Source organism: Sminthopsis crassicaudata, chromosome 2, assembly GCF_048593235.1.
Source record: "Sminthopsis crassicaudata isolate SCR6 chromosome 2, ASM4859323v1, whole genome shotgun sequence".
Classification (NCBI taxonomy): Eukaryota; Metazoa; Chordata; class Mammalia; order Dasyuromorphia; family Dasyuridae; genus Sminthopsis; species Sminthopsis crassicaudata.
This window is the reverse complement of record NC_133618.1, coordinates 402,856,474-402,928,562: the sequence shown is the minus strand read 5'-3', so window position 1 is coordinate 402,928,562 and position 72,089 is coordinate 402,856,474. Positions and strand designations below refer to the sequence as shown.

Below are 72,089 nucleotides of genomic sequence, written 5' to 3'. Positions count from 1 at the left end.
TAATCATGGTTTGTGATTGTATCAAATGTTCTTTCAGTATTTTTAAATGGCTCAATAAATAGATTTTAAACCAATGCTTCTCTGTTTAAGTCATTTCTTAATTATTTCTTTGATAATTGTTTTTATTTTAGGAGGAATGGCAGAATAACATGGAAGTTTAGTTTGTTGAATACTAAAAGGCAGATGCTGTTATATCATCAACTGTTGCTTCAGGTTCAGAGTCAGAATAAAATGAAAGCCTTGTGGATTATCTACTAACAAAATAAAGTTCCTTAGCCATCTTAGTCATCACATGGAAAAGATACTCAGCAAGAATGCAACAATGGTAAAGTTAGGTGAAGCTAATTTGTCTATTCATAGTGCTAGTCAAGCCTGTGGGAGAGCAATCGTTGCTACCTCAAAGATTGGTTTTTATACTTAGACTACCAGGAAGAGAAAGCTAATATTCTGAGCCTTTGACCTCTGAACCAGTTAATTTTTGAGGTGTGTGTATGTGTGTGTGTGTGTGTGTGTGTGTGTGTGTGTGTGTGTGTGTGTGTGTTTAACTAGCTTTGCCTACAGGGCAAATATTGATCATATCACAATGTTTCCAGGAATTGAAGAACCAGGATAAAAAGGAATCATCTATCCATACTTAAACAGTCTTCCTTCTATAATAAGTTATAAGTGATAATTTAGCCCTCTTTTGAAATTCCTCCAGTGATGAGGATCTCCCTTGTTACTAAGGCAGACTATTCAATTGTGGATCAATTCCTATTAGGATATATATGTACACACACACACACACACACACACACACACACACACATCAATTAAAGGAAAGAAGATGGGAGGGAGAAGAAAAAGAAATGTTTGCTAATTGAAAAAATTAATTTAAATAATAAAACCAATAAAGAGCATAGTACCTAGGAGATGGGAGATCCATAATCTAATTTTGATCAGTCCCCTAACTTGCTATTGGACCTTGGTCCCAAATTCCATCTCCATTTGAGTCAAATCTCAGTCAAAAATCAGTCTTGGTTACTTGGTCACTTTTTTTCATTGCTCCTAGTTTTGCCATTTGTGCTCAAAAAAGATAGATCCAATCCCTCTTTCACTTAACAGACTAAGAAATCTGAAAAAAAGGTTTTTGGCAGTTGGGTGATAACAGTGAATAGAGCATTGGACCTAAATTCAAGAAGATCTGGCTATGTGACCATAAGTAAGTCACTTAACTCTATTTACCTCAGTTTCCTCATTTGTAAAAATGAGTTGGAGAAGGAAATGATAAAACTACTCTAGTATCTCTGCTAAGAAAACTCCAAATGTGGTCCCAAAAAGTCAGAAATGACTGAAATGACTGAAAGAATAACTACAATAACAATTTAGTCCCATTTAAGTCTTTTCTTCTCAAGAGTAAATATCTCCAGTTGTATGACATGATTTCAAATCTCCTGATCACCAATATTGTATCCCCTGGGCACCTTAATATCAATACCTTTGAAAAATGTAGCATTCAATAATATTACATTCTACACATTATGATGATCTAAACACCATAATCCAAGTATTATCAGGACAAAATATAGTAGGATAATAATTTCCCTTTCTCTGGACTCAGAACTTTTATTGGTGAAGGCTAAGAGAGTGTTAGGGTTTTTTGACCACTATATCACACTGTTAAAGACTATTAAATGTGTAGCCTATTCCAATTATCAGGTATTTTTCACATAGAATTACTATCACAAAATAGCTCTAATAAAAACTCCAATAGAGGAATATTCTACCAGAGAGAGAAGTCACTTGCACATAATAAACAACCACATTCATAGTTGAATCTGGTTAGTTCTTTTTCTTTCAGTTTCTCAAAGGATTCTGCTCTTAGAAATAAAAGACCAACATATAATAATGACTACTAATATTTAAAAATAGTTCTTTATGGCTACAAATCCCTCTGGGTCAGTTATCTTATTTGATCCTTACAATGACCCTATGAGGTAGCTGAGATGGGGATTATTTTGATTTCCCTTTTACCCATGGGGAAACTGACCTGCAAAGCTCCAATAACTTCCTCAAGATCACAGGATTAGTAAATAGGTAGAACCAGACTTGATTATTGCTCTTATGATTGTAAAATCATTGGCTCTTTCTAATCTATCATAGTGGCTTGAGATGACAGCAATCTAGCAAGTTGTTGACAAATATCAAAGTTGGTTGTTTTAAAAGGGTTGGTTATTTTTAAAAACCACTGATAACACTGAAGGGTATATAATTGGAGGCAATGAAAAAGGCAAATCAAATTCATGGTCCACAAATATACAATTTGCCCACAAGGCATCATATATTGGTGGGGCTCCAAGTTTACCCATGAAAATTTACCTGTAAAACGAAGGGTTTGAACTAGATCATCTCAAAAGTCTCCTCCAGTTCTAAAATCCTATGATCAAATCAATATATAATGCTACAGGGATCCTTATGGATAGTTTCCATGCCTATTTCTATTTGAGTTTTGACACCATTGACATAGAGGATAGATTAGAGGTTAGGGAATGGACACTGTGATGCCAATTTGGAAGTTTTGTAATAAGTCTACTCGAGAAATTACCAAGACCTTAACAGTGATAGTGACTAAGTAAACGGAGACAAGGAAAAAAGATGCACTAAATGAGCTGCAGGCAATAATGAGGGATCAAAAATGACTCCAGATTATAATCTGAGTGACTGGGAAGAGAAATAGGAATTTGGAGAGGAGGTAGGTTTGAGAGAAAGATATGAATTCTGTTTTAGACATGTTGAATTTGAGATGCTTATGGGACATTAGTGTGTGTGTGTTAAGATAAGAGAGAGGTTATAGGGAAAGAAAAGAGGGCTTAGGAGAAAGCCTTGGGAGGCTCCCAAAGTTAGGAGAAGTTGGATGATTATCCAGCAAAAGAGACAGAATGAGAGGTCAGCTATATAGGAAAGAACAGTGTTATAAAAATCCGGAGTGGAAAGAGTATCCAGGAAGTAGTAGAGAGATAGATCAACAATTTCATATGATTCAGAGAAGTCAAGAAGAAGAAGGAAAGACCACTGAATTTAGTAACTAAAAGATAATTGGCAGATCTCCACTATTGTGTCAAGAACTCAATATATGACAAAAACTATTGGGAAAACTGGAAAATAGTCTCACTGAAAGTAGTTTGACTAGGAAGTAGAAATTGGGCATAGTCCAGCATCTCCCACTGTATCCAAGATAAACTGAAAAGGGCACATGATTTAGATATAAAAGGTGACATCATAAGCAAATTAGAGAAACATTGAAGAAATTGCCTATCATCAGATCTATAGATGGGGGAAGAGTTCATGAGTAAGTAAGAGACAAAGTAGTATATAGAAGATTAAAATGATAATTTTGATTTGTTGTTTAGTTGCATCCCACTCTGTGATCTCATTTTGGGATTTTCTTGGCAAAGATATTAGAGCAGTTTGTCATTTTCCTTCTTCAGCTCATCTAACAGATGAGGCAAACAGAGTTATGTGACTGCCTGAGATCTCAAGCTAAATATCTGAGGTCAGACTTGAATTCATGAAAATCTTCCTGCTTCTAAGCCCACTACCCTATCCACTGTGCCAGGTAACTGTCCTTAATATGTGAAATTAAAAAGTATTTTGTACAAAAAATTAAATGCAGCCAAAATGAGAAGAGAATAGATTGAGGCTTGATAGGAGAAAAAAAAATCAGTCTTTTTTTTTTTTTTTTTTTTTTTCTTTAACTCAAGTCAGTATAGTGAGTCATATAGAGAAGTTTCCAAATACTGGGGATAAGATCTAGTGAGGAAATATTTTAAGGAGTGGAGTAGGTTGAGAAGAGAAAAGAGTAATAATTGTAGGATTGCTATAAAAAAGGTATTTTAAAAATAAAATTTTATTGATATTTTTTGTTTTTTACATTTTCACTTTTTCAATTCCTTTTCCTTCTCCTTTAAGAGAGCCATTCCATATAACAAATTATATTTTTAAAGACAAAAGGAAAGAGGAAAAAATCGGCATAACTGATGAGTACATTGAAAAAAATCTGACAATCTGTTCAATGTATAACACCTGTGAATAGCCCATCTCTTCAAAGATGTGTGATGGGAATATTCTTGCATATATCTTCTAAGTAATGAACTTGTAAAATCCTATGAAATTATATAACTTTGAATATCATTTAGCTTTTTGTTTATTAGTTTTTAAAAACTGTGTTATTTCTCCAAATGTCTGAGTTAGAAAGGGTAGGTAGCATTCCTTTAATGTAAATCCTTCATTTTTATAGAAGAATCCCAGGGAGGGGGAAAGTTTCCAAACCTCATGACTTCTTTCTTCTCTTATCCTCTGTTCTGTTTTGAACATGAAGCATTATTCAGATTCCTGAAGGGACAGTACTGACATTAAGGTATATAAATATATATATATATATATATATAAAATGCTCTAAGATTCACAAAGCACTTATATTTAAAACCACCCTGTGTGGCCAGCATGGCAAGTTTTCCTCCCATTATACAGATGAGGAAACTGAGTCTCAGAGAAGTTAAGCCACTTGCTTATAGTCACAAGATAAAATATCAGAGCTGGGATTCAAACCCAGGCCTCTAATTCCCAAGTGCTTTTTTATATCTGTTTTTTCATGTTAGTAAAATACCAATTTGAAAAGGGGAATGAACTAGGAAGAAAAAATTGGCTCTGATGAAATTATTGACTGATGTACATAAGCACAGGCTAATTAACGTGTGTGGAACAGACTACATACAGCCTCAGTGAACATATTCCAAGCAAAATTGGGCAAGCTATTAAAGGAAAGGCATTCATTCTAAGGTACAACTGTTAGACAGATGGGTGATTAGGGGAAGCTTTTCTAAATGTTACTGTGTGTCACAGGATATGGAGAAATGTAAAGATAAAACATGAATTCTAAATTCAAGGAGAATAGAAAATGGTCAATACAATTTAACGAAGAAGGAAAAAATGAGATTCTGAAAGTTACTTCTTGTGCTTCTGTAGGACCTGCAAGTGTATTAGCTACAAAAAAATCTCAAAACAACATGGATGAAAGTACTCTCAAAGGGAGTTAGCCCACTGTAGTGAATAGGACATTGGTCCTGGTATCAAAAGACAATGGTTTTTTCTTCTTAGCTCAGCCAGTGATTTTCTGTCTTAATTTTTCACAAATCAGTTTCTCTCTGGGTCTTTATCTCATCTGTGAAATGAAAGGGATGGATTAGGTCATCTTCAAGGTCCAATTTAGCCATAAGATTTCTTGATTCTGGGTCACCTCATTCAACCTCCATACAAAAGTATAAAGGAGGAGATTGTGGCCCAAGGAGGGGAAGTAAAACATCCAACTGGAACACTTGGGATTAGAATTCTTGATCTTGTGTTTGGAAGAGAGGTTAAAATAATTCTACAGAATTGGAAAAGTAGAATCAATGGGAGGAAGTTATACATAGGCAGATGTCAAGTAAGTGACCCATAAGAGCTCCCTAACAACTAAAGATGTCAGAGAATGGAATGGGATTCCTTGGAAAATGGAGTGTTTTCTATTATTTCAAGTATTTAAGCTTAGATTAAAGAACCATTTGTGGAGTTACTGCCAATCGTCCTAGTCCATGTCTTGCCACAGGATTCTGAATGATTCTGGAAGAGAGAGTGAGGCTGATGATTTTGCAAAGCTCTGCCTTACTCAAATCCAGCTCACTTTTGCAAGTCAAGACATTGTCTTCCTCATGTTATTTGTCCTTTTTGAGAATGAAGGATGAATAATAACAAGATGACCATTTATTAAGAATATTATAGGAAGGATTGACTTAAAAAGAAAACTTATAAAATATCTACTCTGTGCAAAGCACTGGGAATACTCTTGTAGTATTTCAAACCATATTGCCTGGACATTGTTGTGTGGATAGAGCATTAAAAGTCTGGAGATCCTGATTCTAGTCTTAAGCCTACCATTAGTTCATTAGCTTGACTTTAGACAAATAATTAAAACTCCAGTCAATAAAACCTTTTACCACTGCCAGTTTTTCCTTGCCAAATTGGACTAGTTGACATTTTCTGCTTCAGAATTTCCTCTTTGCTCATGTTTTCCCCATCCATGGAATACTCTCTATTTGTTGGAATGCTCTCCATTCTTGAAAATCTAGATCAAATACTATTCCTCCAAGAAGCCGCCATGGTGATTCCAGAGCAGAGTGATCTATTCCCATTGGAACCTTAGGTAACATTTGGTACCTGTCTCACTTTTGAGTAATTTTTAAGTTCTAAAAGTATTCATATCATCTAATCTTTGCATTTCCTCCATCATAGATCAGCTATTTTGTGCATTAGGTATTTAATAAATTTTGAATTGAAATGTAAAGTTAAGCTAGATGACATCATGATGTAAGGCTATCAGAAGATGCAGGTTAAAAATCTAAGTCATATCATTTCAACTTTTTAGATCTCAGTTACCTCATCTATATAATGAGAAAGTTGGACCAGAAGACTTCTAAGGATCTTTTTAGCTCTAGATCTATGAGCTTATATTCTTAAATTCAGCATTGCTGGGTAATAAAATTTATTTCCATTATCCTCTGAAATCTTTTTTTGATGATGTCTCATAATTATCTCTTTTACATGCTTCTCTTTTTTTTCATTTTGTGTGCTCCTATATTGTGACAGTTTGAAAAACGAGATCTTTGGTCTTAGAGCTGACCATGTTGTTCCATGGTATGGGGGCAAGAAGATATTCCTCTCATTGCCCATGAAGCACATACCTTATCTAGATTTAATGATGAATTCAAATAGGATTTCAAAATGGCAATGAAATATAATTAGCAACCATGCCAACACTTGTTTGCTCTAACACATTCCATGATTACTGAATAAAAATAGCAATGATCCTGGAGTTGAGTTGTATTTTTTTATTATTATTATTATAGCTTTTTATTGGCAGAACATATGCATGGTTAATTTTTCAACATTGACCCTTATGAACACTTCTATTCTAACTTTTCCCTTCCTTCCCTCCATCCCCTCCCCAGATGACAGGCAGTCTCATAGATGTTAAACATGTTAAAGTATATGTTAAATACAATATATGTGTATATATTTATACAGTTCTCTTGTTGCACAAGAAAAATCAGATTTAAAAAGGTAAAAATAACCTGGGAAGAAAACCAAAAACACAAGCAGTCCACACTCGTTTCCCAGTGTTTTTTCACTGGTGTAGCTGGTTCTGTTCATCAGTGATCAATTGGAATGGAATTGGATCCTCTCATTGCCAAAGATAGCCACTTCTATCAGAATTGATCCTCATATAATATTGTTGTTGAAGTGTATAATCTCCTGGTTCTTCTCATTTCACTTAGCATCAATTCATGTAAGTCTCTAGGAGTTGTATTCTTGCCCTTACCCTAGCCATAACTTTAGAACATAGCTTCTCCATTCAAGTAACCCCTTAAATCCTTCCTTTCTAAAATGAGGATGATAATTTTACTAAGTACCTTAGTTTCTTTTTTAAAGTGAAAATTAGAATACTCATAAAGCACTTTAGAAATAATAGCTATTATTGAAATATTATTTCAATCATCAATATTTATATGAAATATCACAGAAAGATTACATATATACTGGAAGGTATCCAATATATAATCATTCATTATTGAGTGCCCTGTCATGAGAATTATTCAAATGGAAGATAGACTGATTTTTTAGGGAAGTTGTAGAGAGAATTCATGCTTCAGGTACAAGTATACCTAGGTAACCTCTATTTTTCAGTGTAAAGAATGAATGATGTTAAATGAATAGTGGACTACATAAAATCTGGAGAGGCTTGGATTCAAATCCTATCACTGATATTAACTGTGGATCATCAGCAGGCCTCAGTATTCATCTTCTAAATGGCATTATGCCTCTTTATCAAGAGTTTGCTAGTAAATATTTAAGAACTAGTTCTCCAAAAACACGCAATATACTTTTGAGATAAATCTGCATTTTAACATTTTTTTCCCACCACTTTCTTAAATTTAGAAAGTCAACAAAACAATAAATCTAGCCATGATTTGCTGATATTTAAGATGTAAATGCTCACAATGAGAATTTGATACAGTTGATGCTCATAAGATAGATGTCTCCAGCACACCCTTGCCTGTGGGGACTCAAGTGACATAATGGACATTAATTGCTTTATTGTTTAGTAGTGTTCAACTCTTCATGATCCCATGGGATTTTCTTGGCAAAAATATTGCAGTGATTTGTCACTTCCTTCTCCAGTAGGTTTGAGACAAATAGAGGTAAAGTGATTTGTCCAGATCAAATAGTAAATATCTGAGGTTAGATTTGAACTGAGGTCTTCCTGACTCCAAGCCCTGTACTCTATCCACTGAATTATCTGGCTGCTTCTGCATAAAGTGCTTTATCAATTTTAAATCTTTATATAAATGTCAGCTATTATTCTCTTCCCTAAACCAATTTTGTCAGCATCGTAGTGTAGTGGATGTCCTTGGATTTACATAGGGGTAAAGCAATGGATCTGGCTGGAATAGCACAAAGAATCCAATTTATGACTTTTCAAAGTGGGAATAAATAGTAATAATAAATAATAGGAATCTAAAATAAGCCACTTTGGAATACATTTGACTGGTCATCAGCAATGTATAATTTAGGCATAAATTGCCTAACTCGAACAGCTTGTTTCACAGGAAGCCTCTCTCTTGAAGAAAGTATCTTTTCTTTGTATGTCAGTACATTCATTTGGAAAATGAAGGAACTGTAGAATCAAATTTCTAAGGTCTTTTATATGTTCTAAGGTCCCATCTGGTTCTGACATTCTATGTTCTCCCTCACGCCCAGACAATTGGGGTTAAGTGACTTATCTAGGGTCATATACTAGTACATCTCAAGTATTTGGAGCCAAGAACATAGATCCTCCTGACTCCAGAGATGGTGCTTTAACCACTGGGTTACCTCATTCTATGTTTTAAGGTCACTTAGAACCCTCACATTCTATTGTTCTAAAGTTCCTTGCTTCTGGAGGTATAAAAATTCTCCAACAGCACTTTGGCTAGGGACCAATTATTCCTTAGAGGGATTTTAATAAAAAAAAAAAAATCTGATTCACCAGTATCTAGGACACTTTAATCCTGCTATTTGTTGATACAAAGTCAAAATGAAGACAAAACAAAGGGTTGCCAACTGTTAAGATGACTAACCCATGTGTAACAGTTGGATCCTCTAAGCAGATGGATAGACATATGTATATTTACATATATATTTCTAATCAATTGAGTCCCAGTGAAAACATTAAAACTTAAGAGGCTGATGGGAATCTGTCACATTATGGAGGTTTAGCACGATCTTTTTTCAGCTTTACACTTCTATATTTTGATCCAAGGGGATCTGTGACATCAATATGGATTCTATCAATACAAATCACAAGTCATCCATACTCTCTTGTCCTATGTGGCTTTACAGATCCTGTAAATCCTTCATAGAGGGTTCACCCAAAATAGTGGGGGCCTTTGGATTTCCTTACACTGTGTTATTGATGAGGCAATGGATGAGTTATCCATTAATTATTTTTTGCTTTTTTTTTTTTTTTACAAGATTGATCTACCTTTTTTTTTTGTTCACATTTCATTGATAATGTCTTGTAGACTGGATTTCCTACCCTGTTCTTTGTTGGCAGTGTACTTCAGCCTACTTATCCTCAACAAATGTCTCACAACACACTTGAGAGTATCACTGCAAGAATACCACCAAAAAAGATGGGCCTCGACATTAGAGGAATGACTGGACAAATTGTAGAATATGAAAGTAAAAGATCATTATTGTAACACAAGGAATGATAAATATATTAGAGAAACATGGATAGTTTTGTATGAGAAGAAAAGCAAAGTGAGCTGGAGAAACAATACATACAATGACTAAATACTATAATAATTCAGGCCACTTTGGTTGCTCAATGACTAGCACTTCTAGCCTGCCATAAATAACACGAGTTCAAATGTGGTCTCAGATACATTTTTTTTTTTTTTTTGGCTGAGGCAATTGCTGCTCCTTGTCTATATGTTTCTGAAGGCTAGTCATGTGTCCAGCCCCTCTCAAGATACATTCTAGCTGTGTGACTTGATCAAGTCACTTAATTTGCTTATCTCAATTTCCTCAATTGTAAAATGGGGATAAAAATAGTATCTGACTTCCATGGTCATGAAGATCAAAATGAGATATTACTAAAGTGCCTAGGCAAATAGTAAGACATATTTTGGCAAGGAGAGCAAATGTTTACTAAGGCAATTTCTAGACTCTGAGGGAATTGAAGGAATTAGGACAGGTGGTTAATTGTGGGAAATGAATGAACAACACTGACTCCATCTTGTGATTCAATTCTGGATCTAGTATGACCTGTGAGGAAAAAATAATCAATTGTGGGAATTGGGAGAAAACTTTATTGCACTGATTGAATATAGCCCTCCATGGCTGGAAAGCTGGACCATCTCTACTTGTTGCTCACAGACCCATAATTAAGGACTTAGTTTTTATTGATCAGACTTGGCCAGATCCAAAGATTGATGCAATTTCCTCACAATTATACATCTCAAGCAATGTATAAATCTTATCTGAAAACTGACCCCTTACTGGTTAATCAATTATTGTTTTCCTGTTCTCACTGGGAGGGGTGAGATACCTCTTTTTCTGATTTCAAGATATTGTATCTACTTTCTCTCCCCTTTTCAACTTGGAAATCCCTAATCTTTTCTTCAATTAGAAATCAGATTGCCTAATATTGTATTGTTTCCCTTTAATTAATTGGTTTTGTTTTTCATGTATAAAAATCTATTTCCCCTTGTGTTTGGGGTCCAATGCCAAAGCTGAGAAAGTCTACTGGTCCTGATTTGTTGGGCAATTCCATGCATTGCTTAGTAAGTCTGCATGCTAGCAAACTCAAACTTTTGTTTCCTCAGTCATTTCATCTTCACCTTCCATAGTTCTTTTGGTGTCCTCATTATAGTGATTTCAATTGGTTAAACTTCTTTAGGAAAGGACAGTCTACACCAATGTTCTTGAATCACTCTCCATTTTTCTGTTAATGGTACATTTAATTAGGTTGGTTGGAGTTCTTTTGTTTGGCAACTTTATTCATCTTATTGCTTTTGATCTTTATTCTGAAAAGTCAGTGCTCTGACAACCATGTCACAATCCAGTTTGATCTCACCCACTCACTGTGCCCTTCATTTTAAATAGACCTCTACTTCTAGGGGCCCTTTCAGTTTCTGACATTCATGAAGGCCTGGTTCCTTTCTGGCCATTCTTTTTAGTACTGATTGCATTTTTATTCATTCATCTTTCTCCCTTCCCCAACCATCCTCCATCCTGGAGGTGAGTCTTGTTCCCCCCTTACCATTTCCAAATCCTTCATATGCTACAATCTCTTTTGAAGTTTATATTAGTCAGATATATCACCCAATACAGATCCTGGTAGCAGTTATTAGCACCCAGATCATTCTGCTTCCTTTTGCAAAGAATTCAGTGTCTCTTTACCCCAACTTCTCCCCATACTAGGAGATTTTGAGATACATGTTGATATTCTCTCAAACACAAACATCCTAGCCTTCTAGTTCCTTAATTTCTTCAGATTCCATGACCTTTTTAAAAAATTCTATTTAGTTATACCCTTAATCTTCCCACATCCTATCATCCAAAAATGTTCTACTTCCATGATCAAGAATTCCGAAATTTCCCACTCTTATTTTCTTTTTATTCTTACTATGACCTCTAGGCTCACCATCCCTCAGTATACTCTTAGACCATCTCTGCTCTGGCTTCATTTTGTGACCTTTCTAATGTTGACTCTATAATTCATCAGTTCAAATTTAGTCTTTTCTCTATTCTTGCTGTCCTTGTCACCCCTCCCCCACCACCTTGCCACTATCACCAGAAGCAGATTCAAATGTAATTGGGAAATTATTTGACAAAATAAATGAAAAAACTAGGTCAACATGCAGCCTATAGGGATCCTTTTAGGTATAGTTTATTGACCTCATTTATATTTGTCTGACACCACTGGTCTACAAGACTTTGGCCACTCCTGAGCCCTATTTTCTACATTTTTTTTTTTTTTTTAAATCATAAAAGCAAAGAGATACACTAGGTCTGGAGTCAGGAGGACCTGAGTTCAAATCTAGTACTCAGACATGTACTAGCTATGTGATCCCTGGCAAGTTACTTAATCTGTTTGCTTCAGGTTCCTCATCTATAAAATGGGCATAATAGCAGCACCTATCTAAGCTATGGCAAATGAGAGATTTATAAAGTACTTAGTGCTATATATGACACATAGTAAGTACTATACAAATTCTTCTTTCCTAGACTGAATTCTGTATTCATATAAACAAACATTAAAGTACAGGGTGTTATTGGCCTTCTTATCCTATGCAAAGGATGGTGATATTTAAGCTATAATTATTTTACAATAAGGTTGGGACTGCCAAGAAAAACGTGTTAAAAATTAGATTTGGAATCAAGTAAACTTGGGGTCAAATCTGATACTTAAAAGATATTTGTTAGATCAAAACTTTTTTAGTTTTTTACCCTCATTTGGAAAATGGGAATAATGTCTTTAATTACAATTTAAATACCAGACATACACTGATTAGATAATCTCTAATGCCTCTTCCATCTTTAAATCTATGAAGATAAGAGTTTCATGCTTTTGAAATAATCAATCATGTAAGTTACCACATTATATGACTTAGCATTTCACAAAATGACATTTCTCATTTCTTTGGGCTACATAATAAATCATCTTTGCTAATTCCATTGCTTCTCCCAGGATAATTTATGGGCCATAATTCCAAAACTCGAGTTTTTTCATCATCTGATTTTATGGCAAAAACATGCATATTGATAAGATTGAATCCTCATGAAGATGTTCACTTGGAACAAAGAGCTTCCATTCAGAATCTCAGTAGTTAAGTTGTTTGTAAATGGTCTAATAATATAAGGCATTTTTTTTTAAAGCATTATCTGCCACCTTTTCTGCCACAATCATTTCAAAAGCAAACTGAATTGTTGATATCAAAGGACATTTTTGGGCTCTCACAGCTAAAGAATTAGTTACCTAATGGCCAGAGCATTGGTATCAAGTCTCCTGATTTTCAGAAAACAATCACAGCCTATTTCTAGGACCAAGTATAAAGCTTTCACAGCATAGTAGAATATGCTAGAGTTTGAACTTGATTGGTATAGTCTGAGAATTCAAGTCCACCTTCATATAACAATCAAGTAATAAGACTGTGTACTTCATTTAAAATTTTAAAAAATTCTGTAAATATCTAATACAAATAGTCTGCACTCATATTTTATGGTCCTAATATCTTTATGTCATTTGTGAAAGGCAGGTTAATTATTTCTACTTTATAGGTTAGTGGTTTCCAAAGTTGGGGCTACCATTTCCTCAAAGAGTAACCAACTGGAGGGCAGGAAGATATGAGCCCCTTACCTCAAACAGAAGACAGACAACCTCAGGCCTTATTACAACAACTATTATCACACCCCATCACTATCATGGTAGTACTTCCCATACTCTCCAAATCATTCCTTTCCACCCCCCAACAATTTCTCTTCCAGTGACTATAGACAAGTTAGTTCCAAATCTCTTTTTTTAGTGTCATTCCAGGAAGGGATCTGAACACCCGTAGCAGCTGTGCAAGTTACATCAGGAAAATGTCCTCTCTCATCCTGTATCACACTCTTTACCTTCTTTACCTTGTGGCTCAGAAAGCTTCTTTCTTCTGGGTGGCTTCTAAACCTCAGGAAAGTAGTAGGCAAGAATGCTCAGAACCACACAAGTAGATATGGGTGAATTGTAAGGTGCATAGATCAGCTTCTTTTTTCCTTCAAACCAACCCTTCTTTTGAACTTATTTATTCTGATAGCTCCATTATCCTTTTCAGTATCCAAGGTTCCCAATCTTAGTTGTATGGTCCTCAAAGTTATCAAGGATCTTATAATAGCCACATTGATAGTCTTTCCTCAATCTTCATTCTTAACCTCTCTGTAGTGTTTGATACTATCGATCATTTTCTCCTCTCCTCCATATGTTTACTTTCTGGGTTGTTGAAAATGATGTTACCTATAAAATTTCTTTTATACAAACTTAAAAATTTTGGGAAACAAAATTTTCTAACTTGATTTTTTTCCAAAGAGTTTCAGTGGATTCTGAACTCTATTTCTTAAAAATATCAGAATACTAATATCATCTTATTAATTTGCAAAAACTGACATCAGGGAAGGTGGAAACTTACTATCCAAATTTGAACAAAAACCTTTCTGTAATTGGTAGAGGGAACTGAAAAATGCCTAATACGACTTAGTAAATAGAATCAATAATGCACCTTTCTTCTACTTGGATCTACATATCTTTGTCAAGTATCTTTTTCTAGCTATGCCAATCAGTTACAAAATAAAATTCAACTCAGAACTAAATCTCTGAATTGCTAAAGAAGATTTTCCAGAAATAATGCACCATATTAAATTGCTTTGCTCATTAATGTCATTTTTAGAAGCAAGTTTGTGTCATTAAATATTTCTTCTATCCTTAATGTTAATTTTTGGTTATATTTTGTAATACATATTTTCTTTTTTTTTTTTTTCCTGAGGCTGGGGTTAAGTGACTTGCCCAGGGTCACACAGCTAGGAAGTGTTAAGTGTCTGAGACCACATTTGAACTCGGGTCCTCCTGAATTCAAGGCTGGTGCTCTATCCACTGTGCCACCTAGCTGCCCCCTATAATACATATTTTCAATACAAGCATATAGAAATTATAAATAAGCAAATATACATTGGAGATTCAAGCTCATTTTTTTTTAATTGATGGAATACATGATCAAAAAAGTTCAGAGATTACTGTTTTAAGCTGAAGCCTGAGGAAGTAAGATGATTCACTCAATGATACACAATGGAGATTTGTTAGGATTCTTCAAGCATTTGAGCCAGGTCTTCTGAACTCCGATGCCAGCTCATTGTCCATTCTGCTACACTGTCTCTGAATGTGATCTTCAACTTCATTAATTTAAGTATAGGTGCTCAGATTGAAGCAGTATTGTTGTACTCAAATGTCATCTGATCAGTGCAAGAGCACTGATTGGAATGGTGTACAGACTTGAAACTAGTCTTTCAACTATTTATGAAAGTAACTGGAGATTAGACTTTAAAATGTTAATATAGTGATGCAGCATTCCCTTGGCAGCTTGCCCCTTACAGGCACTCTCACAAGTGGATTGAGTCCCCCAAGTGTATGTGCTACCTTGGATTCTTGGGGGCAAGTCCCAGCAGTATAGAAGTTTATCTGTGCTATCTTTCTCCAACTCTTAAGGCACAGTTTTTCAGGTTTTGCCCTCATATTCTTAAGATCCTTTGGAAAAATTCACTCATACTCATGAGCATTCACTACTGAGTTTTTCTTTAACAATCAGCCAGAAAATTACAATATTATTATATAATGATGATGATGAGAGTGCTTTAAAGTTTGAATAGGCTTTTACAAATATCTCATTTTATCTTAAAAGGAAGTAACTGTGGGATTTTGGACTGGTGATATGAGAAATCAGACACACATAAAGTGAGATAGTGACAAAGAGATGGAGAGACACACAGACACAGAGACAAAGAGTAAGACAGTGACAAAGAGATGTAGAGATACACAGAGAAAGCATTTAAATAACTACTATGTGCTTGGCACTGTACTAAACATTTCATAAACATCTCATTTGATCTCACAATAATCTTGTGAGGTAACATGCTGTTATTACTCCTCCACTATTTCACAGGTAAGGGAAAATGAGACAATCAGAAGTTGTGACTTGCCCATGATCACAGTTTGTATTTGAATTCAGATTTTCCTGATTTCAAGCCCTGAACTCTATTTCCTGTGCCCTTGCTGCCCCAAGTATCTCCAATATTGGCACCTGTAAAAAAATGACTTTTATTACTTCAATGTAAGTAGGTATATACTTCCCCATGTGCTGTCATCAGTTTTCAGTGTTCAAACATGAGGTCTGGCGATCACCTTCAATGCCGTTGAACTTGAAAGTATTATGAAAATGCTCCTAATTTCTTCCATTCATTCCCTGAAAGGCTGAAATATTTCCAAATTCCCATTTTAAGAGGAAATGGAATGATTTTACTGATGGTACTTTTGAGCTAGAAGGAGTAGAAAGGTCAGCTGAAACAAATCCTTTATTTTACAGATTAGTAAACTAAGGTTCATCTGGGTTGTGACTTGCCAAAGTTCATTCAGGAGGCAAACAGCTGAGGTAGGATGTGAATCTGGGTCTTGTAAAAATCCTGGTACAATACTCTTTTCTTTAGATTGCATTGTCTCCATTAATTATGAATAAAAGAATATAAGAGAACTAGATAGATTTGGAGTCAGAAATTGACTCTGCTCTGCTACTTCCTTGCTATATGACTGCTACAAAGCCTTTTAGTTTCATGGTTTGCTTGTCTTTACAAAAAGATACTTACTTTAACTATTTTAGAGCAAAGTTTCAAGGCAAAGTGCCATATAAACCTTTAAGAATCAATGTTTTGGACACAAAATAGGAATGTTTTTCTTGACTATGCACATTTGTTACAACGGGTTTTCCTCCAACTCAATGGATGAGAGGGAAGTGGGAAATACATATTAAAAAAATTAAAAAGATCTATATATTAATGTGAGTTGTTACTTTAACAGTAGTCTGTTAGGAAGTGGCAGGAACATTTAGTGAACAATAACATAAAATTATACACACAGAGCCACTAGGATTACTAAGAAGTGGAAAGCTGTTGTCTGAACTTGCTTCTATTCCTCATTCCTTGCTTTACTTACTTCCAGCTCCTTGTTTCTAACTCTAATGGAGAAATGGCCAAAGAATTTTCTAATGGTTTGAGAACTGCTTAAGGGCACTGCTAGGGAGTAAATCATATAACTGGTATATATGTCAGATATTGGACTTGAATACAGGTCTTACTAACTCCAGGATCATCTATCCACAATAACATGCTATTTCTCCTAACAATAATAGAAATTAAAATTAGAAGAACTTTAAAGTATTAACTGGCAATCAAATTGGCAAAAACAAGCACGATGCTGCCAGGGTCCTAGGGAGAAAAGGATTATGTTGCCCTGTCAGTGGGACTGTAGAAATATTCAAGCTTTTTGGAAAGTAGTTATGAAACTGAACAAATTGTCTGACTCAGAAATCTCACTGGGGCTACATGTATTTCTAAAGATATTAAAATATAAAAAGTGCTTATCTGCAAAAAATATGCCCAGTTGGATAATTTATAATAGTAAAAAAACCCAGAAATATGTCCAAAGCCTAGAGAATGGTTTGCTGAATTGTGATACATCAAAGTAATTAAATACTTTCCTGCCATAAAAATTATTATGAATAATTTTTAAAAATACAGAAAGATGATGTGAAATGATGAAAAACAGCAACATATGAACAATGATATATGTTAAAGGTAATTATACACAAAAAGCCCAAATAACAGAACAAGTACATTGATTGGAGGTTAGAAGGGTATACAGAAGAAATAAATTGAAAAATAGTTTGGAACTCATTTATTTGGGGCTCAGCTTCATATTCTGTTTATTTGTATGTATTGAGGCTTATTACTTAGTAATAACCAATTAATTATAAGTAATTCTTTAAGCAGGTAAGAAACAAATGAGCAAGGGGTTTAAGACTAAGACACTAAAACATGACAAAATTTTGTAAAAGCAACATTTTTGTTGTAACAATACAACAAAAAGCCCAATGTCACAAATTGGGGAGTAAAAAAAACTAAACTAGTATTTTCTTGAAAGATAATGATATATTTTCTGATTTTAATAATAAGAGAAAATGCTTAATTTTTTAATAAAATTTATTTTGTATGCTTGCCATTGATAGAGAACATTTTGGTTGTTCATAAATCACAATACAATTTAAAAATTACAAATGCCCATGATGAAACTATTTTAGAAATATTATATAATAGCATTTTATATTATTTAAAAAATCAAGTCAGGCTAAAAAGATAAATACACCACAGTGATTGTCCAAAAACTGTAGCTCTAGTTCAGAAAGTTAAGAATTTTACAAAAAGTTAAAACCCGACAATATATGAATAATAAATACGAATAATAATAATAAACATGGTTTCTTCTTCCTGAAAACATGTGCTCAACAATAAGTTAATTTGCATAACATTTGCCAGATCAAATACTTGATATCAGTAACGTGATGATTGAACCTCAATATAATACTGGAAAATTCCAAAATAAAACTTATTTATCTGCCTGAGATGCAACGTAGCTGGCAATGATTTGAATTTGAGCTGGAGATATGAATCCAAGTTCCTCATAATTTTGTGCAATGTATATTCATGGAATCAATTAATAAAGCTAGAGAAGGGAGGATTAAAAGGAGAAGGATGTCTGAAATAACTCTGCTGAAATACTTACAGTAACTTACTGTGTAACTCTAGGCTGTTCATAATTATGCAGCCCCAATTTCTTCAAAATGATGTTACTCTTATATACTTTCAAAATATTCTCATATTTCTTGGCTATACATCATGTTGTACGTTTTAATGTGAAACTATACAGAAACAAAATACACCAAATTGGGGTATCATTTTGTTGGACATTAATCATTACAGACCTTATATGACCACTCTTAAAACACTTCAATTTTTACTGTCAAAATATTCCAATATAAAGCTATTTTCTGTAACATGGCAGCTGTGTTCCAGAAACTGATATATTTTCTGATCAAGTTGCACCTTCTTAGGTTAAAATCAGCATTTAGAATATAAAATTGTATGTATGAAGGTACCTAAACAAAAAGCATTTAAAAAAAAATCTTCCAACTTTAGGCTAATAGTGGCAAAACAGAAGTGTTCAGAAACTTATGTTCAAAAGCAAAACCCTTTGCTCTCTGGCAAAATCTATGGGAAAAATATCAATTAAGGTCTATCAATTAAGAATACCCAACCTTTCACTAAATTTTCATTGGCTCAGAAATGGATGCATCATTTCTTTGGCTCTGATCAACCAAGACTAAGGGAATGATGCACTTTATCAGGTTATTCATTGTATTTTCCATCTTCTTTTCTCTGAAATCAGTAATTAAATTCTAATCCAATCTTCTCTAAAAGTTCCCCTTAGGAGCCATTATTTCCAAGTATGTTTCAGTAACTGGAAGCCAAATGAGAGAAATGTGAGGTACTAAGTGATGTTTTAGTTGCCAAGTTCTTAAAATTATGCAGCATTATACTTTCAGGAATTGAAAGAAATTAATCTGTAGCATGTTTGTGAGACATAATAACACCACATCTCAAACAAGAATTGCAATCTGAATGGTTCATATATATAGCTGAACCACAAATTCCACATAATAAAATTCATGCTTTAGAAACTTCCAAGACCAATTGGTATTTTATTTTTATACAGTAATACAACTGGCTTCTACTAAAATCTTAATACTATGACTTCACCTTGTCATGGAGGTGAGCCTTGATCTTTTTAAAACCATGCCTGGTAGCCCCATTGCAGATTCTACTCAGCTGAAAGGGACCAATGACAGATTATGTATCTATCATTCAGTAAGCCCAGGAAATTTAGGAAGGGCTTATCATCAAAAGACTGGCTTTCTTTGGCCATAGAAACTATGAGTTGATAGAAGATATATATACATCAATGAAATAAACCGACTTCAAAATATCAAAGTAAACATAACACAGACTTTATTATCTTTTTTTGTCAAAGATTTATGACTCCTTAGAAAACTTCTTGAATTTCTTCTAATTGTTACTTACACAGCCTTGCCTCCAAATTCAAATAGGAGCAAGGTTGTGGTGGGTAGGAGAGTAAGGGGATCAGATATGGAAAGACAATCTTCGTTGCCATATATTTAAATGACTAAGCATAGATACTCTATGGTCCATATTCTGGAATGGGATTTCTACCACATAATCTTTTTCCAAAGCTCAGAGTATCTGAAAAAAAAAGGCAAGTCTGAAACCATTAATTAAAAATCTTTATATCTTATGATTTACATCAGAGAAAAGCAGTTGGATATTGTATATATTAAAATAAAACATCAAAGAAAGTATTAGATGAAATTACCTTTGTTAATGAACCATTTAATAAATTACTACTACCTTCAATGCACTAAATGATAACCTGGTGACCTAAAAGACAAAATATACCTTTCAAATGGGAACAATTTTTTTCACAGATTAAAATTATTATCCCATTTTATTTGTAAATTTTATCTTGTATATTAAGAAATATACAAAAATGGTTCTTCATATAGGACAGGCAATTTCACTATTCATGTGATGAAACATCTGGGAAGCCTTCTCCCTGCTTAAATCTTATTTCTTTATGTGGCAGTAGGGCAGATACTAAAACAAAAGAACAAAGGCAAAACCTATTTCCTTCACTAAACTGATGGTGAAAGAGTTAGGGAAGAATGTTTTATTGGGACATGTTAAAGATTTTGCTGGTTTTAAGATGATAGCTAAACGAATTTTAGAACTTGAAAGTGGACTGGAGACTATTTAGTTTGATCCCCTTATTTTACTGAGGCCCAGAGAGGTAATGTAATTGTTCATTATTATAGAACTAATCAATTGAAGGGCAAGGACTGTAACTTTAGTCTTCTCACTCCTAGTCTCTTTTTCACTATGCCACACTGGGTTGTAAGATCTTTTCCAGCTCTAAAATTCTAGGAGCCTAGGTCTGAAAGAAATTTGGGGATGAGAAATACCAAAGAAGAAAAAAAATTTGCATTTCCCCCCCATTAAATTTGGCAATTTTCATTCTGCAAAAAATCCCAGTAATTTCTGTCTGCCACTGCTGACAGAAACATGTGTTCTTTTAGATACCTTTCCCTAAGTCCTGTGAAAGATCAAAGGTTAACTTTCAGATGCCCCATCTTTGCAGTTAGGGTTGAGTTCAGGAGATCCTACCTCTTCAGATGGATTAGAATGACAGCTGTTATGAGAATCTGTTCCTATGCTTTGAGTTTCTGACTGAAGATGAACAGAAACCTGAACTGCTATCTCCTGGCCCTGCTCATTCAGGGAACCATCCTCTGAATCTCCTTCCGGTGAATTACTACGCCCAATATCTGAAGTGATGACATAGATACCATCTTGGGCGCTGAGTGCTGGTCGGTCTTTGATTCTTTCTCCCATGTCATCAGGATCATCCACTCGCACGGCCTCAAACATTTCCTCAACAAATGCCCTACAGTTAAGAATGAGAGGTGGGAGAGGAACACTTCTTGCCAGTTCCTCAATATAGCGGGCAAACTCCATGGTCTTAAACTGTGTAACTTTGGCCAGTTCTAGGGTCTTGGCTGAAGTAATGATGGGGATGCGTTTAGCAATTTCAAAGGCCTTCTGAAGCTTTTCTGCACCTTCTGTCCTAAAAAATTCATTAATGGCTTTCTCAGTCTTTCGAAGGTGGCTACTCATCATGCACAGACGTGTAATATTCAGGATAAGAGTTATTGTGAAGGCAATCAGGCAAACAATCATGTAGTAGATGCTCATGTCTCCCGAAGTAAAGATAACTCTTAGGGTGACAGAGTAAGAGGCATGGACTGGAGAGGCGACTAGACAAGTATAAAGCCCACGATCAGCAAAGGTTACACTGGTGATATTCAGGTAGTTTTTGAAGATCAACCATTTTCCACCTAGTAACCCAAGAGGAAATTTTTTTTAAAATGACATTATGAAATATAATTAAACAAGCAATTTTAAAAAGCATAATCTCAATGAAAAAGTTCATGAAAATATTCTACCCCCCAAAAGTGCTGTATGTTATATAAACCATGGATCTATGAATTAAAAAATCTGGCTTGTTATTTAAAAGAAGCCTGGCAGAAGACAAATGAAAATTTGACCCCAAACAAACAATGAGATTCCATTAGGCTAGTAATTTTTGTAGCTACTAGATACTTCACTGATCAACCATGAGAATAATTTATTATTTTCATATTCTTTTGAAACTTAGAAAATTGTTATTGTCTATCAAGGAAAATGATTTGTCTTGAAAAATCAGAGACTAAGCTCTTTTTTGGGCTACTATCACTGTTATGACTCAGTTTTCAATAGACTGACATAGTAAAGACTACAGGCGATTTTCTTAAGAGAAAACTTTTGATAATGAAATTGATTTTTTTCACGTCTCTTTAATAGTATTGTATTTTTCCAGTTACATGTAAAGTTGGCTTTTAATATTCCCTTTTATAAGATTTTTAGTTTCATTTTTTTTCCTCTCCCACTATCCTTCCCTCTTCTCCCCAAGACAATAAGCAATATGATACAGGTTATACGTACAGTCATATTAAACATATTTCCACAGTCATTATGCTGTGAAAAAAGAATCAGAAGAAAAAGGTAAAACCACAAGAAAGAAAAAACAAATCAAAAAAAGATAAAAATAATATGCTTTGATCTTCATTCAGACACAATAATTCTTTCTCTGGATGTGTCTTTTCACTGCACTGCTGAAGAAAGCTAACTCTAAGTCTATCAGAGTTGATCATTGCACAATATTGCAATTACTGTGTACAATATTCTCCTGGTTCTGCTCACTTCACTTGGTATCAGATCATGTAAGTCTTTCTAGGCTTTGAAATGAATTTTTTAAAAAGTAGGTTATAATATTTTAAAAATATAAATTATATAATTTAAACAAGATTTTAGAGATAATTTTAGAAGTTATCTATTCCATCTATACAATCCTAAGCAAGAGCTTTTCCAGGGCAAGTAATATCTATCATCAGCAATATCTATCATCCTCTCGAAGTCTTTTCAGGCCAAATATCTTTAATACATTCAATTGACCTTCCTCTGGTTTTTAAATTTTTAATTTAAATTTCCTCAACAGTATAGTTGCCTTCTCTGGACATGTGTTTGCCAATGTCACCAGGAATTAAAACACAAACCAAGTGCCTCTTCAGAAGACACTAAGAATAAGCAGCTTTATAGGTAGGAAAAAAGTTCTGTTTTAATTCTATATAATACTTTAACTAAAGATCTAATAAATACAGAAAGACATATGATTTATACATACAGAAATCCATGCCTTCACATACAGCAAAAAAACTGAAGATAATTACAAGAGAAAACATGGAAGTGGGGTGGGAAGGTGGTGGAAAAGGACAAGATCAATTTGTAGGAATTTATAAGAGGCTACTTATTTATTCTGTGAGTCTGGGAAAGGGAGAGAGATTGGAATGACAAATTAAAAGCAACAGGTAGAAATTCAAGAAAGGTAGATTTCAGATTGATGTATTAGCAATTCCTAACAATCAGACCTATCTGATAATACACCAAGTGGCCCTGGGAGAAAATGGCTTCTCCACCCCTAGGAGGGTAATAACAAAGTATGAAGATTGTGCTACACATTTTCCAAAGTGCATAATAATTTTGATTGACTTTCATAGTTCTCACCTGACTTCTTAATCTCTAGAAAGCACAGACTGTTTTAGATACAAATAAAAGGCAAGAGTGTGAAAAACTGTTGGAATTACCTTTAGTTTTGTCACAATTTAGCCTGTTTATTTTAAAAATCTTTCTCCATTTCCTTAAGAAATAAACACATCAAAGAGCATGAAGTTATAAATATGATCATCATTCCTTTAAAATTCTACTTTTACCTTCTGAACGTTGAGCCTTGTACGAAGTACTGTATGAATATATGAACTCCATGATATGAATCCATGTTATTAATAATAATAGTCTATTTATCAACTGTTTAATAATTCTAAATTCTGTCCTTTACTTTCTGATATCAAAAGATTTATGATCCTCGCACTAGACTGATATTCTATCTAAGCTAGTCTCATTGAAATTCATAAACTTGAACTAACACAATTTTATAGCACAGTCAATAAATGTATCCTGAGCAATGCCAATGGTTTTCAAACATAGGAAAGGTAGGAGCATGAAATCTGAACTTCACTTAGGAGTCCTAGTACTTTGGAATTATAAGGAATCTCAGAGAATATCTTAGTTCATTTTAGAGATGAGGATACAGGTCTTTTTTTAGAAAAGATAAGTTACTTGCTGAAGATCACATACGAACAAACAAAAGACTCCTATTCCTAACTAAGTACTTTTTCCACTTGGCAGGTCTACTCCAAAACTGCAATTATATGAACAAACTTCTCTAACTTTGTGGAATAAGTTATTCAGAAAAAATTCTGTTTTTTGTAGTGTCATAATAATATTAATGGTAGACAGCAGGCTAATGAAGCTTTGCAGGATCTGATTTGATTATCTGCCTACACGGAGGGTTTTTGTTTGTTTGTTTGTCTTAGTATTTTTGCTGAGGCAATTGGGATTAAGTGACTTGCCCAAGCTTACACAGATAGGAAGTGTTAAGTGGCTGAGACCAGATTTGAACTCAGGTCCTCCTGACTTCACTGTACCACTTAGCTGCCCCTATATTGAATTTTTTTTTCTTTTTCTTTTTTTTTTTGCATCAAGTTCTACAGAAAATTTCACTTCAAATTTTCGATTCTGTTGCACACAGTGCTTTCAAATTCCTGTCATTGTGACATATGTAGTATTTTTATTTCCCATGATAGCTTGGGAGGGGCTTAAAAATGTGCTGTGGTTGTATTTGTGAAAGGGAGAGGGGAGTAAAGTAGTAGGCATGTAAAAAGGATATCTGATTAGGTTAATGAAGGAGGAAATAAGAGAAAACACAATGAAATGAAGACAAAGAAAAAAGAGAAAGAAGGAATGAGGTGACAGCTGCCTTCTCTTGACACAGACTTAAAGACCTATAAAGTCTTACTCAAGAACAACTTGTGAGACAAAGAAAACCTGGACATTCTGCTAATGTTGCACAAGTGTTTAAAGCCTTCAAGGATACCCAGACAGAGTTGTTCTGAAGACAATCCTTGCTCACACATGAAAAATTCTGGCTGGGAGCTGACCCTCTCTTTAAATATGGAAATGGAAGAAAAAGGAGACAGAAGTTCTTTTAATAGTAAAATCTAAGCTCTGAAGAAAATATTTCTTAAAAGGTTCCTTTCCTCTTCAGAGGTTGGTTTAGTTGTCATATGTAATAGTCCATAGTAGCTATCAAAAATAAACACAATATTTTAGGGAGATTTGAGACAACTGATTATTTACTCTGAAGCTAATATTTTGAAGTTGTTTATAGGATCACAGACTCTAGAAAGAACATCAGGTTCAATTCTCCATCAATGCATAAATGAGGGAACTGAAGTCCTGAGCAGAGAAGAGATTTGCCCAAGGTCACATACGTTAACTTATACATTTCAAAGCCAAGATTCTAATCTAATCAAATCCAATGTTCTGCTATATTATACTAGCTTTGCATTTAAATTTAATTGTTAGTAAAACCCTATTCTTCATTTCCTAGAAACAATATATTTTTAATTTTAATTTTATTTTCATTTCCAAATTCTCATTCCTTCAAACCCTCCCTCACTCAATGAAATGTATATATTATACATACTAAGTTATGCAAAATATCTTAGCATTTACCATCTTCTAAAAACAAAAAAGAGAAAAATAAAGGAAACAAATATGGTTCAATCAGTACTCCTAGATTACTAGTTCTGTATCTGGAAGGAGATAGCATTTTTCATCATAGATTTGTTTGGAGTGGATCATTGTATTGATTATGGAGTTGCTAAGTCAATCATAGTTGATCATCATACAATGTTGCTGTCACTGTATACAATGTTCTACTGGTTGTGCTCACTTCACTTTGAATCAGTTAATACAAGTTTTCCTAGGTTTTTCTGAAATTATTCCCATCATCATTTCTTATAGCACAATAGTATTATTCCATTACATTCATAAATTGTTCAGTCATTCCCTAAAATGCTTTGATAAGCATCCCCCCAGTTTCTAATTCTTCTAATAATTATAACTTATAATTCTAATCTAATCTTACATAATTCTAACTTATAATTATGTAATTATATAATTTTAAAATGATTATATACTATAAAATTATAATTTATAAATCTTCTAATTCTTAATTTTCCCATAAATATTTGTGAACAAATGGAATGTTTTCCTTTTTTCTTATCAACCCAAGAGTGGCATTGCTGATGAAAAGGATTATGACAGTTTTATAGTCCTTTGGCCACAGTTTCAAATTATTCTCCAGAATAGCTGGACTAGTTCACAAGCTCCACCAACAGTGATTTAGAGTCCCTATTTTCTTATGTTCCCTCTAACAGTTGTCATTTTTCTATTCTATCATCTCAGCCAGTCTAACATGTGACACGGTACCCTCAAGCTTGTTTTAACTTTCATTTCTTTATTAGTTGATAGCATTTTTATATAACTATTGATAGCTTTGATTTCTTCCTCTGAAAACTGCTGTTTATATCCTTTGAATACTTATTGGGGAAAGTATCTCATTTTTATAAATTTAGATCAGTTCTCTAAACATTTGAGAAATGAGAGTTTTATCAGAGACACTTGATATAAAAATCTCTTTCTCGTTTCCTACTTTACTTCCAATTTGGTCTGTGCAAAAACTTTATATTTAATCAAAATCATTCATTTTAGCTCCTGTGAACATTTCTCTTTTATCTGGTCATAACTTCTTCCTTTATCCCTTAATTTGCTTATATTATTATGTATAAATCTATGCCCATTTTGAGCTTATCCTGAAATGTTGGTCTTTGACTAATGTCTATCAAAACTCTTTCTAGTTTATTTAAATAGCAGTTTTTGTTAGTGAGAGTTATTGCCCCTCAAAGCTGGGATCTTTGGGTTTATCAATCACTAGATAACTGTGTTCATTTGCTTTTGTATACTATGTATCTAATCTATTTCCCTGAACAACTATCTATTTCTTATAACAGTTTGATATCTGATAGTTAGATCACTTTAACTTATTTTTCACTGATCCTCTTGATATTCTTGTCCTTTTGTTAGTCCTGAATTTGAATTTTATTTTTTCTAGCTCTATAAAAGTAATTCTTTGGTAGTTCTTTGGAATAACAAGGAATAAGTAAATTGATTTAGGTAGCACTGTCATTTCTATTATATTGGTTCGGTCTCTTCAGGAACAATTCAAATTTAGATCTTTTGTTTTCTTGTGTGTCTGTGTATACAGACACACACACACATACACACACAGATAGATGAATTATCTTAAAACTCTTAAGGAAAGCCAGTTAAATAATCTCCATAGGCAGCCCATTTCAATGTTATTTAAATACTTTTCTTTTAATTATACAACATAATTTTTATTCCCTAGCTTTTTCTTCATTTTAAATTATAATAATGGCTTTCTTTTAGACAAATGTATTTTATATGAGGTACATTTGTGGAATTTAAAGAGGAAACGAAAACTGTATTCAATTATATGTTTCAGCAGCTTATTGTACAGCTCCTGAAAATCATGGAAAATCATATAGGAGTATACCTTCCAGTACCATGTCCATAATTATTTTACCTAAGAGGTACCTCTGTCTCCCATGCTAGTCTACAGTGAACCACTATAAACTTGAGTACATGTGCTTCTTTCCCCAGAATATTCTTGGGGTTACTTACACTCAAGCTGCCAATTCTATGAACAGGACAAAATAATTTTTACTATTATTTCTGCTACCCAATCTGTAATTTACTAAAAGACTTTGCCCAGAAGGAAGCATGTCTAGCAATAAAAAGTCTTCCATAAAGATTATTATTGGACTTACATACTCTTGCTAGGATGAAGAGAATGTATACCTTGTATCCCTGTTCTTCATATTTCTGCTTTTCAAGGTTTCATAACTGTTTCAATTATTTTAAGTTTTACCTATACCTTCTCCATATACTATTTCAAAATAGGAACCTGAAGGTGAATAATAAAACAGATTATAAAGTCTAGCCTACTTACCTCCTCCTTCTGGATCAAGCAACAGCCCTTTGGAGTTATACCAAAGAATGTCTTCATAATGGCTGGTGGTGAGAAGACATTCAATCAAAACACTGGTTCCCTCTTTGGCTATGATGAAATCACCACTTGTGTGGGAATTAGATGAGATTTCAAAGGTTGGGTGGTGAAAGGAGACATTGTAAGTAGTATGATTTGTTTCTACTGCTTTCGTTCCATTGAATTCTACATCATCCAGGAAAAGTGCAGTAGGGATAATGGCATTCACCAGCAAAATGAACAAACAATAGTATGGCTTCATGAGAAATTAGAAAGAACTTTTGCTTTTCATTGAATTTGGAGCCTTAATCAAAAAGTTGAGTAAGAAGTTTGAGCATATGTATTGTCATCAGAGGACTGTCATCTATTCCTTGACATGACCAATTTCCTGGAGAAAGATGTAACCCAAATCCCAAGTTTGAAATCTTCAAGTTTAATAGAGATGACCACGAATTAACCTAGAAGAAAAACAATCAAATTTTAGAAGACTCAGATGTATCAATTATTTAACAAATAGTAAATACCTACAATAATAAACAGTGACAAATATAGAGATAAGCCACCAACTTTCAAGAGATGATTGTATAGGGGTGATATGTACCCAGATAAATAAAAAGAAAAGAAAAGAAAAGAAAAGAAAATATGCCAAGGGTGTGAGAATATAAAATACTGTGAGATCATGTGAGAGGTTATTTGTGGCTGGAAAAGGGAAAGCTTACAGAAGAAATGTATTTGAAATGGATATTAAATATAGTTATGAAGTCATGAGATGGACATTGGGTAGAAGAGAAGAGAGGGGAATATGAGGGCATTGTGTAGGGATAGGGAAGAGCAAAAGCAATGGTATAGTGGAACAGGAAATATGTTATATAAAAGGAAGTAATTTGAGGTAAAGGTGAATATGTAGGCTAGAGTCATATTGTAGAGTTATATTATAGATCTCTGAATACAAAGATCAAGAGTCTTGACTTTATATTCAGTAGGTACCAAGGAATCAATGAAGGCATAATGACATGACAATTATGAAAGTTTTAGAAGTATTAATAAATATGGAATACAGGTAACACATTTGGTAGTATAAGATGATGCAAAGAAGGAAGAAAAATGTCACTATAGAAAGACAGCATGGGATAGCATGGATCACTGCCAGCAGAAAAGTTGGATTATAAATCTGGTTTTGCTACTACCTGTGTGACAGTATATAAGTTCTCTCTGGGCCTCAATTTTTTGATCTGCAAAATGAAAGGGTTTAATACATGTTTTTTAAAGTCCTTTTCTGATCTAAAATTGTTTCTAAAATTCATAGTGCTGACTGCCTGCTTTGTGACTTTTGGTCAGTTTCATCAAATGAGTTAATTTAAATCTCTAAGGTCCCTTTCTAATAAAAATAAAATTTCTAGTAAAAAAAAAGATAATTCTATTTCACTATGACAAAAGCCAAATGGCAGATAAAATATTTAGCATAACAATATTTTATTTGAATCTATACTTTTGCCATTGTATTAATACAATACAAAGTAAACAGAACTATTTTTCATAACAATAGCAATAAGCAGCAATTAATCATTTAAATATATGCATATATATTAAGGATAAATAGTGCAGTAGTTCAGATTCCCTCCTTTGACTTAGGAAGAAAATTACATACAAAACATATGCAAATAGTCATTATTTTCTGAAATCATATTTTTTTTTCACAAAAATATTAGGAGCATAGACAATATTTTTAGTTTCCCCTATAATCGGGAGTGAATATATTTAAAACATTTTCAACAGAGAAATATCAAATTCTAAGCTCAAATTTACAATCATATTTTCCTATCTCAGTAAAACCTCTTCTTTCCTTTTAAGTGTCGTCCTCCCCAGCTTCCTTGCCCTTTGGGGACTGGGAACTGGGTAGGAAGCTTGAGCTAAAAATATGAAAAAGAGAAAAGCAGAACTGCCTTAGGAAGGAAAATGCCAGTCATCTCCAGATAACCATAACCTGGAATTCAGATGGGAAAAAAAAGTGCTTTAGGGTACATTTATATTATTATATTAAGTGGCATTTTCAAGAGTTTTGACTGTAATGAGATGGTAAATGGTGAAGCAATATAATACTATGGAAGATGCTAAAGTTAAAGAACGAGAAGCTTCCAATCCTGGCTCTTTCACTTACTTCTTGTATGTCATTTCACTTCTTTTAGCCTCAGTATGGGGGGAGGCCAAATGTTTTCCAAAATCTCTCTTGCAAATATTCTATATATGTAAATAACTGATTGCATACATACAGTGCTTCCACTTTTTATCCACTTAAAGAGGTCTCATTTGGTTGTCCTAATTCAATAATGCCATTTGCTAATTAAAATGCAGAATAGGAATGATCTGTTCCCAACTCACCCTCTTAATCCCACTGACTAGATATATTTCTCCACTTTTCTTTGATTGCAGTTCAAAGCTCTCACTTGCACATTTCTATATATTTCCTCTTCTATTTCTATTTCTTTTATAATTTCCTGTTTCTATATGTGAATGTCTTTTTTCTTTCTACTGGACTTTTAAGCTCCAAGGTAGCAGGAGTGATAGTGGAGTGTTACAGCATGTTTTATGAGTCTTTGTACTTTGTGTGTTTATTGTATATGGTAGGTATTTAATATAACCATGGAGCATTAGAACAGGAAAAGACTTCAGATATAATGTGTTTGTATTTCCTTCTATATCTTGCAGTTAATTTAGATAAATTCCTTTCTCTTTTCCTAATAGAAGTCTATTTTAGACCAGTTGTAAAATTTTAAAACAGCATACTTAATGAGCCTAAGAAATTAGTTTATCAATAAGCATTTCTTATATGCTTAATACAACTAAACACTGAGAATATAATGAAAGATAAAAACAGTCTCTGCCCTCAAGAAGCTTGAATTCTTTAAAAAAAAAATTTTTTTTTTATAATTTTTATTTACCAGATATATGCATGGGCAATTTTACAGCATTGACAATTGCCAAACCTTTTTTTTTTTTTTTCTAATTTAAGAAGCTTGAATTCTAATGAGGTAGACAATATAAGATACCATAAAATAATGTATACCTTAATAAGTGGAAGGCAAGAGGGAAGGTTGTAGTGGGCTTACTGCACAAAATGGAAGCTGAGCTGAACTTGAGGGATTAGAAAAGTGAGAACATTTCAAAGGAAAAGTCAGGAAAAAGGCATGGAATCTTTGGAATGTCCCTATGAGGACCAGCAATGAGGTCATTGTTCCTCACTTGTAGAATATATTGATGAGAATAAAAAAAAAACATAAGAGGCTTTAAATAAAATAAAAATGTATGAAGCTTTAAAAGACAAGAGAATTTTATAATTGATCCTGGAGTTAACAGAAAGCCACCAGAATTTATTGAGTAAGAGTAGAGAAGCAGAGTGGAAGATGGTTTGGAAGGGAGAAAAAAATGAAACATTAGCATTGCAATAATTCATGAGTGAGGTATTGAGGGGCTGTACCAAAATGATGGCTAAGTGGAAAAGGGGATGTATAGCAGAGTTATTGTGAAGGCAGAAACAATATATAGCAACAGAATAGATATTAGGGTCAAAATGAGGAGTTAAGGATGATGCTGGGGTTGTGATCCTAAGTGACTAAAAGAATGTGGGTGTGCTCTCAATATCTACTGTTTAGAACTGAAAAACCAATTTTCTCACATAAATTGTTATAAATGCTGGTTAATTTCAAGAAAGTATATTTAACCTAATAAATATCAGAAATAGCCTATATCTGTAATGAAAAATTATTTTGAGTTCTCAATCAACATGAATCATAAAATTTGAGAATTAGAAGGAACCTGAAGGGCTATCTAATTGTTAAACATTATCCTTTGCAAATTACTACTGGTATATAAAAAGATTCTTATTTCCTAAAATCTATAAAGTTAAAATAAAATTCTTCTCATTATCTTGGGTCCTTCCCCTCTACCTCTGCTCCCTTGGTCCCTGAGAAGATCAGTTTGAAACTTTAGAGTAAAGAACAATCCAATACAAAAAAAATTTTTTTAATCCATCTGTAGTATAGTTTGGATCAAAAATCACCAAACTAGTTTTTAATAAGTACTTAACAAATGCCAAGCTTAACCTCATATCTGATTCATAAGCCCCCCTCTATTATATTCCTAACAATTTTTTATCCTTCTCCTTCTTGCATATTTTTAGAGACAGGGACCCCATTTTCTAAATTGGCAGACAACTTATAGTGTTGGAAATTTATTAAGAGTTGCAAATTTTTCCTAAAATTTGAAAATCTGCCTCCTTGTAACATCTACTCAATGATTTTAATTCTCTTTTCAAGAGTTCCACAAAATGAATTTATTCTGTGACTTAAAAACTTTTGAAAAACAATTTCTAAGTTGAAGACTTTACAGATACTACATACATTTATAAAAATGTTTAAGGCATAGTTTTATTTATGAAAACTGGTTTCAAAAAGAAAGTCAAAACATATTTAAGTTTGTAAAAAGTTAAAAGTAACTAAGCTAAACTTGTCTGATATGCCAAGTTACTCTGAAAATATTTTATCTTGCCTATGTTAATAGAAGTAAAATAAGTATTCCATTGATTAACAATTCATTTTTTTCTTTCAGTCATGATGGAATTAAATATATTTACTAAATATAATCAAATATAATGAAACATTTTAACCCTGGAGAACAATTTTGATTAATAATTGATTGAAAAGATGAAAGAAATCTAAAGATATCATTCTGCACAGATTCTTATTCCTTTTTTTTTTTTTTTGCCAACTTAAAAAAAATTTCCTTTCTCGAAAATGAAAAATAATTTAGTACTATGACTAATTTCTGTTCTAGTGGCTTAGTAAACACAACTGGTTAGGAAAACTGATGTTTGCAGACATGATTCCAGAAAAATTTACAATTGCCAAGTAGATATTTTTTCAAGATTCTAAATACTTAAGAATATATTAATTACAGGTTTTCATTTCATTCTAAGCTCTCATATACTGGGTGCAAACATGTCCATGTCTCTCAAAAAAACAACACTTTATCCATCCATCCCTGCTAACTATCACCTCACATTTCTCCTGCTTTTGTGGCTAACCTCCTTGAGAAGGCTGTGGACAGGGGGCAGCTAAGCTAGGTGGGCGCAGTGGATAGAGCATCATCCTTGAATTCAGGAGGACCTGAGTTCAAATGTGGCTTCCAACACACTTCCTAAGCTGTGTGACCCTGGGCAAGTCACTCCAGCTGGGGGGGGGGGGGGCGGGGAAGAGAAGCCTGTGGACAATAAGAGGTGACTCCATCTCCTTTCCTCTCACTTCAAATCCCTAATCTGCTTTTGATTTCATTATTCAACTGAAACAATTCCAAAGATAACAATCTCCTGTCAAATCTAATTTCTTAATAATCTTCCTTCTTGGCTTTTCTGTGACAGCCTTTCAATACTATTGGTCACCTTTTCCTTTATATTCTCTTCTCTCTCGGTTTCTGTGATACTACATTATATTTTCCTGTCTGATCATTGCTTAATCATCTTTCCTGGTTATACCAGATAACACAAAACCCGGAGGATTCTTGGGATCTTTTCTATTTTTCCTCTATACCATCTCTCACTTCATGATCTCACCAGCTCCCATAGATTCAATTGTCATCTTTATATTGATGACTCTGAAATCTACTTATCCAACCCTAACCTCTTTCCTAATCATCTCTAACCTAACCTAAAAGCTAGCATTTTCAACTTGCTTACTGAACAGCTCAAGCTGAAGTCTAGACATCTTAAACTTAACATATTTAAAACTGAACTTAACTTTCCTTAAAATCTCTCCCTCATTTTTCTATTACTGTTTGAAAGTCCTGCCATTCTCCCAATCGATGAGGCTTTCAACTTAGATGTTATTCTCAATTCCTTATTCTTTCATATCTCCACTCCACCCCCCCCCCAAATCTGCCTCACCCTTTATCCAATGTTAGTGTCTTGTCAATTTTATTTTTTTAACATCTCTCCTATAGGCTCCCCTTTTCCCTTTCACATTGTGTCTATCGTGATGCAGGACCTTAGGTCTGGACTACGGTTACCAGCCTACTGGTTGATCTGCCTGCCTCAAATCTCTGCCCACTCCAATTCATCCTCCACTTAGCTGTCAAACTGATTTTACTCAAGTACAGATCTGATTCACATTACATTCCATTCACTCTCTTCTACTCAAACTCCAGAGGCTTATTACCTCTAGATCAAATATAAATCTTCCCCTTTTTTGGGCATTTAAAGCTCTTCATAATCTGCCTCCTCCAGTTCTCCAGTTTTCTTATACTTTATGCCCCTCCCCCACTTTTAACAATCCAGTGACACTGGTTTCCTTCTATTGGACACACTCCATCCCACAGTTCTGGGCATTTTCACAGGCTGGTCCTCGTGTTTAGATTGCTTTCCCTTCTCATCTCTACATCCTGGCTTCAGGTGTCTGTTGAAATTTCAAGTTCTATAGGAAGGTTTTTTCCCCCCATCTTTCTTCTAGTGACTTTTTTCTGTTGATTTCTAATTTATTCAGTTTATATTTTGTCCATTTGTTTACCTATTGCCTCCCCTATTAGACTGTGAACTCCTTGAGAGCAGGGACTGTCTTTTTATCTTCCTTTATATCCTCAGTGGCTTGGTATGGTATCTTACTCTTAGATTTTTAATAAATGCTTACTGACTGACTAGCTCAGTCAAGTTTGTACAAGAGAACTGTTATGCTATAGGTGATACAACAGACAGTGTGGGCCCCAGGAGTCAGGAGGTGCTGAGCTCAAATCCAAACTCAGAGACACTTGTTTTGAAAACTTGGGCAAATCACTTAACCCTATTTGCCTGTTTCCTCATCCACAAAATGAGATGAAAAAAATTTGGCAAACTACTCCAATATCTTTGCCAAGAAAACCCCAAATGGGGTTACAGAGAAACGACTTAATTGGCCACCAAAAATGCTTCCCCAAAATACCCAATTTCACCCTCATAATTTACACTTTGGAGGCTTTCAGATGCTGCTTTGAAAAAAGCATACATAGAAATCTGGATTTTAAATCAGAAGAACGTGGTTTAATTCTTCCCTTCTCCCTCTGCACTTGTTTTAAAAAAGTGACCTTGGACAAGGTTCTCACCTTTCTGAAGCACTGCTTCCTTAAGGAAACTAATAATTCATATTCTATCCTAGTTGGGTAAATATTTCACTTTCCTGAATCCGTTTTACCATTTAAAAAATTAGCATCTGATAGCTTACCTATTCCACTGAATGGTCCTGGCGATCAGTAAGTTGTAATGCCTTATGATAGCTCCTTCATATTTTCAAAATATGATCCTTTTAACATTTATGATGGTAATTAGCTTAAAATGACCACTTTTGAGGTTTTTCTAGACAAGTTGTCCAAATTCTGATCTGATCAAGTCTGAGGTGAGAAAGTTGCCATTCCAAAATGTCCTCATCTTACACTGGGAAAAAGATCACTACTATGTGGGTGACTTTTGACTAATTTTCAAAATATTGTTTGTAAAATAACACAGGACGATGTTGGAAATGGAAAACTAGATCTGGATTTTACTTCCAACTCTCACTAACATCCATCATCATCATTCTGGTTGTTGATTTCATTTAGAAAAAATTAAAGAACTGTACTAGATACAGATAAAGATTGGGTTCTATGAATGTTTTAAAAATGTTTAAAACTGCATTTCAATATAACTTATTTTACAATTATTCGTATTGTGTATGCATTAAAAAAAAAAAAAACATATCAAAACAAACAAAACAACCTATACATTCTGAATAGGGGTTCATATACCAGAATATAAAAGCATCCATGTCTGGCCCTGGATCTCTAAGGTCACTTCCATTTTTACAAAGAAATCATTCTATCATTAAGATAGTTTGGAGGTAACTTAAGATACATTCTTGAAATAATACAGCAAACATTTATGTGCACAGTACGAGGTCCTGAGAAGATACATCTTCATTCCATTGATACAATCTTTCTAAAGTGAAATCCCTTCCCACACAGGTTACATTTTAGCTCTACATAAATACCCAGGTACTTGACGAACTGTGGGGGGGAGCGCCCACGAGGAAGGGGGTTCAAGAATGGCTTTCCATAAGAGGGGACACTCGAAACCGGGTCTTGAAACAAAAGCTTCCAAGAAAGGCCAGGGAGAAATGAGATGTGTCATTTAGGCATGAGGGGGCAGCCTGCGAAGAGAGGCAGGAGTTGAAAGATGAGCTCCTTGAGATGAATTAAACGAATCCGTGAATGAATAAATGCCACCCACATCTTGCCCAGATTGTGCTCTTTAAGGAAAAACAAACACAACTTCCCACCCCCACATTTTTGGACTAGGCTTGGGGAGACTGCCTCATCATTCCAGCAACCTTTACAAGAGATCACCGATCTCTGGGGCAGTTATGTTCTTCCCAAACTTGTCTCCAAAAAAGTGTTTAATCAGAAGAGGGCAGAAAGGAGAATGAAGACGTGGGGAAGTCAAGAAAAATAGTACAGCTCCAACCATAACGACTCCCTCCCACCCTCTCCGCCCCCCGCAAAGTGAGCAGGGAATTGGGGCAGATAAAGAGAACCGGGCAGGTAGAGGGGACTCTGAGGGCGAAGGAGTGGTTCTGCCTCAGCCTCTATTCTCCCACATCTCAGCTCGCGAGCTCCCGCGGCCGTTATCTCACCGGCTTTAACTGACCTCCCCTCCCCCACGCCCGGCTCCCAGCCTCTCAACAGAAACACAGACCTGTCCCGGGACAGGCGACAAACGTTCCTTCCGGCAGCCGACTCGGCAGCTGTGCCCTCGGAAGCACTTTTTTTAGAAGAAAAGCGGGGTTGACGGAAGTCGAGGTGGAAGCGGAGGCATTCCCTCCCCTCTGACTCTCTTTGGTGACAATCCACTTCCGGGGCGTCGGGGATTGCTTTGGTCGGCCGCAGCGGCTCTCTATGGTGCGGAGTACCCGGGGGAGGGGGATTGGGGTGGCAAAACTGGGATTGAGGATAGTAAAAGAGGGAAGGGGCACGGTATGTGGGAGGCAGTAGATGGTGGACAGGAGACCCTCCCCGTAGGGGTCTGGATGGGATGGAAGAGAGGCTTGAAGCATCTTGGCTTCTGGAGGCCGGCTGGGCACGTCAAGGCGACGTAAGTGCGTGTGGGGGCGGGGCAAGCAGCTTCGCGTGTATTTGTGACGCTCATCTGCCTGAGTATGCAGCCAAAAAGCAATGGCAGTATTCCTAGATCGAGAGAATTTCCTTGCTGTCACTTTCCTTATTTTCCTCCTCCCTTCTGTCGCCTTTCGTAGAGAGCATCTTTTTCAACCTCTACATTTTATAAATGAGGAGTCCCTAGTGTCCGGGGGAACACAGCGAGCTAGTGGTTCTAGAGACTAGAACCCAGGACTTTTTCTATAGCTGTAAGATCCCTGGCGTTCTAATCCTGATTGCAGACTATTAGCACTTTAGCTGCGTGGTGTAGCAAGCCATCTGCTTCTCCACAGTCGGTTTCTGTGTCTTAAAGACTTAGATGATCCACAAGGGCCCTGCCAACTCTTACAGTGTTAAATCTATGATGCTCTGAGTTCAAATACTTATTTTAAGTATCTGGAGAGTTACAGTGAAGAGACATTACCTTTGTTTTGCAAAGGCCTCAAGAGGCCTGTGGAAAGTAGAAGTCACAGGAAGACAACTTGGGTTACCATAAGGAAAAGTTGTACAATTAGAATTGTTCAGTAATGGGAAGAGCCTATCACTTTGTGAGTTTTTCATCATTTGACACCTTTAGTGATGAGAAACTTACTCTTTCTTGAATAGTTTTAACTATTGAATCAGATAAAACTGGGTTAAATGCCATTTAAATCTATAAGATGAGTTATAGATCCATTATAGATCTCTAGGTATCATCATGCTTATTGATTATTAGAGCTGATTAGAATCTTAGCGATATTAACTCTTTCATTTTAAAAAAGACGAAGTTGAGACTCAATAAAACAAGATACTGATAAATCAAATAATGTAGTAGGCAGAGTGGAGACAAAAGATTGCAGCTCTTTTGAAGCCTAGTTAATTGCTTTTGCCTTCACACCAGACTGCCTTTGTTTGAGGTGGGCTTCCAACTGGAAGAGCCTGAATCTGTAATTCACAAACTTATGTTTGTTTATAGAATTTAATATTGTGCCTTTAATCATTCCCCTGGTGTAGAAATGTCAGTTTCTTGTAAGTAAGCAGTGCTTTTATAGATTATGCCTATGTTGATTTCCTGTCCCCAAATTTTGGAGGTAGTAATAAGATGTACATGTAGGTTGGGAAGGGAGGTTTTATAGATTACACAACAGATCAAACTTTAAAACTTGCCTGAAGCAAGAGCTGACTTGATCCCAAAATTGCTAGATTAAAACTTCAGTCACCTTATTTTTCTCAACTGAAAATGTAAATAATGATTCAGAACCATAGTTGTTTTCTTTTCCCCCCAGAGGTTTGAACTGCTATTCCCTCTTTAATAATGGAGAAAAAGGAAGTAACTAAAATATACGTATATCTGTAAGTGGTAATGACTTGTAAAAAAAGGTTTTTTTATAGTGTTAACCCAGAAAACGTTATAATATTCAATTAAAAATCTTGATTTTTGTTCTTGGGATATCCTTTTTATTAGGAGATAATCTAATCATGTCTGAAAATGATGGTGTCAATAATATGGCAACAGTAGAAGAAATTTCCAGTTTTGAAAACGGAAATAGTGAGCCAAACAAGCAAGCTCAATCTGCTGACCCTAGTGCCACACAAGAATCTGAATCAGAGTCTGTTGCCCCTACTCGTAAAAGACCTGAAACAAAACCACCCAGTGAGCCTGTGACTTCAGGTCTCCCTGATGAAGGACTGAAGTCTGTGGAAAAGGTAGGGTATCAATTATAATTTGAAGTTAAAAATCTCTGAAGAAAAGTATATAAAAACATATCTTAGTATCATAAAAAGTATAAGCACTGTTTAATATCTTGCAACACCTAAGAAATCTTGCATAATGTACAAAAATTAAATAGTTAATATTATTATTTCTTAAAGGAATTTGGAATGTGGACTACCACATTCCTCTTATATACTCATTTATTAAGGGCAGTATGATGTACGGTATTTAAAAACACATTACTTAGAATCACAAGATCTGGCTTTTAGTATTAGCTTCTTATAAGCTATGTGAACTTGGGCAGATCACCATACATTTCTAAATTTTACTTATCTTTTAAGGTGATAAAAATAATGTAAATTACATTACTGTCTCAAATTACTTAATGTTTTCCTCATTTTTTTTCATTTGTAAAATGGGGATAATAATAGCTCCTACCTCCCAGAATTGTTGTGAGGATCAAATGAGAAATAATTGTATAAAATGCTTAGGATAATGTTCTCCCCCCACATTTTATTATATACATATTAACTGTTTAAATTATTAAACTATAAAACATATTAACTTCTTTCACTAGTTGTTAAGTTGATTAAAAGAAGATAATAAAGTACTTTAGATATGTAAAGTAACATTTAGGTGTTGTTTTAATCATAATTATACTTGCTGTAATATTAAGAGGCTCTTGATATCTGTATACTCTGAAAGATAAAGCAATAGAAAATAATACATTCATATTCACATTTGGTTTTTTTTTTTCTTTTCTGTTGGTTTAAAAAAAAAGGATCCCGTTTCTAAAGAAGTACCCCAAACAGGATGGGGATATTGGGGAAATTGGGGCAAATCATTGCTTTCTTCCGCTTCAGCTACTGTAGCCACTGTAGGTAAGATCTGAAGTCATTTTATTAATTGTTGCTTGTGTTTTATGAAAGTGTTCTTATCATTTCTGTGTCTCTACCTTTGTAGAAAAAAAATTTCATTATATGAAAAAAATAGAGAATATTAGGAAATGATTGTGATATTAAAAAAAAGATTTCAATGAAACATTTATTTAAAAGAAAATATAGACAAATTGGATAGTTGAATAGTTAAGTTGGCGAAATGTTCCATAGAATCCATATTGTAACAATAGAGATTATTGAATTTTTCTGGTAACTTGAGATCTAGGAATTTCTAGCATCCCCAAATCACTTTTTCCTATTAAAATAAAAAATGGAAAGGATTCTAAAAAGATGGTTGAATAAGTCAGAAAATTTCAAACTTTCTGGATTTTCCCATAAAGAAGACAAAATAGCACTTCAGGACGATTGTAGAACAGTAAAAATAAATGATTTGGTCATTCTGGGACAACCAGAGAAGATCCAAAGAAACATACTAAGACTGAAATTTTGTCAGTGTGAAGGGTGAACACCTCTAGACTAGCTCTGTTGAAACAGCAAGCTTTAAACCCTTAGGCTAGCTGGATTGGGAGGTACCTGGGCTCCAGCCAGAGGAATTCTCATCTTCTGGACAGTGTGAGGGGTCAGGAAAGGAAGACTGAAAGAACTTCTATGCATAAGGATGACAGGCCCAACTGTGCTATCAAGATAAGACCCTGAAAGAGGAGACCCAGCACACGCCCAGTGAGTGCAGAAGCAGTGGGCTGGGGACCCTGCTGGCTGTATGCACTTACAAGTGAGTGGAATTCTTATTTTCAGTTCCTGGCTAGAGAGGAGAACTGAAGGAAGACCTGAAGCCAGATACACCATTTCCCATATCTCGGGACTGGAAGTGATTATAATAACAAGCTGCTATTTAAAAAAAAAAAAAAAAAAAAAAAAAGTGAGTAGGCAAAGGAGAAACCAACCATAGAAAATTACTATGTGAATAGAGAAGACTGGGATTTATTCAAAGGAGGATATTGAAGCAAAAAAAGCCTCTCCTATCTCAAAGAGTAATGCCAAATAAAGAATTCATAGAAAAACTCAAAAAAGATATTTAAAATCAAATGAGAGAGACTGAGGAAAAATTAAAAAAAAAGTCTAAGAAAAACAAGATTATGAAAAGAAAGTCAATCAACTGAAAAGAGATCCAGAATATTAAATAAAAGAAAACAACTCCTTGGAAATTAGAATTGTGCAAGGGGAAGCCAGCAGTTATGAGAGACCAAGAAATAATAAAATCTGAAGAATGAAAAAAATAGAAGAGAATGTGAAATATCTCATAAAAAACAACTTCTGAAGCAGATCAAGAAGAGAATTGGACTATTTGAAATCTGTGATCAAGAAAAGAATGTTGATACATATACCAAAAAATAAAGAAAAATAGTTTTGACATGTTAGAACAATAGGATCGAGAAAATCCATCAACCACCACCTGAAAGAAATCGTATAAGAAAAATTTATAGGAATATCATAGCCAAATTCTGAAATTCCTAGGTCAAGGAGAAAATATTATGAGTAATAAAAAAAAATTAATATTGTACCACAATTGGAATCACACAAGACTTAGCAGCAACTACCTTAAAGAACTGCAAGTCTTGGAACACTATATATTGAAAAGCTGGAGTAGTGGCTAAAAATATCAAGTATGATGTGATTTTAAAAAGCAAAACCATATAGGAAAAGGTAAAAAGAATATCTTACACAAATGAGGTATGAGAGGAAGAACTGACACAGAGGAATCACATGGAGGAGAAGTGTGTGTGTGTGTGTGTGTATCCAGATAGGTATAAAAATCTTTCTAAAGAAATAAAGGGGGTAAGGGTACAGGGAGGAGGGAGAGGATAAGGGAGGGCTTTTTAGAGGGCACCCTACTCATTATATCTGGCTTAAAGAGAGAGCAAACATATATTTTGAAGGAAAGAAAAGTCTTATTAAGTTATGAAGAAATATGAGGAAGAAGGAATAGGCTAAGGAAGAGATAAGAGAAGGGTATATAGGTTAACGAGAATGGGATATAGAGAAAACAGCATATGTTTAGATGGCTATAAAAATCTTCTAAATTCAAATAAAAACAAGAGTACAGGGGGAAAGGATAGGGAAAGAGAATAAGGGAGGGTTCTTTGGAGGATGAGTAGGTTAAGTAATAAGAGGGCAAGTTAGCCCATAGAAGTAAAGCAGAAGAGTCACGAAGGATAAGAAATAAAGAGGTATACTCAAACATAAAGATTAGGAGAGGAATTTATTATGTAAAAAGAGTAGGGGTAGTAATCATGATCTCACACAAATTTTAAACAAAATAGATTTAATCAAAAGAGAAAAATAAGAAACTAAAGCATACGTCAGTCATATTAATATTGTTTTAGACTAAAGTAACTAGACAATGTAAGATTGGAATATTGCTGTAGTATAGGAAATGGTGAGTTGGTGGAGTTATAAAAATATGGAAAGAGACTTTTTAAGGAAGATGTTATCTACCTTCAATCAGAGATCAAATATAATATGGCCTTACATAGATGTGTATGAATATATATATGTATATATATCTATATAGATATTATATCGTTATATGTATGTATGGGTATGTGTTTGTGTTTGTATATATATATCTTTCTATAAATACACATATTTACATATTCATGCTTAATTGTAGTCTTTTGATGGGAAGAAAAGGAAAAGAAGAAAATAGTAAAAAGTGCACATCAGGGAAGACAAGAACACCTACAAGGAAGCAAATAAAAGATGCATATCTCTGAATACATAGTTATATATATACTTTCTTAAAATGGAAATTTATTGCTTGATATTTTGAATCTTATGTTTTGTTACACACATAGCAATGTTTTTTTTTCCTGTTTTGAATTTGTTTTTAAAAAAAGATGAATTGTTTTTATTTTCAAAATACATGCATAAATAGTTTTCAATAATCACTCCTGAAAAACTTTGTGTTCCAAATTTTTTTCTCTTTCATTTCCCCTACCTCCTCCCCAGATGGTAAGTAATCTAATATATGTTAAACATAAGCAGTTCTTCTATACTTACTGATGAATTCAGTTTAACAAGAGGTAAGCCAGAGAACCTGGAATAGCATATTCTCAATATATCCTACTTATTGTGTTGTTTTTTAAAATCTGGATTATTCATTTAGAATTTGGGTTTGTTTTATTATATAGTTTTGGTGACTGATTACATATGTTGTATATAATAAAAGTATCATTTTCCTTCGTTAGGACAAGGCATTTCAAATGTCATCGAGAAAGCAGAGACTTCCCTTGGCATCCCTAGCCCCACTGAAATTTCATCTGAAACTCAGAATATAGGTCAGTACACTGACATCTTAGAAATTACATTTTTTTCTATTGAAGTAGAATGCTTGAAGTAATCATTCATTCATTTAACAAATAACTAATTACAGAAAATGACACACTACCATGGCAGTAGATTACATTTTTATTGTGTTAAATTTTGGCATGTTCAGAGGATAATGTAATTGGTTCCCAATAAAGATTTTGTTTTGTTTTGGTTTTTTGTTTTGAAGATATTTTAAATTATATTTACATCATTTAGTATAACTATGTTAAATTGCAATATCTCCAGAAAAGGGGACCAACGTGGTGAAATAAATGGAAGCTATATCACATGACATATAGTTGAAGGAGCTAGGGTTATTTAGTCTAGATAAATATGGTTGATAAATTTGGATATTTTATGTCACATGGAAGAAGGATTATATTTATTCTGTATTCCCCCAGAGGGCAGTGTAATTGATGGTTGAAAGCTATGGAGATGGAGATTTCAGTTGCGTTGAAGTAAAATTACTAATTATTAGAACTGCCCAAAAGCATAATTGCCCAGGTAGTATGTAGAGTATTAGCTCTGGAGTCAGTAATATATAGGTTTAATCTTGCCTCAGTTTCCTTAGCTTAGAAATAATAATAGCATTTGTATCCCAGAGTTGATTGTGAGGATCAAATGATATAATACAGAATGTCCCAAAGCTTAGTTTTATTAATAAGCTTAGCTTAAAACTGCACTGACCCTTTCAAACTATTTTTAAAATTTTTTTAAAAATTTCTTTTTTTTCTTCTTTGTGAGGCAGTTGGGATTAAGTGACTTGCCCAGGGTCACACAAGTAGGAAGTGGATTTGATTCTGGATTTGAACTCAGATCCTCTTGACTCCAAGGCTACTGTACTATCTAGCTGCTTCAGGTTTTTAAAAGCTATTAAATCTTAAAACTTCACAAAGACTTTTGGGACACCATAAATTTAAAGTGTTATATAAATTAGTTACTTGCCAGGTAATAAATTCCATTTCATTAGAGGCATTCTAATAGAAATTGGATGATGACTTCTTGGGCATGTTAAGGAAGAAATTCATTTTTCATGAAAATTTATTATCTTTGAACTATACACCTTTTTGAAGTTACTTTTAATTATAAAATTCGGCCTCAGTCACTGTAGTTAAACGGACTTTTTAGGGGGCAGTATTTCAAGCTTAAAACATGTTTCAAAAGAGGACATACTATTTTCTCCCAAAATCCAACCTTTTGAACTTCCCTAGTACTGTCAAGGGTACCATCACTCTCTTATTCACTTATATTTTTAATCTCTGTCTCGGTCACAATGCATAGCCAGTTGCCAAATCTTGTAATTTCTTCCCTTATGACATTTCTTTTGCATATTTCTTTTCACTCACAGCCACCACCTTCGTTCAAGTTATTTTCATCTCTTGCCTGGTTTATTGCAATAGCTTTGTAATTTAATTTGTCTCATCTTTCTCTCTACTCCAAACCATATTTATATAGCGAAGTATTTTTCATAAAGAAGGTCTAACCATCTCACCTCCCCTACTTAGAATATTCCACTTACTTCCTATTACTTCAAAGATCAAGTATAAATTTTTCTTTTTGTCATTTAAAGCCCTTCAACACAGCCTCTTTCTATCTTTTAAGTATTTCTTACACATTATCCATCTCATCATATTTTTAGTCCAGCCATAATTAGCCTATCTGTTCCTTCTGATGCTCCATTTCACCCTCCCTGGGTATTTTCATTAGTTCTCTTCTGTGCCTGAAATGCTCTCTCTTCTCACTTCTGCCTTTTTATATCTCCAGCTTCATTTAAGACTCACCGCAAGTGGCATCTTTGGCAGAAGGCTTTTCTTCATTCCTCCACTTTGTGTGCTTTCTCCAAAGTTATCTTCCATATACTTTATGTATTTATTTTACATCTCTGATTTATGTATATGTTGTTTTTCCCCTTTGAATTTGAGGTCAGGAATTTTTTATCTTTTTTTTTTTTTTGGTATCCCCAGCACTTTACATAATTTCTGACAAAAAAAGGTAAACATTTAATAAATTTGCTTATTGATTGCTCTTATGAAGCTGATTGTCTAATAAAAAATATTGGACTTGAAATTGGAAGACCCGAGTTTAAATTGACAAAATTTCATTAAATACCCACTATGTTCTAGGATCAAATCTTTGTTCTGCTACATGCTTGTTTTGTGATCTTGGGCAAATCAATATTATTTTTTGAACTTCACTTTTTTAATCTACAAAGTGAGATGGATTAAATTAAATGACTTCTAAGAGATATTTTAAGGTATGGGGTCTATTGATATTTATGCAGTTTCCTTTTCAACTTTTTCTCTTTCTGTAAAATATAGGAGATACAAATGTCAAAGCAGAGGATGGAAATACTTCACCAATGGGTGCAGCACTTGGTGTATTCTCAACTATTTCTACAGCAGTTCAGAGTACAGTGAGTATGAAAGTGTACACACTTCTTTCATCCCTCACACAAGATGTAATTTTCAGTAGAGGAAAAAGGGATGGAATTGTTTAGGAGATTTAAGTTTTATCCCAGAAACTAATATTTACCAGCTTAATCATTTTGAGCTCACTGTGTTTATTTGTGTAAACTGGGATAGTAATGATTGTGCTATCTACTATATAGTTATTATAAGGAAAATACTTTGTAAAGTATTAAAGTATTAAAAATATCAATTATTTGATATAAAAATATCGGTGATTTTGAAAACACTAGTATTTTCAAACTTTTTGTTCTACCTTTTACTCTAAAGACTATGGTGAATTATACTATTTATATTTATGACCTTCCATACTTTAGATTATCTGTCATAATAATTTAGAGTTAAAAACATCTCTAAGAAAAAATGGTGATAGATCTATTTGTGGCCAGGAATAGTGTGAAAGCAAAAAACAAAATTTTCATAATTGGAGTTTTAAAATTTTTAAGTAGACTAGACTTTCCTTCTTTAAAATATTATTCACATGTAACAAGGTATAAAACTTCATATCCATATATCCATCAATTCTGTTTTGAGGAGCACACTCTAAGAATAGTTTAAAAAAAGAAAAAAAGAAATTTATGTAAATATTAATAACAATTCCATTTATAATGGTGAAAACTGTAAATAACTCATATGTTTGACAGTAATAATTATAGTTCTTTAAAAACTTTTTAATCCTTTACACATTTTTATGGTCCTTTTCATAATAATCTTTTATAGCCCTCACAAAAGCACTATATAGTAAGTAGATAAAGTATTATCTTCTTTTTACAGATAGGGAAATAGAATCTAGAAAGATTACTTGTTCATACAACCCTATGTAAATGACAGCCCTCTTGAACTTAGGCCTTCTGACAAGTGTGGGACTTTTTCTTATTATGTTATATATAATATATTAACACAAACTCACTTTTAAAAATAAGACAATAGTACTATAATATATGTATTTATATATACTATGCACACACACATAAATGTGTGTGTGTGTGTGTGTGTGTGTGTGTGTGTGTGTGTGTGGTCTATATCAACATATAGGAGCATTCTTTTAAATAGAATAGGTCTTTGTGGTGCCAAAGAACTGGAAACTGAGGGGATGCCCATCAATAGGGGAATGGTTAAACAAATGGTATATGATGTGATGATGGAATATTATTATCCTGTAAGAAATGATGAACTGGTTGATTTTAGAAAAACAGAGTCATGTATGAAATAACGAAAAATTATGTGAACAGTAGTAAGGGAATGTTATATATGGTAACAGTAATATTGTATGAAGAATAATTGTGGATCAACATTATTTTGAATGTACTAAATACTCAGATCAACTATAAAGGACTTGTAAAGAAAGATATTATCCATTTCTAGAGAAAGAATGATAAATAGAATTATATATAGTATCATTTTACATATTTTTTAAAATCCATGTCAGATGTTTTCTTTAGTGTACATTGGGAAAAGAGGGAAACAATTCAGATCTTAAAATGTAACCAAAAATATAAAGAAAGAAATTGTTTACTTTTAACATATTGCTGTCATGGTATAAATTGTTTCTGTTCATTTAAATCAGCATGACCTTTTATAAATCTTTCCACATTTCTCTGACACCTTCCCTTTCATCATTTTTACAATGCAATAATATTCCATCATATTTATAGTTAATTCATTTCCTAATTAATAACCTCCCTATCCCCATCTCAGATTCCCATTATCTGGATTTACCCTCTTTCTTCCATCTTTCCCCTTTCCTCCTTTTTCTTCTATTTCCAAGTTAAATGAAATATTTCTATATCAAATTCTGTGTGTATATGTGGGTTATATCTTCTTTTAACCAGTTCCAGATGAGAATGGGGTTGAAGTTTTAATTGTTCCTACATCCCTCCTCTGTATACTTGTGCATTCTATTTGAGATAAATTTTCTCTAACTTTCTTCCCCTTCATATATTTCTCTTCTCTTTCTTTTCTTAAGATCATTAAGATATAATAGAACCCATTTGTAATGAGGATAAACTAGAATCATTCCCAATAAGATCAAGGGTGAAACGGTTGCCCATGATCACCATTACTTTTCAGTATTGCATAAAAAATTTGACTTTGTCAATAAGAGAAGAAAAAGAGATTAAAAGAATTAGAGTAAGTAATGAGGAAACCAAGTTATCATTCTTTCCATATGATATAATAGTATACTTAGAGAATCCTAGAGAATTAGATAAAAAACTACAAGAAAAAATTCACAACTTTAGCCAAGTTGCAGTATGCAAAATAAATTCATAGTAAATCATTAGCATTTTTATTTATGTATTACTAACAAAATCCGGTAGTAGTAAACACAAAGAGAAATTCCATTTAAAAGAATTGTAGATGATATAAAATGTTTGGGAGTCTACTTGCCAAGGCAAAGTAAGAAACTATATGAACACAATTACAAAACTTTCCACACAAAGTCAGAACCAATTAAATGGAAGAATATCAAGTGCTCATGAGAAGGCAACCTAATATAGTAAAAATGACAATACTACTTAAATTAATCTACTTTTTCAAACTCCCAAGAAATTATTTTGCAGAGCTAGAAAAAATAATAACAAAGTTCATCTGGAAGAACAAAAGGTCAAGAATTTCAAAGGAATTAATGAAAAAAAAAAAGCAAATGAAGGGTGGTCTATCTCTACCAGACCTAAAACTGTAAAGTAGCGGTCACTCAAAGCCATTTGGTACTGGTTAAGAAATAGAGTCATTTACTTCTCATATCTGTGGAGAAGGAAGGAATTTGTGGAAGGAGTACATTGTTGAGTACAAAATAGTTAATTTTGATATATTACATTAAAAAGTTTGGTTTGTTTGTTTTTTTACCAGCAAAACCAATGCAGACAAGATTAGAAGAGAATCAGTAAACTGGAAAAAAAATTATATTCAAGGGTTCTGATAAAGACCCATTTCTAAAATATATAGAGAATTGACTAAAATTTATAAGAATTCAAGTTATTCTCCAATTGATAAATGGTTAAAGGATATGAACAGATAATTTTCAGATGAAGAAATTGAAACTATTTCTAGTCATATGAAAAGGTACTCTAAATCACTATTGATCAGAGAAATGCAAATTCAGATAATTCTGAGGTACCACTATGCACCCCTCAGATTGGTCAAGATGACAGGAAAAAGATAATGATAAATATTGGAGAGATGTGGGAAAACTGAGATATTAATCCATTGCTGGTGGAACTGTATTCTGGAGAGCAATTTGGAACTATGCCCAAATGGCTATCAAACTGTACATACCCTTTGGTCCAGCAGTATTTCTGTTGATCTTGGATCCCAAAGAGATCATAAAGGAGAGAAAGGGACATGTGCAAAAATGTTTTTGGGAGCCATTTTTTTAATGGCAAGAAATTGGAAACTGAGTAGATGCCCATCAGTTGGAGAATAGCTGAATAAGTTACGCTTTATGAGTATTATAGAATATTATTGTTCTATACAATAATCAGGAACAGTCAGCAGGATGATTTCAGAGAGGCCTGAAGAGACTTACATGAATTGATACTAAGTGAAGTGAGCAGAACCAGGAGATCATTATATATGGCAACAAAATTATAATGATCAATTCTGATGGATGTGGCTCTTCTTAACAATGAGATGATTCAGGCCAATTCCAATGATCTTTTGATGAAGAGGGCCATCTACACCCAGAGAGAGGACTGTGGGAACTGAATATGGACTATAACATAGTATTTTCACTTTTTTGTTGTTTGCTTGCATTTTATTTTCTTTCTCATTTGTTTTCCTCTTTGATCTGATATTTCTTGTGCAGCATGATAATTATGGAAATATGTATAGAAGAATTGCACATGCTTAACATATATTGGATTACTTGCTATCTAGGGGAGGGGGTGGGGGGAAGAGAGGAAATAATTTGTAACACAAGGTTTTATAAGGGTGAATATTGAAAATTATCCATGTATGTGTTTTGGAAATAAGAAGGTTTAATTAAAAAGAAGACATAACAAAACCACTCCCAGGCCTAGTATAATTATATTTTCTCTGGGAGTTTTGTGGAAGATAATAGTTCAGAGAGGAATATATGTATCATCTCCCTATAATTGGAGTAGGCATTTTTTCCTTGCTTAATCATTTATCATTTTTTATTCTTGTTTTTTTTTATTTTTTATTTTTTTTATGATTTTCTTCTTTGTTTGAACTTCAAAGTTTCTATGCAGCTCTTGCCTTTTCATCAGAAATGCTTGTTAAACCTTTGTTTCATTAAAAGTTTATTTCCCCCATTGTAGCATTATACTCAATTTTGCTGGATGAGAAATTCTTAGGTGTAATCATAATGTCCTTTGCCTCCTGGAATATCATTTTCTAAGTTCACCACTCCTTTACAGAGGTGGTTACTAAATTCTTTGTGAGTCTGACTGTGGTTTTCTGCACTTGAATTGTTTCTGGCTACTTGAAATATTTTTTCTTTGATCTGAAAACTCTGAATTTTAGAAATGATATTTCTACAAGTTTTTATTTTGGGATTTCCAGTGATTGGTGAATTCATTCTGTTTCCATTTTGCTCTCTGGTTCTAAGAGCTCTAAGCAGTTTTCTTTTAGCTTTCTTGAAATAGAATGTCTAGGCTTTTCTTTTGGGCATAGTATTTAGGTAGTGCAGTGATTTTTAATTTTATTCCTCCTTGATCTGTTTTTCAGGTCGATTGTTTTTACTATGGTACTTTATTTTTTTTTCTTCTATTATTTCCCAGTCTTATGATTTTGTTTAAATATTTCTTTTTGTTTCATAGAGTCATCTATTTAGTCTATTCCGATTTTCAGAGAATTTGATATTTGGGTAGAGTTTTGTACTTTTTGTGTCAAGCTATTAATTCTGTTTCTAATTCTTCTATAACTCTCAGTTCTTTTCATATTTGCAATTTTTTTTTTTTTTTTTGTGTGAGGCATTTGGCCAGGGTCACATAGCTAATAATTATAAATATCTGAGGCTGGATTTGAAATCAAGTCCTCCTGATTTTAGGGTTGGTACTCTATTCACTGGGCCATCTAGCTATCTCCTCTGATTTCTTTTCCATTTTTTTCCTCAAATGTTATTTCATTTATGGAAAAAAAATTTAACTTTTTAAAAAAAATTCTTGCTTCCTCTCTTTCAAGTTGAGTTTTTTTCTTAAACTGTGTTTTTACTTGAGAACATTTAAAGATGTTCTAGAGTCATTCTTTTCACCATTTATGTCTTGTACATCTCTGCCACCATAATAATTTTTTATGGTTTTTTTTTTTTTATGTTTTTTTTCAAGGCCCATTATTCCAGGTTATTTCTTGACTTAAGATTTCATATTAGAACTGGATTCTTCTGTACCTCTGGAGGGAATGTCTGGACTGGTCCTGTAGCTGCTTTTTTGGAGGGCAGTATTGACTTTTTGTTATTCTAGGATCTCAGAGACAGCTCAAGCTAGGAGTCTGAAAGCTTTCATTGATCCCAAATACAGGGTAATACAGGGTAAAATCTGATTGCTGCCCCCTTGGTCTGAGCTATGCAAGTGCTTGACCTGGATTTTGGTCAGAGCAACAATAGACTGCTAATAGACAAGCAGCTAGGAAGTCAGTGTCAGTGATAGAGCTGCAATGTCTCATTTGTTCTGGGATTCCTATTCTAGTTATTCCTCTGAAGGATGGGTTTGATGCTAGAACTGAGGTCCTATTCTGATCCTGGGCTCTGGGCCTTATTAAATGCTGCACATCCATTCCTTTATCTGCCCTGGAGCTCAGATTAAGAACTGGGTATGGGCGACAAAGCTGTTTGTTATTATTTATCCTTGTCTCAGTAGCCTGGTATGAGTACAGGAGTGCTCTGTTATGTTTCTGGAACATCTTACCTTATGCACATTCTACCTGGGCACTTGCAGTATTCCATGTGCACTGTCATATTTCTGCTGCTGCCCAGTTCGTACTGACTATTATTAGTAGGACTTTCTTTCTCCCTCTCTCCCTGTGCCAACCTGGGCTAGATACAGGACCTATTGTTGCATTTTCTGGGTTTCCTTATATACTTTGATCTAGTACATTTTCTAGGTTTAGAAAAGTTTTATAGATGATGTCTAGGCTACATTTCTTCTTGCTACATTGTCATCTTAATTTTACCTCTTATTTTAATTGCTTTTTAAGGAGGAACAGGTAAGAACAATTCCTTAAGATATCCCCTTGTGGTGTAGTACAGATTTGGTTTTAGAAGATCTTGGTGCATATCATCTTTCTTGTTCTACCACTTACTAGTTTTGAGTTTTGGCATGTCATGCCCTCCTTCCCCTTTCCTCCTATCACTCTCTGAACCTCATTTTCCTCATCTCTTCTTTGTACTGCTGTGAGAAATGTACCATGAACAGTAAATACAATAGAAGTGTCAGCTAGTGTTTTCATGATTATAATCAACATATGGATTTTAGCATTTAAATAAGTCTTGTAGAAGAATCATGATGTTATTACCAAATGTGGGTAGATTTTGTGTGCATTTACATAATTAGTAGATACAGATTCAATTTCCTAATGCTCTACTGAGATCTTTACATCTTTTTTTCCCCAGGGAAAGAGCGTTATTACTGGAGGTTTAGATGCTTTAGAGTTCATTGGGAAAAAGACAATGGATGTGATAGCTGAAGGTGATCCTGGATTTAAAAAAACCAAGGGCTTAATGAACCGAAATTCTACATTGTCCCAGGTACTATATCTTCTTATTGCCACATGGTCTCTTCCCATCATGATTTATATCCAAAAATCTTAGGCCCTTCTTATTTTTTTCTTTTTGACATTTTTTTTTCAGACAATCTAGACTGATACAGTCTTTAGTATTTGAAAAATATCTCTGATTTCATCAGAATGGGTACTTTCCCCAGTGAATTCACATAGCAATTAGTATTCACTTTCTAATAAGCAAGGAATATATTGTTACTATAGTAATAATTAATAAAATATAAAAATGAGCTGTGATATTATATTTTTATAGGATTTTTAAATAATAGCCGGTATTCATATAGTGACCTTGGGCAAACAAGTTTCTTAAGTGTTCTAGGATCTCAGTTTCTTCATCTGTAAAATGAATAGTTTGGACTAGATGACTCTAAATCTACAATCATATAATTCTTACTTCCTACTGAAGGTGGGGGAGAAGGAGTTGGGCTAGATAAGCTCTAAGATCTCTTACAGTGCTGAGAGTCTATAATCAATGGTTAAAGAGCCAGTGGTCTGAAATAGGCTGGTTCTTATTTTTCTTTTCAATTTTTGCCCTTGCATATTTCTATTTCATTAGTGAATTCTAAGCTTTGAGATGTATGTGTACATTAGGTTAATATTAAAGCCATTTTTCTGAAAAATATCTGGTTTCTCAATATTCATTTGGCTGCTCAGTATCAAAATAGTTGTAATCAATTCTACAATGAATCTCTTCAGCTTTTCCATCTTTAATGTTCCATGAATTAAAGGGTCAGTAACTGTACAGTATTAATACCCTTGGTATCTGTCTTCTTTTTAAATTTCTGTGCTTTTAAAAGTTACCCTTGAGCTACCATTGCACAAGCTTAATGCCTTTATTTCTTTTCAGGTTTTGCGAGAGGCAAAAGATAAGGAAGAACTGAGGACAGCCAATGAGGTTACCATGGATACTGAAAAAAAAGCTCATTATGGATTACTCTTTGATGAATTTCAAGGCCTTTCACATCTAGAAGCTTTGGAGATGCTTTCTCGAGAGAGTGAAATAAAGGTATCATAATAGTTTGAATATAAAATGTTCCCAAAGTAGGTAACTCATTCCTTAAATGAGGTCTCTTTGAAGGCAGAGTTGGTTGAGGGATGGGGAACTATATAATATAAATTGAAAAGCAATTATACAAAATGACTTCAATGCTCCAATGACTTTTTTATTTTTGGTATACTCTATCACTTTTTCCAGTGTGTTGTACTTTCTAAAAATGCAAATTACAACACCTCCATACTCTGTAGGTAATCGTTATTAATTTCTGTCACCTTAAAAAAATTATCATCAGATAGCCAATCCTTAGCTGAGGCATCTATCCATACATCTCTTGATTAGTCCTAGAAATCTGTTGCCAGATCCATACTTAAAGCTTTCCAATTAAATAGTAGTTACAGAGCATGTACACTAAAGGCTTAGTTTCAGGAACCCCACATTATCTCTCCATCATGATAGTATATTGATATGCATACATTTAATAGACATTAAAAACCATAGTTAGTATGAAAGTTAGGTGATGAAGTATCATGAGGAGTATATGAAGAGAATAAGAAAGGTTATACAGTCTGAGACTATGGGGAGAGGACACAGGGTCTATAAGCAGGCACCATTGTCAAACTTACAGACCCATATTTAGGTATGTAGGAAGGGGAAAAAAAGAATGATTGGGATTTATTGAAAATGATATAGTTAACTAGACTTACTGGAAACTACAGTGCTAACAATCAGGCTAAGCAGTATTAGAGATTGCTACATTCAGGTTTCATATTTATCAACTTAAGGTTTTTGTTTGAACCAATATATAAGACAGAAATGAAATTGGATGTCAGTCTTAAATTGGGAAAGGAAAACATTTGAAGGATGGAGGCTCTAGATTCCTTAAGTCATGCCATAAATAACAATCACATACTATATTGTATGTGCTAAGCACTAGGGATACAAAGTCTCTCCCCTCAAGAAGTTCACAATGTAATGGAGAGAGGAAACATGCAAAGAACTGTGTACAAACAAAATATATAGAGAAGTATTCACAGAAAAGAAGGCACAAGCATTAAGGAGGATTGAGAAATGCTTTCTTGCAGAAGGAGGAATTTTAGCAGAGACTTGAAAGAAGCTAAGAATCAGAGGTAGGGGGGAAGAGATTTTACACTTGGAGTACAACCAGTGAAAACATTTGGGATATCTAAACCTTATGCTTGAAATAGAACAAGTAAGTGTTTCTTGATAGCCCCAGGAACAGAGTTCTCAGTAGCCCAATTGTTATTTTTTTTTATCTTGCCTTGCTGTTTCCATAAAATGATGTTTTGTTTGTTCTTGATTGGCTCAATATTATTTCACATGTATTTTTAAAACAGTCATTAAGCACTAACAGTTCTTTAGACATCTCTGATTAGGCTATAATTTGGATTCACTGATTATAGTTTATAAGATTATATAAGTCATATAAGATTATAGCCTTAATAATAATAAAACAAGCAAGCAAACATACAAATTTGTGTATATTGTTATTTCTCTGTCCTCTAAAGGGACCAACCAACCTCCCTTTTTAAAACTCCACTATTGACCAATGAATAGTTGCTGTGACTGCAAAATTGATCTTTAGTCCCTTAATCTGTAAAATGGTTATGTAATACTTTCCTTATCTGTATAATTTTCTTATCAGTAAGAACTCTGAAATTCCTTATCCACTTTCAGTTATTTTTTATATTCATGTATGTTTTATGAATATCTTGTTTGTAACTAGGTGAAATCCCTTACTAATTCTCTATCTGGTGAAGAATTAGAGAATATAAAACTTGACTTGGAGCAAATCAAAGAAGCTTTTTCATTAGCTGAATTCAGTGATGAAGAAGATGATGAAAAAAAGGGTAATATGTAAATTCACTTATTATTTGGTCTGAAGCCTAATTACCATCGAGACAATCTAAATTTAGAATTCTAGATAACTAAAGTTATTCTGACCAATTTGGGGGTATGTTTTCTGGTCCCTACAAGAAGCTGTATTTCCTATTGTAAATTCACTAGTTGGACATTGTGGCTTATCAACTAGTCTGATGAATTAGTGTCGTTCAGCACTTCAACTCTGATATAAACTAAGTTTTATGAATATCCAATCATTCGAACTAATACCATTAGGGATCCATGGGTACTCAAAGTGCATACATATCAAAATAACCATTTTCCCCCTTGTATTTTCCTATAAACTTTTATCAATGCTTAAAATTATAGATAAGATGTTGGAATCCAATACTAACTTACTATTCAGATTGGATTTTATTGGTTGTCTGGACTTTGGTAGAGAGGTTGTTGGACCAAGATCTGGATCCCAGTTTTGTACATTCAATGTATTAATATTATCACTTTTTGGTCTAGACTGCTGCCTCTTGTTTTAAACAATGTCTATATTGTAAATGTTTAAACTGATGACTATATAATATACCCACAGCTCCTTGAGATCATCTTATTCAATTTAACAAGCATTTTAATGCATCTACGTGGTGCATAGAAGTGTATTGCATTCTAATATTTCACTTTACCACCCGCAAAAAATAGACCCTTCTTCAGAGACTCTGTGTCATCACTTTCTTACTCAGGCTCTGGGAAAGTAAAATATGGTAAATTGAGATTACCTTAGTATCTCAGCTATACATAAAGTTTATTCAGTTCTACTTTAGCTACCCAAAGATTTTCCTTTGAAGTTTTTGATTGTGTCTGATAAATGAGGTCAAGATGAATGTGTTGCTGTATATAAATGCATAATTTAATCATACTTGATGAGATTAGAAAGCAATTATTTCAAATACAGATTTTTAGAGCTAACTATTGTTATTGAGGCAGCTTGTAAGAACTAATGAAGCTAATTTCACTTTTAAATGATTATAGAGTGTATATCTAAATATAATTTGAGTTATCCAAATCGCTGAATGATAACCCCATTAATATTAAACACGCTGTGGTAATCCTCAGTTGTGGGGTTTTGTTTTATTTTTTAAAAAACTTTGCTTGAGTTATTGGTACAGGATGCCACTAACAATATTTGTTCCATCTAGTGACATCTGCCCTTGCATAAGTAATCAGAAACTATAATCTTTAAATACTGCTTAAAGTGCTCAAAGGAATTTTCTTAACAGATGTGCAGGATTTGTATGTCTAATTAAATCCTTTACCTGTTTACTAGCAATCAGGACTTTGAAATGGTAGATCTGGGAATTTTGGGATAAACTTCAATTGATTATGCTACTTTGATGTTTATGGACCTCTCCCCTACAAAGCCCTTATCATCTGTGTGGAGTAGACAAATAGCATTGGGGCCATTGTGACTATAGAGCTATATTCATTGCTTCTTATAGGCTTTAGCTTTCATTAGCATCCTCAATCCTGTTCCCCAATCTTTGATATCAAGGAAAGCAATGAATGCAGTGTCATTCTGAATGCAGCCCTGGACTTAGATTATGTACATCATACATTAGAGCTAGAAGGTACTTTGCAAGTTATCTAGTGCATTTATAGATTCAGAGACTGAGGTACAAAGTCTTTCAGCTTACAAGTAGCAGATTTGAGATTTGAATCTAGTTCTTCTTAATTTGAAAGCTAGCATTCTTTCATTGCACCACATTGCTTCTTTTAATTTCCTTTATTTTGCTCCAAAATTTCACTTTATCCTAGAAGTTTTTTATATCCCTGAATCAGCTTTTATAGGTTTTTCTAATATTATTTCAAATCTTAAAGAGTCCTGTTGGCCAAATTAGTCTGGGAAATATTGGGTTAGATTGTCAATGCTAAAAGAGATATGAGAAGGATTTTGAAAGATAATTAGCTTTTGGATGGACAGAGAGGAACCGAGCATATATTACAGGTGACTTTTCTGTTTGCATTCCTGTAATGTACATTTTGATGTGGTTCTTTGTGCTGGTCCTGATCACTTATTAGAGACTGTGAGCTTTGGGAGAGCATATGTTTTCCATTGATAGGACTAACGGATGCATAATACCCTCTGGGCTTCATATATTCTGCATAACCTGGGCATGCTATGTGATACTTGTTGCTGACATGTCTTATTGGTCTGTCTATAATGTTTTGTCTTGTCATTGATTGTCTTTCAGAAGATGAAGATTTCACTACAGAAATAACAGAGCTGTTTTCCCAGCTGCATGTTTCCACCAGACCTGACAAACTGACTAATGTGAGTTATTTCATCTTGGCTATTTCTTTTTCTAATTATGAATAGGATAGACATATAAGATTTTGGATAGATGATTCTAACTTCCTGATAGACATATCACAAAGATTAAGGATTAATCTTTGGTTTCCTCTCTAATAGATTTTTCTTTTTAATTCTCCCACTGGCTAGCACCATTCACTACATATGGTAGGCACTTAATAAATATTGGTTATTATCCTTATTATTACTTTTGTTACTTTTATGTAATGCTTTCTTCATCACAAACTTGTAAAATAATTAGTCCAAGGTTAGGGAGTTAGTCATTTCATTGGTATAGGCAATTCTCAGATGAGAAAATTCTTTACCAATTCAGGTTGGCCTTTTCTCTGCAACTACAGACTTAAGAGAATTACTTAGAACACTATGAGGTTACATGATTTGCCCGAGGTTGTGTATCTAGTATATGTCAGAGATAAGTATTCCTGCTTCCAAAGCCAGCTCTTTATTCACACAAACTCTCTGGCAGTCTAATATTATTATTTTAATGCAAAAGGATATTTATTTAGGGGCAGCTAGGTGGCGCAGTGGAGAGAGCATCAGCCCAGAAATCAAGAGGACCTGAGTTCAAATGTGGCCTCAGACACTTAACACTTCCTAGCTGTGTCACTTAATCCCAATTGTCTCAGAAAAAAAAAAAAAAAAAAAAAAAAAAAAAAGGATATGTATTTAAAGTAAAAATCCCCTAAGCAAGTCACTTAATCCCAATTGTCTCAGCAAAAAAAAAAAAAAAAAAAAAAAAAAAAGGATATGTATTTAAAGTAAAATTGCAAAACCCTCCGAAAAAAGTTAAAATTAAAATATAGCTAGCAATCTAAGCATCCAATTCTTGAGCTACCTTCTCCTATACATAGTAGGAGCTGCTTTCAGCAAATTGCTCATGACTCAGTATTAAAACTTGGTATTTGGTATAGTTTCTGCCTAGAGAAAGGATCTTGAAAAGATTATAGAACAGTACATTGTCTAAAAAAAATAAAGAGCATGGAACAGTGGAAAGGGCACTGGACTGGGAAGCAACATTTTTAGGGAAACTTGGGTTTGTGTCCTTGTTCTGTTATTTACAAGCAGTATTACTGAATATTCACATAAATTCTATGACTTCTGGTAGATTTCTTTCCTCTATGAAACTCATTTCTTATCTATAAATGAGAATGATAATTCCTGTTCTGTAATATTGAGCTGATTTCTTAGCTTCTCTGAGATTGTTTTCTCAGCTAAAAAATAAAATTATGCCTTCTTTGTCTCAGTGATGTTAGGGTCGAATGAGATAATATGTATGAAAGAAAAGTATAGATGTCTGGGTATAGTAGTACACACTTGTGATTGCTGCTCCAGGGAAGGCTGAGGCTGATAGATTATTTGAGCTCTGGAGTTCTGAGCTGGAATGAGCTAAAGCCCAGAAGGGTCTCCTTAAATCCAACAACAGTAATAGTGAGCCATCAGGTTTCACAGGAAGGAAAATCAGCCTAAGGTCCAAAACAAAGCCAGTACAGACTTTTTTGTCAATCACTAGATCTGTGAGTGGCTCTTACATTTCCATCCTGAATGAGATAGGGAGACCCAGTCTCAAAAGAAAAAAAAAAGTGTAGAACATTATGCAAATGTCAAGTATTATTGCAATAGAAGTAGTGTGAAGTAATGCATAGAGAACAAGTCTTGAAGGCAGCACACTTGAGTTCAAATCCTGCTTTAGATACGTACTTGCTGTATGATATTGGGCAAATCACTTACCCTTTCTCAGCATTAGTTTCTTCATATGTAAAATAGGAATGCTACTGTTACTACTATTACTACTACTATTACCACCATCACCACCTACCATCACCCAACTCACAGGGTTGTTGTAAGAATAATTGAGGTTATATATGTAATGTGCTATGTTAATCTTAAGTTGATATATAAATATTATTAGTATTAATTTCCAATCCTTATCACCTATTGCCTGGGCTATTTCAGTAGCCTTCTAACTTCTTTCTGCCTCCTTTCTCCCCACTCCATTCCATCCTTTGCTCAGCTGCCAACATTTTTCTAAAGCATAAAGGTATATGATCCCCTTTCTGATCCCTTGCTTAGGGAGGTCCAGTAGTTCTCTCTTATTTCTAGGATCAAATGTAAACTCTTCTGTTTGGCATTTAAAACTCTTAAATATTAATCCCCTTCTTACACTGTACATATAGCTACACAAACCTATTTACAGTTACTCAGGTACTACACTTCATCTTCTGTCTCTATGCTTTTGGACTGGTTATAATTTAGGCCTGGAATTCTTTTCCCTGTCTCTTTCTTAGCTTCTTTCAAGACTCAGCACATATCCTGTTTTCTGTAGGAATCCTTGCCAGTACCCTCAACTGCTAATGCCCTCCTTTTTAGACTACCTTGATTTACTTCATAAGTATCTTTTATGTATGAAGTTATTTATGTGTTGTCTTTTTCGCTAGCATTTATTCTTTTTGAGGATAAGAGCCTGTATTTTGCCCTTTTTTGTATCCCCAGTGCTTGGCACAATACTCAGCCCAGGGACAATATTCAAAAAATGCTTGTTGATTGACTGATAAAAATTCTTGTTGACTTTTTCAGGTGGAGAGAGCTTCTAAACTGGAAGCCTTCCTATCTTAATGAAATCACAGGTTCATTTCTTATCCCTACATCTAGTACTAAATGTACTTAAGTATAATTTATACAAGAGGACATATATATTATTATATATTACATTAGACAGTCCCCAAAACTGTAATTGAAAAGTCAAGACCTTGCTTCTTACTTTCTGTGACTTTTTGCAAGTCACTTCACATTTCTGGGCCTTTTTATCTTTATTTGAAAAATGAGGGATTCAGTCAAGAAAAATATGTAAGGTAATTACAATTTTAGATTCTAGAAGGGATTTCTCCTGTTCTTATTAATAGGCAATAACAAGCAATACCATGCTAAGCCACTGGGTGGCATTAAGAGAAAGTTGACAGTATTTTTATTGTAAAGTACTGGCTTTCTGTCAACCCATAGTGCCTATGAAAAACATTTTCTGTAACTACAGATATGGTGAAAACTTTCTTTGTGGTTTTATATAGTTATTTAGAACTGAACGAGAAACATCAGAGATCATTGAGTCCAATTCCTTTGTTTTATGGTATCAGTTTGTTCTGTTACTAGGGCAGAATAACCCTAATCAAAGTCTTGTTGGTTTGATGAGCATTTTTTTTTTTTTTTTGTCTGTTTTTAAATACATATGTAGGCAAGAAATACTGTTCATGAGTGGATCAGGATGTCGAGCTCCAAACCTTTAACAGAGGAAGAAGAAGAAAGAAAGCAGGTAGAACTGGAGAATTCAGAGAAAGAAGATAAAAAAACAATAGAGGTAAATAATAAGGCAGAAAAGAATCCTTTTAGTATATGTTAGAAATATAAGTACTGTATTCAGCATTGTACTTAGAAATAGTGATTTAAATTGCTGAGAGCATTAGATCTTTGTTTACTAAGCTATGTGGCTTTGGGTAAGTGTTATTTGCTGTGAAATAAAGGTGTTAAAATAAGTTAATCCCCTCATTTTTCCTACCTCTTATATTTTACATTTTGATATCCTTTCCTGCTCTGACATTCTATATACTGTGATCATCTTGTCTAATTGTTCACTGTCTGATTCAGTTGTCTAATATGTTTCAAGATGCTGGATATCAAATTGTTCTATAGAGTGAAAATATGGATAATGTTTCTTAGAGAAAAATTACTAGTTTATGGAAAATAAATGGTTTTCTCTGTCTTCCAGGATATTCATGCATTTGCCATCCAAAGTCTGGCGGAACTCACAGCCTACTCCATTGAAATGTTTCATAAAACAGCAGCATTGATTCTACATGGTCAAAAACAAGAGATAACTGCTTTAAAAAGAAGCAAAACCCTTTCCCAGTAAGTATAATGAATATTCTTTGTAAAATCAAGGCTGTTTTCAAGTGTGACTCACTATCAGTCATTAGTCCTTCCTTAGCTCCTTCCCACAGCTTGAAAACTTTGTCTACTCTGCTCACACCTACTCTGATTATTTGAATTAGCTTACTTTGGAACTTACTTAATAGATGAATCTGTTTCTTTGTATGAAGCCACAATCCAAGATAAGAGTTGTTCCAAAAGGAAAGGACAAATGAAGATCTGTGATTATTTAGGTGTCAAAGTCTGACTTACTGAAGATAATATTCTGACAATGAGTGTAATTATCTTTACAAAGTATGCACAAAAATATACACAAAAATACAATAAAAACCCAAATTTTAAGAAATAAGGCTATGTAAAAGTATGATTTATTTAAGCACAAAATCAAATGTCTAGTTGCTAAAAATAATTATGAAAATTTTCAGGGATTTATTGAGCTATTTCCTAAATATGTCATTGTACTACTGTCATCCTCCATCAGGGGACTCTTTTAATATGATTCATCATAATGTGAAGGGGGCCATCCTCAGTCATTCTTATCTATATCTTGCCATTGGATTCTGCTCCAGAGGAGAAAGTGAGACTGGTGATTTTGCATAGCCATCTTACCCTTAAATCCAGTTCATTTGCAAGTCATGACATCACCTTCTTGATGTCATGGTTCTCTTTGAGAATGAAGGACGGGGCAGCTAAGTGGCATAGTGGGTAGAGCACCAGCCCTGAAGTCAGGAAGACCCATGGTAAAATTTGGCCTTAGACACTTAACACTTCCTAGCTGTGTGACCTTGGGCAAGTCACTTAATCCCAATTGCCTTGGCAAAAGAAAAAAAAAAGAGAGAGAATGAAGGACAAACAACAACTTGTGGGTAACTGTCACACTGGAGACCCAACTGGTCAATTGGTGGGCAGTGCAACTTCTCCCCTCTGTGTTTTTTCCCTCCCTCTCTCCCTCTTTCTTTTCTTCCTCCTTCCTCATTTCTTCCTTTTTTCCTCCCTCCCTTTCTTCCTCTCTTCCTCCCTTCCTCCCTCCTTCTTTCCTTCTTTCTTTATTCTAACCTTACCTTGCCCTATCTATGGGTGTAAAGGAAGGTAAATTTTGATTGCTGAAACCTAGCAACATATCTTGGATATATTTAATGGTTAGATTTCTTTTTTATGAACCATACTTTAAACTTAGATCACTTTAGCTCTCATTGGGCCAACAATAGATCCAGCTTAAGCCTCACTTAGTCATTGTTTTGCTCTGATAGCTCAGAGTGCAAATAACAATTTTGATCAGAAACCCTGAAATTCAGTCTTCCTTTCTCAGATGATTTTGTTTTATTTTTTGACTAGGTAAAAGAGGTCATTCTGTGCCTCATTTTTACCTAGTCTTTATCACTGAATGGAAATTCAGGCAAACTGGGACCTGGAAAAGATCTTAGCTTAAAAAGGCCAAAGTCTCCCACTTCATTCAGGTCCATCTCCAGTCATCCTGATTTCTATCTTGCCACTGATGGTTTTGGAGGAGTGGTTCGTAATTTTATATTTATATTGCCCTTCCTCACTTAAATCTAATTCACTTGCAAATCATACTATCTACTTCCTGATATCATGATCCACTTCTAGATCAAAGGACAAACAATAGCAGTACTAACTGCTGTGTCAGGAAATTGCAAAATCTGGCATGTTCTAGGAAGCTAGTTTTATATGGGTTCATTGATGAATCAAATACTGGTCTAATTGATTAGGTGTAGAGGAGTCCAGAATTACAATGGTGGACAGAATTACAGTAGTGGGCTTTCAAGTGATACATTTTTTTAACACTTATCTTCCCTAGTAGGTGGGATCTATATCAGTGGAGGGAGTACCAGCATTAATAAAGTCATAGATTGTTTTTAATATTATAGTATTACTGGCCTCTTGTAGTACTGAATTAATTATATACATGATATTTCATCTCCTGCCTCAGTTCCTTTTTACAGGCTGTTCTTCATATCGATCATGTTCTTTTTCCTTTTTCTCTGCCTTGGACAATTTCTAGCGTCCTTCAAATCACAGTCCAGGTGCTAAAATACTATAGAAATTCTTTCTTGATCCCCTCTGTTGTTAGTATTCCCCTAATCCCTCTAATGAAGTTATTTTGTATTTGTTCTTTATATATTACCTATCTGTTTGCATACTATTCTTAAGTAGAATGTAAACTCTGTGAGGGCAGGGACTACTTTATTTTGTCTTTGTATTGTTACCACCCAATAGTTTTCATGACAAAGTTGGAACTAATAAATGATTTGATCGATTGCAGCTTGAATCTGTGATGTTAGGAAAAGAGTTGTACAGGATACAACTTGAAGATGTGAGAGTATAGGCCAAATTGAGGGTTGTAATGGAAAAGTAGTTTAGTTTGTCTGGAGCATAGTGTATGAAGAAAAATAATATAAAATAAACCTGAAAAGGTGGTGGTGTCAAATTTCAGTGAGCCTTCTTTTCTTGCAAGAAAAGAAATTTGAGCTCACCAGGCAATAGTAACCATTAAAAACTTATTTTTTTTTAGTAGAATGATAGCACCAGATCTATGTATAAGAAAGATTTTTTTTTTTTTTTTTAGTGGTTTGGATAGGAGGGGTTTGAGGCTAGAAACCCTCTTACAAAGAGTCAAAAATAACCTTATGATTTTGAATATTAGAATTTGGATGAAAAAGTATCAGGGATAGAACTGGTAAAATCATTAAAAGGAGCACACATTTAGAGGGGAAAAGAAAATTGGTTTTAGAAGATTATTTGAGTGTTAGGCCAGTCACATACATTACTAGCTGGAGATTGTGGATTTAGAAGTTAGAAGAGAAGTCAGATCTGGAGATTTGAAAATTATCTTCATGGAGAAAGTAGAGGCATTGGGTATAAACAACTTTTTAAAGAAGCTTAACACTGAATGGCAAAACTTGGTGTAGGCATGAAAGAATGGAATCAAGGGTTTAGGTAGAGGTATTCAGTTTTTCTTTTCCAACAATGAGGAAATGTTTTTAATATCATGAATTAATGCTTTTTTTTTTTTTTTTAAATCTTATTTTCAAAAGATATGCAAAGATAGTTTTCAACATTCACTCTTGCAACCTTGTATTCCAAATTTTTCTTCTTCTCTTCTCTCCACTCCCTCCCTCAGAAGGCAGGTAATCCCATATAGGTTAAATATGTGCAATTCTTCTATACATATTTCCACATTTATCATGCTATACAATAAAAATCAGATCAAAAAAGAAAACAAATGAGAAAAAAAAAAGCCAAGCAAACAACAATACTATGTTGTGATCCACATTCAGTCCCCATAATCTCTTTTTGAATTCAGATGTCTCTCTCCATCACTTCTGTTGTAATTGGCCTGAATCCTTTTTCTCTTTTTTTATGATATATATAAAATTTTTTTTTTAGGTAATTTTTTTTTTTTTTTTTTTTTTTACAACATTATCCCTTGTACTCCCTTCTGTTCCGAGTTTTTCCCCTCCTTCTCTCTACCCCCTCCCCTAGATGGCAGGCATTCCCATACATATTAAATATCTTATAGTATATCCTAGGTACAATATATATGTGCAGAACCAAATTTTGTTGTTGTTGTTGTTGCAAAGGAAGGATTGTATTTGGAAGGTAAAAATAATCTGGGAAGAGAAACAAAACAAAACAAAACAAAAAAAAACAGTGCCCACAGTTTACACTCATAGAATGAATATATATTGACATTTAAGGAATAGAGACATTTGCGTTAGATGACTTTAGTGTTCTCAGTGAAGTTGGACGCCAGAAGAAAAGAAAATGAGATAGGAAGTTTGTGTAGATAGAATAGAAATATTGTGTATCAGGGAGAAACTCATTGATAATCATGTGTCCTAAACTTTTAATGCATGTGATAGTTACTTTAATATATATTTATTAAATTTATTTTGATATGTGTACTGGTTATCGAGTCCATCCATTGGAAATACATTTCTGAGCTGGACATGCCTTTAATCCCCATTACTGAGAAGAGTGAGGTTGATGGATTGTTTGAACTGGGGTTTCTGAGCTGCTGTGACACTATTGTCACATTAAGTCTGGCACCAGACATTCCCTAGAGTGGGGGTCACTGGATTGCTTAAAGAATGGTGATCTTCCCAGGTTGGAAATGAAGCCAGTTAAACTTCTCCTGATGGTCAATAGTTGGGATTGGACTGGGGAATATATCCAACCTGGGCAAGATAGAGAGACTTAGTCTTAGTCTTGAAAAAAAAATCTGAAATTACTTATATATTTGATTCCTGACCTAGAAACTTATATTTCCTTTACAAGCTTTTATCACTCATATTTGACACAAATGGAGATGCTTTGTTTTGTTTTTGAGGTTTTAAAATGTATCCTTTATAAATATAGAAAAGAAACATTTGATTTTTCTTTTTTATTTCTTCAGAATGACAATTTTATTGTGTAAAGAATTGTCTTCAATGTCTAAAGAGTTTGCCACATGCTTGACAGCTGTTGGGGTAAGAATTGCTTCATTTCATTGAATTGGAATGTTTGTTTTTTATAATTCTTTTTGCTATCTTTGCTATATATTTGAAGTACACAGTATATTTTGTTGAATAAAACTAAAATATAAAATTGCGAAAGATCTTTGATCCTTGCATTTTTTCCATTTCTAGTATGTCAGTTATTTTTTCTTTGAATATTTTAAGGTTTTTATTTGTCATTAATTTCATACTTTTTTTTTGTTTGTTTGTTTATCTTTAATTTTCAGATTTTCCTTTCTGCTGTTCTTCAAATTCTTCCTTTGTCTTATGGTTTGTTTTTGTTTCTTTTACATTTTCAGTTCTTCTTCAATTCCTTTGAATACAACATTTATCTGAGAACATCTCTCGGAATATCTTTTCTAATTTCATTTGCCATTTCTTTTGTTTCTTGTATTTGATTTAATTTGATTTTCCTGTACTATTTTAAAATTGTATCATTTACTTGGTTCATTTAAATTTTGACTATATTTTTATTTTCTGATGTGTGTTTTTTAGTTTTGTCTTTTTCATTTTTTATTTTGGTGTTTCTGTTATTTTTGATGAAGTTTGTAAGGAATTGACTTTCTTTAATTCTCTCACTCTGCATTCTTGGATCAGGCTCTGACTTGTATTTTTTATTTTATTTTTTTTTAAGTCCTCCTTATTCTTAGTATATGATTCGTTTCTAGTGTCAATAGCCAGTGAAAGTGATGTAATTACAGTGCAAATTGTGAAAGTAAAAATTAAAAATCTTAACTTTACAAAAGATATTTGTGTGCTTATTCCTTTGAGTCTCAGATTCTTACTGTAGAAAATGACAGAATTTAGCTAAATCTTTAAAGTATTGGCCTCTTTAATGTTCTATGTTTCCTATATTACATATCCTAAGTTTTAAGGACCCTTCTCACTTTAACATTCTGTGCTCTGTATTTTTGGACATGGCCACAGTGTGAGAATTTATTTTGCTTAACTACACATATTTGTTTTAAGGGTTTTGTTTTTCTTTATTTTTCAACTGTATGGGGACAGAGGGAAGGGAGAGAAAAAAAAAATTCTTTGTTCAAAGGTCTCTTTCAGCTCCAACATTCTATATTTTATGTTCCAGAGTATCCTTCTATTGTTCCTAGATGTGTTAATCGTGCTCAGCATATATCATTTCCTCATAATGAACTCAACTGTAATATTTTCTTATTACCAAATTAGATTGTAGCATTTTCTTCCTAAAATTTTCCAAATTAGCCCATCTGAAAAGTTACTGAATGTATTCTTCAATATTTTATGTTTCCATTTACATTCTTTAGAGACACTGAAGTATTTTAGGAAATGTAGTAGTTTTGGAGTCAGAAGACCATAATTTGAATCCCAATTTTATCATTTATCAGCTTCCTTTTTAACCACTGACAAGTCACTTTCATTCTCTGAACTTTCTTTCCTCTGTAAAAATGGCAATAATGGGATTTATACTACCTGTCTTACAGAGTTTTTTTTTTTTTTTTTTTTTTGAGAAAAAGTACTTTATAAACTATAAAAAAAGTATGAAAAAAGGAGCTGTCATTACTATTTTAATTATTTATGTAAGTGCTATGAAAATTAATTTTTCTTACTTTTTTTCCAGGTAAAAGAAAAAGCAGATGTGCTTAATCCACTAATAACTGGCGTGTTTCTAGAGGTTAGTTTTTATTTTTTTTTATTTTTATTAATCCCTAGTTCTAAATCTTATGCTTTAAAATAAGTTTCTGATTCTTTCATTAGGGGCTTTTTTTCATATTTAAGATAGTAATTTTGGTGTATTTATAGATAACTTTCATTCACTCATCTAGCTATTTTTATATTGCTTGTCTATGTATCTATCTATTGCTTATATTCCATATATTAATTAAAAGCGGAAAGCTGGAGGTGTGATGTAAAACATATATATATATTGGAGAAGATATCATTGAGCTACTCTGGTAGCTTTTCATGGATAATTTTAGTACTGAAACACTTGGTAGAAGTCAGCTGGTAAACATTAATGGGGATGAAAATCACACATAGAGTAGTATTAAAAGGCTTTTCCCCCCAAAATTTTTCCTGTCAAAAAACAAAAAAAACTTTGTTTTTTAAAGACTGTATCTCGGTTACATTCTAGAACTCTGTTCTTCAGAATTCTTAGATATATTCTATGCTACATGGAATCCTATTTAGATCCTCAGTGTTACTTGATAAAGTATTGCTAGCCATTTAGGATTATTCCTTCCACTAAATTTAGAGGAAGAGTGACTTTCATCAATATTGACCCAGTGGGATATTGCCACACACAGATCTATCTCCTCTCCCTTGCCCAATAGGGACTGATGTCTATGGGAGAAAGATACAGTCTAGAGAAGATTTTTCCTATTCTTGCTATTGTTCTCTACTAAGAACAATACAAATAAACTCCCTACCCCAGATTTTCTACCATGCTTCTGTCCTTTCATCCACATTTTGATTTTCTTAAATAAGATGAGAGGGGAGTTCAAGAAGAGAAAAATGCTATAACTGTGACCACTTTGAGACAAACATTGGCTCTTTCATAATTTTGTCCTTGGCTAATGCACTGTTCTTCACATTTCCCTATTATTCCCTCAAGTAGTCCATGGTCTTGACTTTAGAATTCTACATTTATGGATTCTGTCAATTTATTTCAGGCTTTGAATTATTCTGTGGATGTATTTCTTTGGGAAATGCTATTCTTCAGGAAATTAAAACAACAAAATATCTGGGATTACATTGCCTCAAAATATCAAGAAGGTTTATATTCTGTTTGTTGAAACTATAGCTTGTAAATCATTGTGACCAACATTTAAAAGAATTTGGAAGAAATTATTTTTCTTAAAATAAGAGTTCAGATTGGGAAAGATTTTGCTTGATAATAATCTTTTTTTTTTTTGAACTTAACAGAAAATAGTTACAACTTGGCAATACTAATCAGAAGATTTGGGTTCATTTATTTAACTTATAACAGTTAAAATGTATCAAAATAAAAATTGAAAATCCTAATTTTACAGAAAAGATTCATCTGTTTCCCTTCCTGTCTTAGATTCTTCATTTCTTAAATGTGGGGTTAAATTTAGGTAATCTCTATTTACTTTTATTCTCAGAGCCTTAGTTTTCTCATCTGTAAAGTAGAAGCAATATTAATACTGCCTAATCTCTGCTTCTTAGACTTATGAGGATGAAATGAAAATATTTGAAAGTGCGTATGAAAATAAATATATCACTTTGGAGTCACAGGATGTCATTTTAAATACTGGCTCTAACTCTTACAGTATGACTTTGGACATGCCACTTAACCTCTCTAACCCTTAGTTTCCTCCTCTATAAAATGAGATGGAACTAGAGTCCCTTCTAGCTCCAAGTCTATGTGAAAATTATAATACTAAATTGTCATTTTGTCACCACAAAGTACTTTATGATATTAATATTATTATTATTTTATTATTATATTCTTCCATTAAAGTTTTCCTCTCATACCTCTTCATTGCACTGAAGTAATCCTGAGCCCTTAAAGGGCTGTAGTAAAAAAGTACAAATGCTTTGCACTTGGTAGGTCCTATCAAGTTGTAAAGGTCTTCAAGTTTGTCCCAACAGCAGATGGGCATATTCCAGCATAGCTAAATTGGGAAGCATTTCATTACTGGTAGATTGGCTATCAAGTGATAATTTTTTTTTTTTTTTTTCAATTGCTGAACTCATGACAACTGCCATAATCAGATAAGAGGAGTTGTGACTTGTATTGGTGGAATCTCACAGAAATAAAAACATTCTTGAAATATCTTACTGTTTTCCTTTAAAAAGCTGATTTCACTGATAAAGTTGGGATTAATATATATGTTAAATCAATAGGTGCAAAACAAAATCTACTACTCTTACATTTTTTTTTTGAAGTGACAATCCTTTTCTTTTTATCTTAATCTCAATAGGCATCCAACAGTGCTTCATATGTCCAGGATGCTTTTCAATTACTTCTTCCGGTGCTTGAAATCTCCCTCATTCAGAGCCAGATTGAATCATCACAGTCGAAATGAGTTCCATACTGAAAGAAGAGGGGCAATTCCTCATTTACAAAAGCCAGCATGAAGAAATGCTTAAGGACAATAAGTTTTGACCTTGATCTTCCAGCAAAGGCTAAAAAGTGCCAGATCACCTTTGGGCCTTATTGATCTGATGATTCTGTAGTTTAGACAATTAGGCAGTCTAAGCAGGTTTAAAAGAGTAAATTTGTTGCCTTCATTGTTTGACGAGGACTGTTCAGTTCCTCTTTCTGCAACTGCAGATAGTTATGTGCATTAATAAATTTTTGAAAGAAGATTTTTGGACAAAATCCACGATGAATAGCTCTTGAAAAAAGATTAACATCTTCTCCTAATGTGAAGTTTAACCAAAAACATCTCTTCCACTTTGACACAATGCATATACAACCTAAATACTACAATTCCTTGTTAAAAGGAGAAACTGGATCTTTGAACATTGCTTTTTCTCTTCAGTTAGCATGCAGATCTTTGGTTGTGTGGGTGAAAAAGAATTTAATTTTTTATTCCCAGATACTATTGTTTGATCTGGAAGTATCGCATATTTTTTTTCTTCTCAGAATAAAAACTTCAGCTATATGTTGGTTGTTAGACTTTATATGTATTCTGATGATTGTACTTTGTCACCTAGTCTTTGAATATAATTGTGGCACATACCTTAAATGCTCTTTTTAATCTTTCTAGTAAACATTTAATATTGAGGAAAAATTCATAGGTTGTTACCTTTGAACTCATATTAATCTTACTATGGGTGAAAACTAGCTTCTGGTGTCATAAAAATGAAGACTTGATTTTATCTTTAGTCCTCACTTTTAAAATTATATATCAGAAAGAAAGGCAAACCTAGGAAATGTGGGGGGTGTGGTCAGTCTTATGCTGACTTCTGAATGTTACAGAGGTCATTTTGACTTAGCTTTTATTTCCAAAAATACCTCTTTCCTTATTTTAATCATTTTTTAATTATTTAATTCATTTAATGCATTAATGGTGATATATTTTTAAAAATGATTATTGACAGATTCCCAGAGATTAGAACGTTTTTGTGTTCACTCAGCCAGGACTTAAACTTTCAGAAACTGGAAAGATCCAATTCTAGTCTTATTTCAGAGTAAGAATCATTTCTACTAATACACCCAAAAGAGTAGGTCAACCCTATGCTTGAAGACTTCAAATTAGGAGGAACCCCCTGTGAAGCCCATTTCACTTGGTAATAGCATGAGTTATTAGAACATTTTTTCTTACATGAAGCCTAAATTTTTCTTTTTGTAATTCTTCTAGTTTTGCCCTCTGGGGGTCAAGCAGAATAAATCTAATCCCATTCCTATGTTACATTTCTTAACACAAACAAACTTGAAGACAGCTTGATTCCTCTAGGTCTTTTGTTCTATAGGAATCTCTAGTTCTCCGATCAGATCTTCAAGTGGCATACTTTGGAGACCTAATACTAAACAAGTCACCTTTAGATATACTCCAACTGAATAGCTTTGCTAAAATGTGACATCTAGAACTGAATACATTATATTTAGTTTAGCATTGCATAATATAGTGCAATTATCACTTTCTTAATCCTGGACATAATCTCTCATAATGTATTAATGATTTCTTTTTTTGTGGGAAAGAGAGAGAGGAGGAAGCTGCCATATTGAGCTTACAATCCACTAAAGACCTCAGAGTTTATTCAGTTGAACTGTTTGTCTAGTTATATTTTTTTCCTTATGGTTATGATATTTTTTGAACCTAGTAGTAATCTTTTAAACCTAATGTAAAATATAAGGCTTTGTGTAATGCCCATCAAATTTTGTTGCATTAGATCTGGCACAGTGTACTGGTTTGTCAGGATTTTTATTAAGCCCAACTTTGACATCTAGTGTTAGCTTTCTCTTCAAGTATTATTATCATCACTGAAATTCATATATGTACCAACTATGCCTATAGTTGAAATTTATACATAGACTAATTGTGCCTCTAAGTCATTTGCAAAAAAACAGATTTAGGCTTGATAACAAAAAACCCCCAAAACCTTATAATTATTGTTATCAAAAATTGGAATGAATTGCTTTAGAAGTAGTAAATTCCCTTTACTT

General features: G+C 33.7%; 2 protein-coding genes across 3 annotated transcripts; one reads left to right on the top strand and one right to left on the bottom strand.

Moving 5' to 3' along the window:
* Positions 1-17,880: 17,880 nt before the first annotated feature.
* Positions 17,881-36,930, bottom strand: MFAP3 (microfibril associated protein 3). The gene is made up of 3 exons (XM_074291869.1): positions 36,702-36,930; positions 27,920-28,413; positions 17,881-21,722 (listed from the first exon to the last, which is right to left on the bottom strand). The coding sequence occupies exons 2-3, from the start codon at positions 28,215-28,217 to the stop codon at positions 20,938-20,940; spliced, it is 1,083 nt and encodes a 360-aa protein (XP_074147970.1). The 5' UTR covers positions 28,218-28,413; positions 36,702-36,930; the 3' UTR covers positions 17,881-20,937.
* FAM114A2 (family with sequence similarity 114 member A2) lies at positions 36,798-70,584 on the top strand. 2 transcript variants are annotated; one of them, XM_074291867.1, is made up of 14 exons: positions 36,798-36,904; positions 38,604-38,845; positions 39,634-39,733; positions 43,000-43,089; positions 45,439-45,533; positions 52,157-52,291; positions 53,171-53,329; positions 55,065-55,188; positions 57,424-57,503; positions 60,769-60,891; positions 61,300-61,439; positions 65,878-65,950; positions 67,572-67,625; positions 69,898-70,584. In XM_074291867.1, the coding sequence occupies exons 2-14, from the start codon at positions 38,618-38,620 to the stop codon at positions 70,000-70,002; spliced, it is 1,506 nt and encodes a 501-aa protein (XP_074147968.1). In that variant the 5' UTR covers positions 36,798-36,904; positions 38,604-38,617; the 3' UTR covers positions 70,003-70,584. The 2 variants fall into 2 exon arrangements, with proteins under 2 accessions (XP_074147968.1, XP_074147969.1); XM_074291868.1 differs by having other exon boundaries at positions 36,861-37,097.
* Positions 70,585-72,089: the final 1,505 nt, after the last annotated feature.

What these genes read in the sequence shown, in the direction of transcription:
- MFAP3 (XM_074291869.1), bottom strand. Translation starts at nt 28,217, where the DNA reads ATGAAGCCATACTATTGTTTGTTCATTTTGCTGGTGAATGCCATTATC. An exon ending in GCTTGATCCAGAAGGAGGAG is followed by an intron (nt 21,723 to 27,919) that starts GTAAGTAGGCTA and finishes TTGGGTTACTAG; the next exon opens with GTGGAAAATGGTTGATCTTC.
- FAM114A2 (XM_074291867.1), top strand. Translation starts at nt 38,618, where the DNA reads ATGTCTGAAAATGATGGTGTCAATAATATGGCAACAGTAGAAGAAATT. An exon ending in AGAAGATGATGAAAAAAAGG is followed by an intron (nt 55,189 to 57,423) that starts GTAATATGTAAA and finishes ATTGTCTTTCAG; the next exon opens with AAGATGAAGATTTCACTACA. An exon ending in CATGCTTGACAGCTGTTGGG is followed by an intron (nt 65,951 to 67,571) that starts GTAAGAATTGCT and finishes CTTTTTTTCCAG; the next exon opens with GTAAAAGAAAAAGCAGATGT.